The sequence below is a fragment of the Platalea leucorodia genome (assembly GCF_965183815.1).
Source record: "Platalea leucorodia genome assembly, chromosome: 6".
Classification (NCBI taxonomy): Eukaryota; Metazoa; Chordata; class Aves; order Pelecaniformes; family Threskiornithidae; genus Platalea; species Platalea leucorodia.
The window spans coordinates 31,862,990-31,934,091 of record NC_138828.1 but is presented as its reverse complement, the minus strand read 5'-3'; the positions used below and the strand labels follow the sequence as shown (position 1 = coordinate 31,934,091).

Below are 71,102 nucleotides of genomic sequence, written 5' to 3'. Positions count from 1 at the left end.
GGCGGGCGGCGGCGGGGGCTGGTGCCGCCAGGGCGCGGCGGACTTGGAGACGATCTTCAGCACGGCCGGCTGGCGGGGGTCGCTCTTGTTGGGGGCGATGGTGGCCACCGGCAGCCTCCCCGAGGTGCGGTGCACCAGGACGGTGCCCTCCGGGGGGCAGGCCGGCGCCCTGCCCGCCGCCTTGGCCCCCGCCTCGGTGGGCTTGGCGCTGGCCTGGCCGACCGTCTGGCAGGTGATGACCACGGGGGAGAGGGACCTGGGGACGCCGGCGATGACCAGCTGCTGCCGGGGTTTCTGCTCCGGGCCGCCCTGGTCGGAGGCGACGCTGCCCTTGTCGCTGCTGTTGTCCCCGGAGTCGCAGCTGTAGGAGCTTTTGATGAGCTTCCGCACGTCCCGCACCTGGTGGAGGGGCCCCTGGGCTCGGTGCTTGCCCTCCCTCACGTCGCGCACCAGGAACTGCGGCACCTTGTCGGGGCCGTCGCCGGCCTTGGGCGGCTTGGGCTGCTGGCCCCTGCCCTCCTCCGGCGGCCGGCCCGCGATCTGCGGCGTCAGCAGCTGGGCGATGCTGAAGGCGGCGTCCCGGGGCTGCTGCAGGCTGCCCAGGCTGATCTTGATCTCGGGGGCTTTGGGCTTGGCAGCGAGGGGCGAGGAGGCGGCGGCGGCGGCGGAGCACTTGGTCGCCCGCTTGCCGGGCTCCTTCTCCCGGGGCGTGTGCTGGATGGCGGGGACAAACAGGCGGGACATCTTGGTGGACTTGCCGGCGGAGATCTCGCCCAGGTCGGCCCGCCAGTCGTGCCTGGGGGAGAGCTTCAGCTTGCCGACGGGCGCCCTCTCCTCCTTCCTCTCCGCCTCCCGCTCCTTCCAGGACCTGAAGGCGCTGTTCTGGCTGCGGAGGAAGGTGGCCTTGATGGCCTCCGAGGCGCTGCGCTTCACCTCGCACAGCTCCTCGGGCAGCGCTCGGTCCAGGCTGCGGCTCCCCTCGCGGGGCGTCGACGCCTTGGAGGCCGGCGACCGGCCGCCGCCGCCGCCGCCCTCGCCCGCCTCCTCCGCCGCGGCCGCGGCGCAGTCCGAGCCGCCCTCCGAGTGCCGGGAGCTCTGCCGCTGCACGCCGCCCTCCCGCTGCCGCTCCCGGCCGCCGCCGGCGGGCTCGGGCTCCCGGCCGGCGCTCAGCCCGGTGTAGGAGGTGTCGGTGATCTCGCCCCGCTCCATCTTGAACTCGTGCTCCAGCTGCATCTTCTTGGAGATGACGTTTTTCAGGAGGCTGGAGGCGAACTTGGACTTCTTGCTGGACGCCCCCCCGCCGCCCTCCGCCGCCGCCGCCGGCGGCTCCCCGCCGCCCGCCTCGGGGGGCGGCCCGGCCTCGGGGCCATCGCCGAGGTCCAGCAGGGTCACCACCCGCGGGCCCGCCCGCAGCCGCCGCGGCGCCTCGACGTGGGCGATCTCCCCGTCGAGCTTGCTGACCACGAACTCGAGGGCTTTGGTCTGCGACCGGCCGGAGCGCAGCAGGCTGGGCTCGGCTCTCGGCCCCAGGCTGCCGCACTTGAGGTCCAGGTAGGTGGACCAGCGGTTGATGCCCAGGGCATTGTCGGGCAGGGAGGCGGAGGAGGCGCGGGAGCCGGGGCGCAGGGTGTCGAAGTAGGGGTACGCCAGGCTGCGGAACGCCCTGGCCGTCAGGTTTCGCACTTCTTTGTCGGCATCGTCCAGCTCGCTGACGGCGCTGGAGGCGCCGCTGGAGTGCTCCCCGGCCCGCCCGGCCCCGCACCGCGTCTGCAGCCGCGCCGGGACGGCGATGAATTTTTTCGCGTGGTCGCGGACCGCGTCCGCTTTTAAACTCGCGTTGCGTTCAGGAGCCGCGGGGACGCGGAGGCTCATGTCGCTTTCATGCTTGGCAGCGTAAATACTGTTTTGCTTTCCGCGCACGTTGCTAGACTCATTTATAGCCCGGGAAGCGGCTTTGATTGATAGGAGAAGCTGGGCGGCCGGGCTCCCGGCGGGGCGGCCGGGCTGCTTGGACCGGCTCTCCCCCGAGCTGGCGCGCTTCTCCCCGCCGGGGGTGTCGTGTTCGGAGGTAAGGCTGACGATCTCGGTGCTGCTGGTGTTGTCGATGCTGTCCGTCTGGTTGTTGGGGTCGCTGGTGGTCGTGCTGAGGTAGCAGCTATTCTCCTCCTCCTCCTCCTCCGTCGGCGTGTCCCCCGGGGTCTCGTCGCTGCCGAAGGAGGCGTAGTCCACGAAGGAGTAGATCACGTTGTTGTCCTCGAAGTCCCAGCGGGCGGCCAGCCCCGCGTCGAAGTCCATGTCGTGGTCCACCTCGCTCAGCTGGATCTCCTGCGTGCTGATATAGTGCGCCTCGTCGCGGCTGCCGCCGGGGGGGATGCCCGGGGGGGCGCCGGGGGGGGCCGCCTTGCGCCCCGCGCCCTCGTCTTCCTCGCTTTCGTAGCCGAAGGAGGACGAGGAGGTTTTGCCCTCCGCCGACACCGGGTCGCCCATTGCGGGAAAGCCGCCCGCCTTGGTCACCGGCGAAGGGCAGGAGGAGGAGGAGGACTCCGGGCAGCCCCCCGCCTCCGGCCGCCCGCCGCTCCCCGCCGCCCCCCCGGAGCCGGGGCCGGAGTCAGCGCCGCATCCCGCCGCGCCCGGGGAAGGCGGGCGATCTCGCCCGCGGTCCGAGGATGCTGGCCCTGCCGCCCCGCCGCTCGCCGAGCAGCCAGCATCCCCGGTCCGGCCGGCTCCGCTTGCCGGGGCGGCACCGGCCGCTCGCTCCGCGCCGCCGGCCGGGCCCAGCTCGGGGGGCTGGCGGCTTTCCTCCGGCCCCCGCGGCGAGCCGCGGATCTCCACGTACGACGCCGCCGCCGCCTCCTCCTCCTCGGTGGCCGCCTCCGGGCTGGGGCCCCGTCCCGCCGCCGCGCCCTCGGGGCCGGCCGTGGGGCCGGCGGGCGGCTGCCCGGGCGCGTCCATGCCGGGGCCGTCGGGGCGCGGCAGTGGCCCGAGGGGGCGGGCAGGCACGTGCCGGCGGGGACGGGGGGGCAGCGCGCGGGCCGCCCACCCCCTGCCCTCCCCTCCCCTCCTCCGCCCGGCTCCTGGCCCGGCCGGGCATCACCGCCGGGGGGCGGAGGGGTCGGGCCGGGCCCGGCTCCCCCCGCGCCGGGCCCGGCTCCCCCCGCGCCGCGCCGCAGGCAGCCGCCGGGCAGCGGGGGCCCGCTTGGTCGCCCGGGGTGGGGGTGGCCGGTCGCCCGGCGGGGGGGACCCCGGGACGGGCTCGGGTCGCTCCGGGTTTTTCCGAGATGGGCGTCACTTGGCCGCTCCCCGGCGCCGACTATACATAGAGCCGGCGTCACTTACGCCGGTTGAACAAAATCCTATTTTAAACGTCTGCGTTTGCCGGGATAAAAGCGCCCGGCCGCCCCGCGGGCGGGGGGAGCCGGCCCTGCCTGCAGGGATGCTGCGGCCGCCCGGGCGGCTCCCAGGGCACCGGCTGAGCGCACAGGCTCGCCTGCACCAAACGCACCCTCGTCCCGCACGCAGCAGCGGCTGAACAGCTTTTTTCTTCCTTAAACTTCCCCCCTGAACCCCGTCTCCCCACTCGCAGGAGGTGCGTTGCAGAGGGGCAGCCCGTGGATGCCGGCCCAGCCCTGCACCTTCGCAGCGGCCCGGAGAGCCACCGACCAGGGGACCTGAGCTGCCTTTTTCCAGGAAACACCGTTCTAGACATAACCAGCACCTAGGACCTATTACCAGGTATTTCTATGGCACGCCTGACCTTTGGTGGCTGAGGGCTTTACTGAGCAGTCCCCAAGATGACACGCCAAAAATCACTCCAGAGCCATGGAAGGAAAAGGCAAGCTGAAGAGGAGAAATGGAGGAAAGTGAGCAACGTTGAGGAGCAGCCCTCGGGTATACAATCCAGATAACAGCCTAAATTCACAGCTTAACACTTAAAACAAATAAGCCCCTGCGTGCTTGGGTGAGCAAGCTGGCGTTGGGCTGGTAACATCGGACACGAGGGTTGTGGAAAGCGCCAAAGCAAGTACCAGGATCCATGCCCCTACAGCTGCGCGCACAGGCATGGGGGGCACGGTGTGTGCCACTCCCAGGGATGCCACAGGGATGCAGGGGCCCGAGAGGTGAAGCGGAGGCCATCCCAGACCTCTCTCCAGCACTGTCCACGTTAAAACAAGGGTTTCCCAGTGCTCCCAGCTCCGAGGTGGCCCCCGCTCCTCACCATACCCCATAGCTCTGCTGCCATCTGCCCCACGAGGTTACAGTGTTCCCACTGCCTCTGGGAAAAGTGGCCTCCCTCCCTTACTGAGCCCGAGCAGCAGCTTGTGAGGGTCCCTGCAGCAATGGCAGGTTTCATATCCCAGTTCAGCTAAGAGTTTCTTTTCTTCCTGGGGGAGAACAAGTGAGATGGCTCCAGCTCTTAGTACCCTACATAGGTTTGCAGTAGTTTCTTTGGCTGCAGAGTGACAGTGTGAAAACTGTTGCTAAAGCACCAGGTGATATTTGAACAGAAAGACACATCATTTGAACAGAAAGACACATCCTCCAAAACTTGGAGGGTTTGGAGCAAGTCCGGTCATGCGTGGTGAGGCTCTCCCCATGCAGCAGGGATAACGGGTTCCCACCCCTGCTGAGGCTGTCCTACCCCCAGCGTGCTTTTAATGAGAGGCTGGGCACCAGCTCTCAGGAGTACTAGGGCTACCCAGCCTTAATCTTTTCTTAGCCCAGGTTCGCGTAGCTTCATCTCCCCGTGTACACACGACGACTGTGCAGTCCTCCATGGAGCTATGGTAAATGGTATCAGCATTCCCTAAACACAACTTCACCAGGCTTTGTGTCATCTTTCCCCCCCCCCCCATTTTAGACTTGCCCCTCTGTCCCAAGCATCCATAACAAAAACATGACATTACTAGAGAAAGACGATATTTTTAGCACCTTATTAAAGAGAGCTTCGTTTCAACTGGCAGTGGGACAAGACTAGATCCTCAAATACAGTCCTTTCCAAATGCTTGGGGTGCGGAGGGATGTTAGGTTTTAAACCCCGATCATTCGTTGCACTTAGGTAGCACGTGGGCAGCAGCAGCAGCATCTCTGCCTCCTGCTCTGCCGCTCCTCTACCAGACGCGGCCTCTCAACCAAGGTCTCCACCCCACATCCTCACTGCCCTCACCCTCTGATCCCCTAAACCAGGGTCTCAGGTGTCAGTCTCTCACACCTTACTTTCCTCTCCAGTATTTGGGTTTCCCACATCAAGAATATACAATAAATCGGATCTTTGCTCCCAAAACCTGCACAATTAAAAGTGGTGGCGTTTTTTTTAAGTTCTAACAGTTGGTCATACACTCCTGCCAAGATCCCCAGGCAAGATCCCCACCAAAATGAGCATCGAAACTTGACTCTTTATTTATCTGTTTCCACAGTCTAGTTTCCAGCTATGGTCCAGAGATGTTTTTTCTGCTGTTTTCCTTTGGTGATATCTTGAACTGAGTCTACTCAATCTTGCAAAACCAGGCGATGACTCTCACAACTGAGGCTGAGACCATAATGGAGCGCTCATACATGTATGTTTATAACATATCTATGTCTCCACCACAGGGAATTTATGCCCCCGATGACAAAAATACATACATAAAATCCACACCTGTTATTCCCCACTTTCAGTTATGGCTAGCCCTGGAGGCCTGCGTGCCTTAGGCAGTCAAATCAGTCTATTTCCCATGGCACTAAGAGGTTGCTACGGTGTACAGAGCCACCCGAATCCTAATGCCCTTTGAAAAAAGTGAATCTGTAACATCCAGCTTAGGTGCTCTAATCACTGTATGCATGTTAGAGGAGGGGGGAAAAATGAGAAGGATTTCCTCCTCTTTTTTTTTTTGTATCAGAAATTTCTGCACTGACGTGGTGCCAGCCCCTCAGAGATGCTTTGCTGCGAGTCTGGCCCTGAGCAAAGTGTAAAATTCCAAGGGGTTTAGGCTTAATTCCTTCTCCTCAGCCTTTCCTCTTAGCTACCTTAGTGTCGGCTTTTGTAGAGCCTGTTTCAGAGGTGCCTAATAACCCCTGTGCATCGTATCCAAAGCTTGGGCGCACGGCTTGAACCCCGGGACTGACTCCCCAGGACTGCTCCCCTGCAGGGCTGCCTTACAAAGGATCAAAAGTTCTTCCAACAGCTTTGCGAAGGTGTGGATGGGGTTTTTTTTACAAGTTTTTCTATATCTATTACAGTTGCCAGACAAACCCTACAGCAAGCAAATGTAAAGTGATGGACTGTTTGCTCCCAATCAAAAGTACACAGGGAAGCTGTGGCTCCATCACGCCTTCTTGCAAGTAGTAATTTCTCAGTCTGTGCTGGCAAGGCATCTCCATTGATTAATAATCAGACCAATGTGACTTTACTTAAAAATGTTGGATATCAGTAACTAATGCATGTCATCCTTATGATCCTAGCAAGACTCATTGAGTTGAGGCATTCATTAACACCAGTTACTCTTTTGTGTTTTCCACCTTTAAATCTCTCTCACTCACTAAAGCTACCAGTGTCTACCAATGACATCCAAATCTGTCATGAAGTGTTAGTGAAGCTGTCCTGACAACCACACAAAATCTGTGTGTTTAATGCCTTTCGTAACATAATAGGTACTCTACTTTTAAGCTCTTGCTGTTAAAAATAACACCACACACTGTTTAGCCACGTTCTGCCCTTTGCTAATATAAGGTTAGATCAGACAGGTAAAGGTAATGGGAAAAATTCAGATAGGCTGAATTATCCATGCACCTTAAAATACGTCACTCATGGAAGTAGCAGGGAAGTGGGATTTAAAAGGGATTTGAGAAGAAGCACTTGAAAGCAGAATAAAGACTTAAGGATGAGGTTAGGGAGACTGCAACTATTCTCTGCATAGGAGACCATGCAGAAGAAGGCATAGGGGTTTTTCCCTTTAACTGAGACATGGACAGAAAAGTGAACAGCTGGTGGAGGAATAGCAGGACGGGAAGGATTTAATTAAGCTTTCTCTGACTAGGGAAAGGGAAAATATTAATTTTCTAATTAAGAAACGTTAATACCACATTACACACTTTAGTTCTTACAGTGTTGAGTCACAGTTTTTAAAAACTGAAGTAGGAATAAAAATCACAAAGAAGTTAATAAAATCAGGCCGATACAGAAGGAAAATCAAAATATTATTTGCACAGAGAAGACAGACGCCATTCCAGTAACTAAGATGACCTGCAGGAGAGGTTATGCTTCTTGCGTGGAACGAAATGATGGCTTTCACAGAAAATAAGGAAACAGTAGAAGGATTCTGCTGCATTCTGTGCACACAGCAAAAGACTTCATTTTGTTATAGGTTCAGAGAGAGATGAAGAATGATACAGTCATAGGAAGAAGCTTTAATTTTGGCTGATTAGTCCCTTTTGAATAGTATTTGAATACTGCTGGATTCGATTTTTCTCTCAGTAGTTTTTTGATAACATTGCACATTGTCAAAGTGAGCCTTGTGGTAGACATCGTCTTTGAAATCAAAGCAAAGAAATACTTGGCTAGAGTTTAGATGTGTATGTTAAGGAGAAAGGAAAATTGAAAACAGCACCCTGATTTGCCCCCAGGACTAGTACCCGAGAAGGAGGGAGGAAAAGCTACTTTGGGAAAGGAGACGGGGACTCATGGTTTAGCAATAAACAGTGAAGCCGAGCACACATTATAAATCTCCAAATGCTACCGGATATATTGAAAGGAAATACAATACCCACACATGCGCTTTGGTATGGAAACTTTCTAACAAACCCAAGTGGAAATAAAATGAGATTTTTGTAGCTTGCACTGAGATGGTGTCTCTTCTGGGATTTAGCAAGGGCCTGGCTGACAAAGTACTGAGTCCTAAGTAAAACCCAACACCTGGATGGGTCAATCCCTTCTCACACAGAGAAGACTACGCCAGCCGAGGGGATCTTTCCTTTTCCATCCTGAGCCTGTTGGAGAGATTGAGGGGCTCTTCTAAACACTCAGCCTGCAAATGTAAACCATATGTGGGCTCCTTCCTGGCAGACTTCTCCCTTTTAGTGAAAGTCAGACCTTTCAAAGGAAAGAAACTCCAGAGCTGGGTGGATTTCCAGACCCTAACCTGAGCGCTTGAGCTTGCAGGATTCAAAGGCCTTGGCGTGGCCCTGCGAAGGGGAGGCCACTTTTCCTTCCAGGATGAGACGGGATCGTGTTCTGGCCATTGCCTTATGCTCCGCAGTGTGCTCCCATGTAACTGAGCCCCTGCGAGAATCAGTGCCTGAAGTGCTTGTTAAATGACAAAAAAAAAAAAAAACACGCACCCTGTGGCTCTCTCTGGCCCTCGCTATAAGCAGCTCCCGCTGCATGCCTTACAAGGTCTGCAGAAGATGCATATATTTTTAAAACAGATCCTCCCCCTTGCTACCCATCCTTCTCTTCCAGACCCCAAAACCTCATGCCAAAACAAACAGGCAGGAACGTAATCCCAGAACGAGCTTAGATTTCTTTGGTACTTTTCAGTCGTGCTGCAAATACAGTCTAAATATGAGTTCATGTATTTATATGGGGAGTCTGCTACTCAGACGAAATAAATTAAATACATGCTGAATTTTGCATATGTCAGGTTAAACAGTGTCTACAACGTCATTGATACAAGAGAATATTCTGGTGGCTATTACACGTAGACAGCCATAGCACATGCAAACTGTGGGAACATGTTGAATAAGACTATTTATAAACAATTTATTGCCTTCACGAACATCTGGACAGGTGTCTGTCCAGCCTGTCCTGACAAATTTCTGCTTGCAGAGGCTTCACAGCTTCGCCAGGCCATCTCTCCTGGTACTTGATTATCCATATACCATCAGAAAGATGGTCCTCAGGTCTATCCGACTCCTTCTTGCTGTAAAGCCATTATTTCTGCCATGGACGGAAGAAGGGATAGATGATTCCCACTCTCTATGCTGCAGCTTTTTTGCGTATCTAAGGGTGACCAGCGCGTTTCCTTCATTCTCCATCTTTTCACTAGGCCTAACAGCCCTAGTTCACTTAACCTTTACCCGTGGGACATACCTGCTAGATCTCCCATCACTGCTCTTCAGACTTTCTTTAGCACATCTGCATGTGCAGTGCAAATAAGTGGCGGCAAGATGCAAGGTGGAGCCTCTCCCCTGGTGAGGAGAGGGGAGGGATGACTTTGTGTCCTGCTCATACACCCCTGAGTAACATCCACTGTTTTCACGTTGGCACGACCATGTCCTTCAGCTCAGGCCCTACTGCAAGCGCGCTTTCCATTCATCCTCCAGTTACTAATGAAAATACCGAACAGAGGCAACTGTGTTGATCCCGTGAGTTCACTGCTGATACAAATGAAACTGACCTTCGAGCATGATCCAAGCGGTCATTTCTCACCTCATAATTTCACCTGGATGGTGCTTCCCTAGCTGGCTAAAAGAAGACTATCGTGCCATACCAAAGCCAAACGCCATTTCTGCTCTCTCTGCAAAGCCCATTGCCCTGTTTTAGAAGGAAGTTAGAGGGACTCATCAAGAACAAACCCTCACGTTGGCTGTTATTTATCTGTTTGTTATCTTTTAAGGGCTCACAGGTTGCATGTTTATGCCAGTATTTCTCCAGGAACTGAAGTTACACCGACTGATCTCAACTTTGCTGCTCCTTCCCCCATGTCCCTCGAGGTGCCTTTTCCACAGGACCACCTCTCCCAGGTCGCCGGGTCCGCTCAAGTCTCCCATCACGGGCCTGCCTTTGGAAAGGAACTTTCCACAGTGACCCTATTCTTTGTACAGTATTATTGGGTAACCCGAGAACTACAGATGTATCTGATTATTGGAACTGTGGAGACGATTGCCACAAAACCCGAAACCGTGACCTTTCCTTGAGGTGTTATCAGCCAAGCTGGTGGGGGGACAAGAGAGCTGATTTATGACCATTCATTAAAATTACACGAAACGGATTATTTATAGAGGTAGACTTGAGCTGAAAGGTTCAGGCTCAAAACATGTCTTCTTCATAGTTCAGGGTGTTTGGACAAGTGAAAACAAGGAATGATCTCTTGAAACAATCTGAATGTAACTGGATTATATTTTATTATATTTTTATTATGTTTTGTATTTTAATAAATATTTTATTATTTAATAATTTAATTAATTTTCTCATAGTTTATTAGTTTATTATTTTATTAATATATTTTATTAAATATATTTTTATTATTTTAATATATTTTTTAAAAAAAATCTATTTTTGACTGGCCAGGGCCCTTCACATGAAAACATAAAGCAGTACCGTTATTCTTCACTTACTTTAGAATTAGAAACGCAAACAAAGCTGGTCTGGATTTTATATTGGATAATACCATCCCTTTACGCAATCAACTGCTTCGCAGAGGGGTTTTGAATTCTGGCAACAATTTGTTGACGTAGAAGAGCTCCTACAGTCAAATGCACGCCCAAGCAGTAAATTGCGAATCTGGTATCGTGAGACTGTAACGTGAAATTGCCAGGCTTTGGAGAGCAGCCAGCATCGGATTGGGATTAATTTGCTCGCAGTGTTCAATAAATAATGTTCGGAGGGCCACGTGAAAATTGATCCCTGTTCGTTATGCACACCTCCCTGCCACGGGGCCTATGTTTGGTCACCGAGCTGAAGTTCGTGCAGCAAACGTGTTGGGAGTATTTCTCACCGAGCTTACAGTAAAAGCCAGCTAAAGTGCCTCCCACCGCCTGGCGATGAAAAGGAGGATCAAGCAGCCCTCGGAGTGAAGCCTCTCTAGGGCTGGAGTTTCTATATATAGGGGAGCTCAATAAACACCATTATGAACCACATGCGATCTGCCTGCCCGGAATTAAGGTCACATACATACTTTTGCATATGCTTCTCCACTGGCTCACTTAGCTTACAAATTAAAGAATTGCAGGTGAGAAGCTGGCTACATAATGCGGAGTTATAAATCCAACCAGCTCCCATCCGACAAACCTCTTTAGTCAGTACATGAGGCAACTGCGGGGAAAGTAAGAATGAGATTTTTAAACCCAGGTGTAAAATCCATTGTAAAGGTCAGTTTTATAAGGAGACCATCCCAAAATGCTAATGACATGACAGTTTTATGAGGCTGGAAAATGATAGCTTGGCTGAAAGCGAGTAATACTAGAGCAAGGGATTTATTTGAATTGGACTACTTTTTTTTTTATATATATTTCGAATTTTGTCCTTGATCCTGCCAAATCTCACTGAGATGAGAAATCCTTACTTGTGTAAGTAGTGCCCCACATTCAGCTGAACAACTGAGGTAAGAAAAGGTTATTTATGTAAGCGAGGCATTATTCTACAATTTTATGTTCCAAAAGTTTTACATATTTTTCTGCAGTATATATAACTGAAAGTTACACAAATTTAAATATCTCTACGTTGCAAAAATATATAAAAGTCAATTCTTAATAGCTAGCCTCAGAAACAGAAATAGTAAGAGTTGTTACACAAACTTTAACACAATTTTAACTTAGAGAAACTGCGTTTCTCTGTTGTAGTACAGGAGGACAATCTGTCCAGAAGAGCTTATAGTCAGATGTACACTTTTAACAGAGACACATACAAGCATAGCCTGCACAACCTTAGCTGTACACCCTAAGAATAGGTACTTGTGTATCTAACCAGAGCAAAAGTATTTTTTCATTTGCAACGTAAAAATCTCTCTCATCTTGATACCGTTTCTTCAAAAAGCAGTGTCAACACCCGGTCTGGGTTTTTCTTACTTTGTCCTAATCCCTGTGCAGTGAGTTAATTTACCCTCTAGAAGACCGCAAGCCCCTGGATACATCCTTCATCAACTGGGCAGTTCTTGTTGTGCTGAAGCATAATGCAATTTTCATTAAACTGCAATTTCAAGCTTTGGCCTCAAAACATACAATATCTGTCTATAGCTATGTAAAACACAGATATGCTATAGCATAATATCTGTCTATAGTTACGTAAAATATACAATATCTATCTATACCTATGCTAGGTTTTTGCTTATCTAGTTCCACGTTTCCCACAGTTCCTTTAATCAACAGTGATTTAGGAAAAATAGGAATATTTTAAACATAAAAATTGTCTGTTCTCTTTTCTCCAAGCAGTCCGAAGTTCTCTGACTGGGTCTACTATTTCCCTTTACCGCAGTATTTTGAAAACCACAGGTGGTGTATCGGCACCCGGGAGCATGGGGTTTAGTAGGGCTCTCTGCCCCAAGCACGCAGGCCTGATCCCGCGAGGCGTTGAGCGCTTCCCGGGAAGCGAAGAGCTCTCTGAAATCCCTGCGACTCAGATCTCCGGGCCAGGCAGACACTGACCACATCTCCCCCGACACCCTCCTGTGAATCCTCCCCTCCGCAGCACGTGCCAGCTTCATCCGCCAGTGTTGCCTTCATGGAGGTTCTCAATTAATAAATTGTTCATCCCGGTAATGAGGCAGGGTAATTTGGGGACAAATACCGGCTGCTGTGGAGACCACTCTGCCAAAATGCCGATGTATTTGTCCACTTTCTGACCGGAGCACGTTTGCGTGTAGCTCCTCAGCGAAGAGGGCTGGCGTGCAAACCCGCTGGGGTGACAGGCTCCCCGTACAGCCCCGCTGGATGCCGCAGGGTGTTTCCCTCCCCTCAGCCCCAGAGCCCTGGGCCAAACCAACCCCACGGGGCAACGCTTTTCCTCCAAACAAGCCTCTTCTGCTCAGAGGCTCTTGCAGTTGCCAGGCGGCTTCCCATCCCCCCGCCTGCACCAGCACCCCATGGCCGGGGAATCACGCAACTGAGCATGGATTGTCTTCTGCTTTGGTAAGTCTCCAGCTTGAGAGAAATCAGAGGGAAAGACTTCTGTCTGTGAATGGTTTCCAAGCCTCCCCGTGAATCGAGAATGAGAAATCAAAACAACCTCCCCCTCTGTTTCATAAAATTTAAATACTAACAACTCTCTTTCCTTCTCTTTTTCCAACTTAAACTATTTGCTGAATTTAAGCCAAATTAACAGATAGATCGGAAGTGTTCTGTAAATAAGTGATGAGCTGGGAATTTTATTTGGCCACACTCTAGTAATTGTTTTCTTTCCTATACTATTAGTACAAGCCTAGATGACACAAAAGATTGCTACGCAGTGACACAAGTAACAACTATATTAGCTTGTGGCTGCAGGGTAGCACGTAGCACAGAGATACTTGAGCTACCTTTAAATTGGCTAGCTGGGATGCTGGCCATTTGTTCATCTGCAAAAGCAGAGAGGTTAAGTTGGGCTGGGATATCTGGCCTTTAGGTATCCTTGTGTGAGCATTTTTTGTCTCATCACCACGTCACAGTCCCCTCTGCAATAGTGAAGACCCTCAAGGGCCAAACCTGAGAATGTGCTCCTCGTCAGAGAGATTTTATTTGCTTGTTTTAGCATTTGTGATGTGGAAGAGATTAAAAATAAAAAGAGAGAGTGTAGATTTTTTCACAAAGGCTGTTTCTCACCTGCTGCTCTATGCTTTAGAAGATTGGAAAATTGAAACTTTATCTTAGTTTTATCCCTTTACAATTACTCTACATATTTTCATTCCTGTTTCCTGACCCTGCCAGGACTAGGCACAGATGGGAGAAAAAGCTTCTAGAATAAGACTCTTCCCCAAACGATAAAGAACAGAAAACAAAACCAAAACCAACAGCAACCTCTCCAATCCCCTAAATCTAAAATCATCTCATACAAAACAAACAGGCAACATGCCCTTAGAAATCTCCCAACCTTATTTTTAAGGCCGAAAAGACTCCAGGGAGATTCCTTCACTTTAATGCCTCTGTGGCCAAACGTTGAGGTTCATCCATCTGTAATTCATCCCACTTCACACTAGGAACTTGCTCGAGCTGCTCAGACTGGGAGCGCAGGCTCCTTGTATAGCCAGCAAAGGGGGAATATAACCCACCTGAAGTCCCAGTCGCTCTGTCATTAGCCTACAGTAATCAGCTGCTTACTTCAGACAAGTCACTTTGGTGCATAAAAGCAGGTAGCACGAACTTCCTCATCTGGCCATAACATAACTGCCTTGCTTTCCATTTGCAAGGAAAAGCAAATGGGGTTTCCAGAGGGACTGTTGTCCTGAGTCTTTTTTAGGGACTGAGAGAGGTACGTGATGTACTAGAAACCCACTAATGGGTTTCAGTAAAAAGATCTGCCAGATGGGTAGCTCCATCTGAACTGGGATCAGTGGTCTCGCTGAGCCTATGTAGTTAAAGGGAAAGCAAATGAAAACCAGTTTGTGGGCTGGTTTTGTGAATGGTGGCAAGCCATTTAAGTGAGTTTGTATAGAAAAAAAGTAGTCATATATCAGCTTAGTGCCTGACACCTAGAACAGCACTACAATGATATATATATATTTAGCTTGAATGAACTCCTGAGCCCTGGTTCAAATGCATTCAACTAGTGCATGTTCATCTCCGTGCTGGAAAAAGATGAGTCCACAAAGGTCTTATTCTGGTACACCAGCAGTCCAAGCCAGTTGACTTTCTATACAGTAAGTCCTACGAATTGAATAGAAAGCAGGCAGAGAACACAGAGTAATGATTTTCTATCGCTGGCTGATAAAAGGAAGGACACGCTGATCTTTTTGGACAAATCACTGCTCTCAGCTGAAACCTCCATACGTCCTCCTGTGAATATGTTGAAGAGGGTAGGCACTTAAAGTGATCCAGGCTAAAGCCAAGGACCACTTGAGGATAAAGCCCTAGTTAACATATATCCTGTTTGGGCTGCACAGTTGTTTTTAGTGATCAGATATAGCAAAAAGCAGTTACAGGGATATGATGGCAACCCAGGAGGAGCTGTGCAGCAACAGAGACAGTATAGCCCATAGATTGAGCTGAGCAGACCAATGCCAATCGCTAGTGTACACGGCCAGGCTCTCAAGTTACACGATTTAGTCTGTTGCTTACCAGGAGCAATATAACTAATCACGTATGTTTAGGGGAAAGGCACCATTTATCAGATCCTAACCCAGAGGTTCATGTTCTCTCTCTTTACCTAGAAAAGATGGTCATCCAAGGTTACGGGAGAAGTAGCTGAGAGATCAGCATGCAAAAACTTCCATGGCAGCTGCCTTCGTCTGTTAGGCAGGCTTTTCCACCCCAGAGCAGATGGCTTTGAAGTTGGCACAAAAGCCGAAGAGACAAGACATAGATACACGTACAAAAGCTTTCTTGCCCCAGCATGCATTAATGTCCTCTGAAGACAAGTCACACTGGGCTTTCGCAGGGAGGCCTCTGGGTACGAGTGTGGAGGAAGCTCATTGCATTCCCCTTTTTAACAAATTAGTTTGGTTCCCAAGCTTTGTTACTCAGGAAATGGTTGGGTAGCTGAAAATTCAATATTGTCACAGTATATTGCTGCAAGAGATTAGGACATGTTTGTCCTCTACTACGTTCTGCACAGGTTTTATTTTCAGATACCACGTTTATAAATTTAAGTACTAGAAGTAGTGAACGAATACTTAGTAAGAACATATTTAAAATGCACCTGTGTTAAAAGAGCATCTCAAAAAGGAAAACACTGAAAATTCAAGAAATAGCTTTTTCTTTTGTGCTTATCAGAGGATGATACAGTATATGACTTAAGTCTAATACCATGGCTTTGTTTTAGGGGCAAATCCCCCCACCATTAGCAATAAGAAAAGTAAGCAGAGCTATTCATATTCCTGATAATGCTTTACAAAGTTTTCCACAATTGTATAACCTTGCTGCTGTGCAGAGTGTTTCCCTGGATATGAATAGCAACAGCCCCCGAGAGAATAAGGCTATCATTTCCTGGCCGATCAGCTGAGCTACCAGAATACGGATTATCTGATCTTCTTTAATGCAAAGTGGTTGTTAGTGCTTTATGGCTGTAATGGCTGGTCAGCAAGGCAGAATGAAAGAGCAGACTTGTTAATAAAAATTAACATTTGAAGTAACATACAGTTGGTTGAGTACATAGAAGTAAAACACAGAGAGAGAAGGCAACGTCCTTTTAACAAAAAGTTTGTCTGTTTTTTTATTTGCAAAACCAGAGAAATAAAACTAGGTACTGTGCTCATATCTGGGGACTTCCCGTTGATCGGGTGCCCCTGACATCAGTACAAGGCGAACCTTCTCCCATTTTGACCAGAGGAGTGGCTGACCTGCTGACTTTACAGCATATCTCCAGATTTACACTAGCATGAAAGCAGAATCAAAGGCTCACTCCACCTGCTGAACAACTTGCAGCGCTGCTCCAGCATTTCCACCAGGCATAAGATGGAGATTTCCTCCCAGCTGGACATTATCTGACCTCCCAAAAGCAGAAGAGGATTTCAAGTTTCTAAACAAAAGAGCATGGCAACGTGCCAGGCTGTATTTGTATCGATCAAGCATTTTAACAGCTCTCCTCAGCCTAATTTTAAGTGTAGCCTACCATAGCAATAATCCCCATCATCCCTTGTCAACTGGACAGGACTAAAATGCGTCTCAGTAGAAGATAGGAAGGTGAAATCAGTCATCCGAAATTTTTTGCCTTAAGAAACTGGTATCTTCCACAGACACTTTATTTTTTGTCACATTAATGCTGGCATAAGTGTTAAGATGAGAATGCAATGGCTGCACTGGCTATTTATAGAGGCAATGTATAAAGATCAACAGATGTTTTCAGAACAGCCATGTACTTCAATGGTTACTTGCAAAAGTTTCCACTAGAGAAGTTGAAGCATGAGAAAAAAACTATAATGCAGAAACTCAAAAATAAAAGCCCTGAATTGTTGAGGTTTTCTAGAGGATCCACCAGTCCTAAAGCTAATTACTGTTCTAGTCCAACTGCTGCGGGCAGCTTCTGTCTTTGATCACTATCAATCTAAAACATGAAAGTGTGGTAAAAGCAAGCCAAAGGTCATGCTCTCAATAATTCATAGCAACACTTCAGACAAGGTACATGTTAAATTCTTGGCACTAGATTAAAAATTAATCATATTGCCAATCCCAAACACTTAAAATTCAAAATTAATCAGATTTTTAAAAACAGTGTAGATAGATGTAGTGGTTTGGAGTCTCCAGTGGTCACTCTCAGATTCTACTGTTAAATCACAGGTAATATTTTTAATAAAAGCTGACGCTGAAAAGTAACCCACAAACTAAAACACAACACTGATTCGACTGCCGTCACTGCGAAGTTCCCATACAGCTGTGGGGTTTTGCTAAAACGCACAGTAAGTACAAACTACAAATATAAAGTATCCCTTTAAAAATAAGGCACATTTTGGTGAGAGTCTGACTGAAAAATGCTTGCAAGACAAGTTTCAGCTAAGTCAGTATAAAAGCATAATTATTGGTTTTATCTTTGAAGTTGGATTTATTTTACCCAGTCCTGTTTAGTGCCTACAGGTGCTGAAGACACCTGCCTAATTTTCAGGGTGAACTGTCTAAGCAGTAAGTTATTTCAGAGTGCTTTAATCTGCAGGATAATATATGCACCATGTTTGCACAAAAGCATAAGTAGTGCAGGCTGAGCAGTCATCAGGCATCTACAGGGTCAAGGCTTTTTTGTAGCGACTGGGAGCAAAGAGTGAAAATGAACATCATTATCACTGCTAATGAAGGATGAAGAGCTCAAGCTAGCCATGCGGTAGAGCCATCAGGAAGGATGTCAAAAATTGGCTAATAAAATCTAGTAAGTGTAAAGTTCATGTGACCTTTCTACATGGAAAGCGAGCTCTCCATAGAGTGCGCCCTCTCAGAGCTGCCAGATGGGAGGAAATATCTGGTACAATACCTTCACCACTCTCAGTTTAGCATGCGGAGCAGAACAGAGCCTGTGCTCTCGCTAATCTCTCATTACATCTGACGAGCAGCATGGATAACCATCAGGGAGAATCTTCTGACCTTCATTAGACATTCACAGAGCCCTGAGCTAGAAGCAGCAAACTTTACCAGCATCCTGATAAAATTCACTTCCTGCACTTGAAGGCAGCCTAGAACAAGATACCTGATTTCAGAATTTCAAGATTTAATTTGAAACACCTCCTAGGACCCAGGTCAGGAGTGGGATTTGAGAAGAGTGTTACTGCCAAACTAAAGGCACCCAACTAAAATCCTGGCTCCAACTACCTCCGAGTTTTGTGATGCCCAAAATGCAGACTTGGCATTTTGCAGAACACCACATAGGATTTTCTGTTCTTTTCTGTCCACACCTATTACAGGTTATTAACCTGAATGGCAGCACATTACACTCGTGTAGTATCTCTCCACATCATATGAGCAATTGGCAAGTTAGCAGACCTCCAAAATTAAGCATCTTAGCTGTTTTAAGCAGAACAGGCGCCCTGCTGTAGTTGTCCTTGCCCGTACTGTGGTCCCTGCCAAAGACTCCGTTCAGGACAGGGTCCCAGCTGGGCTAGGTGCTGTAAAATCAGAGTCCAAACCTCACAGAAGAGCTCCAGCAAAAGCTCTGAGGGGCTGAAACAGAGGCGGCAAAGAGAGAAAGTGATCAGAGTAAACCTGGCACATGTCCTGCTAGGCTACAGGCATCAAATAGGCAGCTCTGAGGACATTTAATTTTAAATTTGGCTTTAATCTATCTGACCCAGTTCCTCCCTTTGTAATTTTCAATTAAACCTATAAGAAAAAAGAAACACAGTTTTGTTTAAACCACTTGAAGAAAATAAGCCTTTTCTGCTGGTCTGAGCAGCAGACCGCAATAGGGTATGTTGTGTTCAGGCAAAATACAATTTTCTCAGATTCTGAAGCTTCCTACACATTTCCATGATCAAGAATTTCATTCAGAAAACCCCATCTACATCTATAAACAGTAGCAGGACCTGTTCTAATACAAACACCAGCAGGCACAGGAGCAGGGGAGTTGCCTGTGCACCCCTGGCAGTGGGGCAATTAGCACAATTACCCCTGGTTCTGGATTTTGATGAAGACTGTGAGCATGGCTGGTCTTGTTCTCTCACCTGAACGTGGCCAGGCTGGGCTTGGGTCCTCCATGGGGTCTGCTTGTGCAGTGGCACAGAGGAGGGGCAGATGAAAGGTTTCTAGCTAGAAGGTCCCAGTGAGGCTTCACTAGCCTCCATCTAACCGGTCACTATCCTTCTGCTGTGCTGGTCCTACATTAGAGTCCTTTGCTTGGTTGCTTTAAAACTTTCCATATGGTACAAAGACACAGAAGGCAAGGTTTCCCACTAGGGCATTAGAAGTCACCTCTGCCCAAAAGCTTGGCTACTTTTGCCTACAATGAGGCAAAGCTGGGCTCCTTTTGCTTTTGCTGGGTAAGGACAGCAACTTGCTTTATTTGAACTTTTTCAAACTGGTCTAATGGCCCCATGGGAACTCCCAGAGAAAGTCAGCTTGTTGCGGATTTCTCCAACACCTTCTTGTCTCCCAGCTGTAACTTACGGATTATGTTCAGTTTAGGTGTTTGCCTTTTAAAGGCAAGTTCTTGCAATACTGCATGCTGTAACCACATTTTAAACAAGCCAATGCTTTACCACAGAGTTTTAGCAGTTCTCTGAGATGGGGCCAGTGTCTGCAGGGATCTTGCAAAGTCCTTTGCTAAATGGCAACAAGGGAGATGCCCTTAGGGGCACCTAAGGGGCAGATTGGCACCTGTGGGACAGAAGAGACATCTGTTGTACCCATATTTTAGCAGCACTAATCCATGTCAGGAAGAGCAGGTTTGAAGGCCTCAGGGTTTAAGTCAATCATATTGAAATGCTGTGCACAAGAGGATCGGGGGCGGTAGATGTCTAATCGAGGTCTGGATGGGTCACGCTCATTCAAGGCAGAAGACATTTGGGAATTTTAAGGAGACCTAAACCCTTGCCAGCCGTGCCTTGCTGCCGTAGGTGGCAAAGGGGAAGGGAGACGAGTTGCAGCTGTCTTGTCTGAGTACAGGAGCACGGGGTGCATGTACAGCTCTCAGGGAGCTATTTGAGAGGCTCCGGCTTTGGACACGGGAACAGCGTGCATAACGAGAGGTACGCAAGGACACCCAGAACACATGCACTCTGTGCAAGGCAGTGCAGGATGAGACCCCCGCGATCCTTACAGATACCTACACCTCACGACCTTGCTGTACAGCAGCACAGACCCCAGAGGCAAGGACCGTACCGGACAGTAACCACATGCATCTCAGCCGAGGCAGTTACCTCCAGCACAGTGCTTCGGTGCGGTGGCTGTATTGCTTCTGACTCCAGAGCTAGAGTATCCGGTGTTAACTTTAGTATCTCGACACCCTGCTCCCTTGCACGTGTGCTCTTCACTCATAGGGAACCCTGAATTTACTGCCAATGCAAACAGCCACAGAGAGGCACACAAACACGTGGAGTTTATGCAGCTTTTCTCCCTACAGCCTGGGAAACCATGCCACATCATGACTTGCCTTCCACTCCCTTTCCTAAGGAACTCATAGTACCAATATATTTCTTAACATGCCCCTCGTTGTTCAACAGGCCAGCCTAGCTGAGTAAATGCTACTATAATAACATCTAGCGCCTACTGTACAGCATTGTTCACATCAAAGGGCATTTAGAAGTATTGAGTTTCTGCAGCTCTGAGGTAGAGACATTTATGATCCTTACAGCTCTATGTTGCAAATAATTTTTGCATATGGTCAAACGCATGCAGAAAGAATTAAAGACCAGATTATGGCTGCAAAGCCAGTGGCAGTTTGGGGAATAATGTAACACATACGAGTCCTCTGAAAGTAACAGGACAGGCCAGCTTTCGACACGTTTTTGATGAGAAGAGCTTATATGTCTTGGTACAGAAATATCCTTTCACTGCTCTTTTAGATCATGGATGTGATCACGTGTCATTCATTACCTTTACAGACGACAGAGTGGCAAAGAGTGCTTGGTGCTTGGCTTCTGCACAGCGAGATGACAAGCTGGAAACTAGGCCCTCAGCACCTAGACGGGTAGAGCCGTATGAAGCGCCCGCTGCCCCTGAGGGAACAGAAACCACAACCACAGCAGCACGCACTCCATCGTTTGGATATGCAGGTTATATTCCCTTCCCATGGGAGGGACGTAGGGGGAGGAACAAAACAAAGATTCAGATGCTACAGCAGAAGATGGGCTTCCAGGTGGAGTCCATAAAAGGCCGGGTCTTCGTGTGTTCCAGGTCTCCAGAGCCTAACATGGACCGATGGCACTTCAAGGCCCTGCTGATGATTCACGCTGCAAATAAACTTCAGAGGGCAGCAGGTGCCGGCGCTCGTCAGAGGACGAAGCGCAATTGTTTTCTAGTGAACAGAGTAATTTGAAAAGTATTTGTGCCATCTTGCCAAAAACACAAACTGTGCCACATTTATTTTTAGATGCAGATATCCCTCTGGGAAGAAACCACAACTGGTTATGTCACACATAAATCAGAGCTACCTGCTGATACCATCACAGAGCTTACTACAGTGCTTTTTTAAATGGCTAGCTACCCAAATCCAAGGCTACATTTTTCCTTTCCACATGGCACGCTATGATGCGCTATTCTCCGAGTATCCAAACTTTAATTTACATCTCAAACTACCTGCTTCCTCTGGGAGCAAAATACTCACTGGGATAGAGGTGTTGGGCAGGGAAGAGACAATCTGGGGGAGCAGGGCTGCAGCCTTCTCAGCACATTTCTATCCCACACTTTCGTCTCCCCAGGGAGTACTTTGTGCTCTCTGCTGGAGTGTGATTTTTTTTTTTTTTTTAAAACATTTCTCCTGTTGGGTGAATAGCGCTGTGCAAAAGGGAAGGGAATTGATGTGCTGGCCTCAGGGCTATCAAAGCATGTAATGCAGGGGCCGTATTAGGGATTTAGGTGGATGGATGCTCGATCTTGCTGCGGCAGTTCTGTGTAGTCATGCAGCAGGCAGCTCTTGTTAACCTCTGTAGTGGACTGGCCACTGGAGGGGCACAAAGGTCTGCACTGGGCTCGTCTGAATTACATCTGGTTGTTGCTCAGGTTATTTTCTCTGAGGCTTTTTTTTTTTTTTTTCAATCTGCTTTCAGTGCCGTGCCATGCTGAGCCCTCTTCTGCTCCAGCTGCCAGGCTCTGGCTCCTCACTGCACTAACATCTGCATTAAACTGTGTGACTTTATTCACCCCTGGATCCCTCACAGCCCTGTTGCTCTACACACAAAGGCAACGTGCTCCTTCAGGTATCAGTGTCCCAGTCAGATTAACAGGATTCATGACAGACAATGCAGTACAAATCATAAAAAACTCCCAAACACTTCCTATATCAGCAACAAAGCTTGTACCACACAGCAAACACATGAGCCTTAGAAAAGGATGTGTGAATATACATGTATACAAACAGAGAAGGGTGATGTCGAAAGAAAGAAGTTTCTGCGAGACTTCCTTAATATTTTCTTCTTCTTCTTGTGTCATATGCTATGGACAGTACTGGTTATCAGTTTTCTCACATTTCCTGTCTTAAAAGGCTGTTTGACTCTCAGTTCTTTCCAAAAATAGTCATATTATTCATGGTGCAACGTTCTGCAATTACACTTTCACTCTTCTCACAAAAAAATAGCATTTTTCCACATACTCTTCACTATTTGGAAAATAAGGTCTTCAAATCCAGTGTGAACAAGCACTGTTTAACTCATTAAGGCAATAAGCTTCCTGACGACATAACTAATTTTGAATACATAACATATTTTGAATACTTAACCAAAAGATGAGACACAAACCCGCACATATCAGTGGGTAACATTAGGGATTCAAAGTTCTGGTTTAACTCAAATGTTGCTGGGGATTAAGAGTTAAAAGCTCTGATGTCATTTTGTCTTCTCATTCCTCCCAATTTTTATCATCATCCTTGCTTTTTATGGCTACATAACGAGATAATTATGATGCAATTACTGCACTGACGAAAACTGCTTTGAAAAACTCATACAAGAGCCCTCGATAGCTGCACAGATGGTGGGCAACAGCCTTATGGATGGAGGTTGGACTAGGCGATCTCCAGAGGCCCCTTCCGACTTTAATTTTCCTACAATGTTTTAACATGTACGCTTATATGCCAACACTTAATATTACCCTTCTGTATGCCAGTTCATCCAAACAGAAATACTCCCACAGGGCAGACAGGCCTTGGAGGCTGAAATTCCTCTGCTAGATCACCTCCTGTGCCTTGCCAGACCGAGCTCTGAGGAAAGGTGATACGCTGCTCTCTAAATATCACACGAGCCCCATCCTTGGGGAGCTCAGCAGCGGCGGCATCTGGGAGGATGGACGCACAGACCTGGCAGCTATTGGGTTGAAATGACCCACAGAGAGCCAGTTCCTCCAAATGCCAAGCCTTGCTTTCTCCCTGTAGGACACGGACCTCCACTGAGGTGCTGCTGTGCATCGTGACACCCACCCACAATGAAATTCTCCAGCACGGGTGGACGCTCGGGGTAACAAGCGCCGCGCAGGGCCTCGCCAGCTTGCTTTGCCCCCTGCCATTGTGCACATCTTGTGTTCGCCCTCTGCCTCCCCCACACCACGGCTGTCAGTGGCCTCCATCCAGACCACGCTTCCGATAGAGCCTGAGTACCTCTGGCCCCCTCACATTTCTGAAATCCTTCACCCTTTCACTCTGGCCCATAAAACAACAGACATAAGCCATTCGCGCTTTAGCTATTGAGAAAAGCAAGAGGGTGGCTTCCGTCTGTTAAAAGTGACCATTCCTCCCATATCGGCCCTTCTGCAGCATGACACAGAGAATGATGGGCACCGTTTTCGCCTCATGTTAAGCTAATGCCATCCCTGTCCTGCTTTCCAGCCGTGCAAGCAATAAAGCTTTGTGTAGCCCCTGTGTTTTCCAAGGCACTGTCCATTTTGGACATGTAAACTCTAAAACCAGGAAATTCTCATGTTCCGAATATCTACCGGCTTACTACCTGCCCAGCACCCAGGCAGCACCTTGCAGGCAGGCCAGTATGCCTGTACCTATGTCAAACAGCTTCCCACGGCCCCTGCCTACTGGTGTTTTCCTCCTCTCGGATACACGTACATGTACACACCCACACGGGGACTTCTTTGTTGTACATCATCATTTTGTGTGCTACGAATTTGCAGTGGAGGCCCATTTTCTCTACTGCAGATTGTATACTGCTCCAGAGACGCTTAGTGTTAAGATTAAAGAGCTATATCATTTTATTGAAGCCTAAGATATTTATTCTCACTCTAATGAAAATATATATTCCCTACTGCCATTGTGGAAATGGTAATACTAATCTCTACTCAAAACCAGAAGCAAATCCATCTGATATTCTTAACATATGGGTCGCATTAGGAATCCCTAGATTGACACATGTTTACAAATTCCCGTTTTGTTTTTCTCCTCAATGACATTAGCCTTGAGGAGGAGCAGCTGTTTATACCATGACCCACAGATACTGAAAGCTATTTAAATATAGTCTGGACAAAGTACTTGCTGGGACTACAACTAGGCTCTGGGCTTTCTTTTTTGCCATCTGCCTCTCACCTCTCCACTCCAGGTTTTTTCCTTCTTCCATCATTCCTTCAGTACTTTTAGTTCCCATCTACCCTGTAATGACTCTTTCACTAGTTTGTCTGGCTCCTGCGCATTTGCTTGCAAGTCTGACGGTGCATATCCTATGTTGGAAGAAAAGACCCGAGCCTTCCTTTGCCCCCATGTGCCCCCCCAGCTCACAACCTGCTTCCAGCACCCGACCGAGCTGGTGCGTTGCTTCAGTACCTGGGGCTGCTCTCATCCATCTTTGCTCTCCTGGCATTACAGAAACACATCTCCAGAGCATCATTTCCATCCCTCACCTCAGAAAGCTTCAGTGACTTAAAGGCTCCTTCCCCATGTGGTATCTCAAAGGCTTTTTTCCCCAGTGGTGTATCAAAGCACAAATCAATCACATATAATTTTCCTACCCAACAGTTTCAGAATTAGATATATTTTATCTACTCTAAAGTAACAAGGAATAAAATACTTTTCTGATGCTTAGTTTAAAAAAAAAAAAAAAAAGTATGCCACTGCCTGCATTTTTCTTTCGGTAACAATTTTTCCCCTTTGCTACTGCTTACTGAAGTGGTAAAAGCATTTAAAATACAGTGAAAGAGTTGGTTAAGAAGTTAAAAAAGTAAGAAAAAGAAGTGTCTTTGGAAGAGTATTTTCTGCCCTTACCGCCTTCACTTCCTCTCATGCTACTATTATTTTCTTAGTGCCATAGAAATGCTCAAAGGCTTTGGTTTTGTTGTTTTATGCTGTGCATCCACATAAGACGAGGAGAACACCTTACTCTTGGTTTCAAAGGGCCTGGACTCTGCTAACAGTTCAAAACGGGGTTGGTTTTTAAGGTAGTGGCACCACCTGCAAGCCAGCAAGGTTGAAGACGTTTGCAGGGTCTTGACGAAGTGTGAGCCTGCAGGGCAAGCAACAGAACCAGTGGGAAGACATTTGGAAGAAAATATTTCAATGTGAAAAAAATGTCTCTGTGTTTTTCAGCTAGGGGAAAAGACTGATTTTTAAAGCTAAAATTAGAAGCTAGAAGAGGTAAAAATGTCACCACCTTTTTTTAAAATCAAAAGGTGCATTCTACTGTAAAACTGCAACTGAGCTGAAAAGTCTTTTTGATTCCAGTTCCTCCTGCTCTTTCTCTCCAAACACGTGCCCCTTCAATCAGCTTGACTCCGCAGGGCTGCGGGAGGAAAAACTCCTGGGCTCTCTCTGTAGATGCCAACCCGTGCAACCTTTACCGGGGAGCAAGGGAAAGAGAGAGGCTCCTGTGAGCCCCACTGACCGGCGGGAAGCAATGCGGAGAATCCCGTGCTGGCACTTGCTCGCTGCTCTTTCCTGGACACCCTCTGGAAATGCCTGTCAGGTAGTTTCTTCTAAGAAAATTTATGCACGAGAACAAGAGAGCAATGCATTTCCCCCTCCTCGGCAAAGCTGGTGCTTGCACTGTTTTCGATGAATGACTTACAGTGGCTTGACTCTAAAGGCACGCTTTATCCTGCCTTCGGGGAGAAGGTAGAGGCGCAGCCTGGTGCAAACAGGGCTGCTCAGCCTTCATTAAAAAGGCAAACTAGAAGTCCCTGGCTAATCCCCAAGACATGGATGAGACCTTCCGAACCTCTTATTCTTTCTGCTCACCTCCCACAGCCCAAAGCAAGGCAGCTTGGAGGTCTGGATGCAAAGTCAAGAAGAGCATCAGCCACGTTAGGTACGTGTGGTCTGCAGTAAGTGTCGTTTGTTTTCTCTTCCTGCTCACGAGACGCCGGGATGAGGCGAGGATGCTGCGATATGACAACTGCACAAAGAGCACAACTGCTCGCTGAAATCCCATCTGTGTTTCTCTCTTCATTAAAAAATAAAACAAAAAAAATCTGGACTAGGTGATGAGAAAAAACGAGCAACTCTACAGCTGTTGGACAAAGCCCTGCCAGGAAGGACAATTCCATTTTTCCACTCCTCTGGCTTCAGATACCATGTGCTAATCCCAGCTGTAGAAATTTAAATCTGGTCTTTAAATTTAGGTGACAGGCCACCTTCATGGCTCATCTGGACAGCTGCAAAGCTATGCCAAGTGGAAAGGAGGGGGTTCAGAGCAATCGCTTAGTAGATGAGCCTTTAGGTATCGCCTGGAAGAGTTTCAGGACCTTTTCATACCCTCCACAGAAATTACAAACTGTCACTACTACCTCTACTCTCTGTCTGCTCCCTTTAGACTTGTTTTATTCCATAAAACTATACTAAAATTATATTCAGGATTACTCACAAAGCAGTAAGTGCCTTCATTTGTGCATACAGTATTTGCTCTTCTCATTAACCTTCCCCCAAAAAGGAGCTCAGAGAGCAGAAATTAAAATACCATTCTGCAACTTGCCTGTGCAGACGTCCCAGTGCAAAAACAAATGGATGACTGACTCCTGAAATTTTGGATTTGGCTTCATAATTGAAGGACCAGAAGAAATTTTAGCTTTTTCAACAAATAATTAGCTTCATTAAAAAGAGCCTCTGTTCCTTTCTTGCACTGTGTAGTTACTCAACTAAATTAACAGAAACGATCAAATTTAGTGATGTTGGAGGGGAGAGTGTCAGACACTTAGCTGATCAAAGAATCAGCCTCCTGATTTCTCGTGTTTGACTGCTCTGATGTTGAAACTTTTCTCCACCATAAAACCAGTGTTTTATATTCACCTCCCGTGGGGACACTCCTGGAGATTTAAAGCAGAACCCTGTATTATTTCTTCTCCTCTAAGTTTTACACAGGTTTTCCTACGTAGAGACTCCTAAAGTAGTCCAAGCATTTCAAAAAAGCTATTCCAAGTCCCACACTTATATCATAATGGAAAAAGATGCTGGGTTTTTCTTCTGGAAAATGAAACAAAATAAGATGAGAAGCTGAGCACATGTGCACTGTGCACCTTACATGTTTAAACTTTCTTATGCTACTAATCTCTTCATACCTGGAACCTGCCAAGTGTGGAAACCAGTGTCCATGTGGCTAAAAGCAGGGTACCCGCTGCTCAAGCCCCCCACCCTGACCATGACCACCACCATCACCCCTCCAGCAGCCCATGACCTCCCTCCTGGGCTGACTGCAGCTGGTTTCCCTGCTCAACCCCAAGCATGCGCTTACAGCAGCAGAGGCAGATGGAGCAGGACTGCCTCAAGCCTGCATTCTGCACCACGTGGAGAGCCGGTTTTGGCCCGAAAACTAAACAGCTACATTATCAGGCCTGTGAAGCCCTGTGCTCTCCTGCAACGCAAAGATGCTATAGGAGCAGCAAGCCTTACAGTTCATGTCTATCATGGCACGGCTCAAAACGATGCTGTCATTAAGGAAAGAGGTTTGCCCCAACTTTATCCCAATTTCCTTCAACCTATATGCAGGCACAAAGCCCCAAGGCAGGAGTTCAGCGATGGAAGAAGTCATGGTGTCAGAAGGCAGCCCCAAACCCTCCATTCCACCACGGAGACCCATCGCTAAATCATATTTGTACCATACTCAGACCTCTCAGCAACAAGAGTGATATATAGCTGTCTAGCAGTATTTATACCACAGCGACCACTGCAGTATCTGGGGAGCGCGGTATAAATACAGACCGAGCGATAGCCAGGGAAGCCCAAAGAGTGGGCGAGGAGGGCGAGTGGCCAAAACAGCTGTGAGACGTGCTGATTCAGTGCATCTCCTTCAGCTGTCCTCAGCAGCGGGTTGCCACAGAGTGGAGGTTGGGAAGGTTAAAAGAATTGATTTTTCTGCCGCCCACCCCGCCCCCTTTAACAGCCTGTTTCTCACACTTTGCTTGAGCCCACGAGGTGCTGCAGTTGAGTATCTGACCACAGCACTTTGCCTTATTACATAAAGTATAATAAATACATAACTATTTCTCCCAAAGTGATAATTTGTCTCCTGCCTGCCAGCCTGCAGCACTCAGCAGATGAGCTTGGAGTTGTCATCCCTGTCTTACAGACAGGGAAATCCATGCACAGGGAAACTGCCTTGCCCCAGCAGGCCTGTGGCTGTGCCAGAAGTAGAGGAGAGGTTCATATTCTCACCCAAAAATCCAGCCACAGGGTTTTTAAGATGGCAGCTCAGAACATATTCCTGTTTAAATGTGAGGGAAATGGAAATGGTTGTTTAAGAAAAACTCCTGCATGTGCATCTCAGTCATATGCTTAGTTTCTTCCCAACACACATTAAAGGCACGTATTTTCAGCTGACTCTGAATAGGGCCTTTCAGCAGTGAAATCAGTGAGAATTTGAAATGAGCTTTGCACGTTGACTTCTTTCTTCTCTATAAATAAATTACAATTCTCTGTTCCCAAATGAAACCTTTGAAATAAAATATAAGCAGGGAAGAATCCCTCATAGAAAGAGGGGATTTGCCACAGGGTTTTGCAGGGACATAGCTGGCTTAGGGAAGCTTCTTCCATGTGGTTTAGCAATGCTTGAGTACCCCTCCTTGCTAGAGAAGGAAGGGCACTTTGTTCTATTTTTTTCCACTCAGGATACCGTATTTTTTCTGAAGAAACGTGACGGACACAGCAGCCTACCTACTTGCTACGATTCCCACAAGAACAGTTTCTTTTCCAACTCCACCACCCTGCAGGGAGCTGGACTTCCCAGAGGCACCCCAGCATGCAGATTAAATATTCTGCAACTACTTTTCATCACGCCTTCAGAGCCCCTCGCACAGCTCGAAAGGCTAGAGTGAATGTTCTCGAGGGTAAGATCAGATTTGGGAGCCCCTTTTCACCTGCAGCAGCTGAAATCGAGGAGTGCATGGGACTGAACTTAGAGTGCAAAACTTATCCTATGGTTTACGGAATTATTACCATTTGACTAATTTGGGCTATTTCTGCTCTTACGAAAGAAACATTCAACTCGGGTATTGCTGGAAAGCACTGCAATGACTCCTCATCTCTTTGCACGGCCACTCGTTCAGAAGGGCATATGGACACTACTTCTTACAAACGGCATTTTTCAAGCTGTGCCTCCTGGCTTGATTTACTTAACAGCCTGGCTAAGGATCCTCTCTCCCTGTTCATTTGGCACTCCGAGCTCTTTAGTAGAAGATCACCAAGGTAGGTAAAATCAAGCCCAGCTTTACGTGAGGCCCTTGCTTCTCAGTGTACAAACTGTGGGAGAGCTTTCGAGAAGAGCGCTCTGACAGATACCTTCTTAGCCCGCTTCTCCGAGTAAGCTGCCACAGCACCAGCTTGCTTTGCTTTGGTTTGATCGCAACGCATACTCAATAATATTCTGCCAGTACAGGATATCTTTCCAAAATATCTCAGGCCTAGTTGTCTCCCCGTTTTAACAGCAGGGTTCAGAGGCAATTTTCACAGCAACTTTGCTGTGGATGCTACTTCTTCATAAGGAAAAAAACTTTAATAAGAAAAATCTATTTATCAGCCTGGCAATAGAAAGGCTCCCTGAAGCCATGGGTTTTGATCATGAAAGATCTGATGCAGCCTTTATTTTCCTTGCAGTTTTCCTTGTGTACACTCCTGTAGATAAGGATCTGCTCTGTATCAGTCTGAAGGATCTGACAGCAGCCACCGTAACAGGAATGTGCCGGCTCCTCCTGGGTAAGATTTCCTCTTTCCTCCCCTGCTGCTCTTACTCTGTGTTTGTGCTTGGACATCCCTGAGACAGCTCTGCTTCCATGTATTACATTTCTATACATTTCTAATGTTAAAGAAAACTGGAATTTAAGAGCAGGACAGAAAAATAAGGTGTTTTCTGGTGTCAGGCTGTTTGATTTGCAAGGATGATAGTTTACGCTCCCTGTACTTTAGATCCTAAAGGAAACTTTTAGTACTTAACTAAGTACTGGTAGCACAGAGCAGCCAGTCGAGCCTGCTCCCTACAGTGCGAAGCAGCATAAAAATGTGAGCAGAACCTATCGCTCATAACCCCCAAAACCAGTTTTCACCTTGAATCGTAAACAAGCAAAAGCTTGTTTTTCAAAGTGCTAAAAGGGGCTGCTGCTGCCTAGGTTATTTCTTGTAACCGTGATAGCAGACAAAGAATCAAAGTGACATTTTCCTTCTTGGCATCAACTAAACTGCCCTCCCACCCCCGCATCTGACTCCACAGGTTTTTTTCTGGAGATGCTGAGTGTGATCCCTATTTGTACGCCAGTGAGACATCTCCAAGGTATGCTGGATGTGCAGCTCTCCTTTGACGAATGGGATTATAAACACGCATCTGTTATTAAAATGGATTTTTATCACTTGCAAAACATGCCACAGATTAAATGCTGTCCAGCTTCCCGGGGCTATACTTTTTGTTACATCCAGCTTGAATTGCCATAAATTCTTTGTCTGCAGCTTTGCCAGAAACACTCTGGCATGACTTGGAACCAATACAGAAGTCAAAACAATTCTCACTACCTGAAGCAGATAAACATTTTGCTCTATTCTGAGATCTCTACACCAATTCTGCATTTTTTTATTCAGAGTGTTTTTGTTCTACAGATTTGTCATTTACAGAGCTTCGATTTATTTCTGTCAGCCTCAGGACTGCTATAAAACCCGCACTAAAACAACTATGAATTTCAGCAGCATTTCCTAAACAACTGAGCTTGATTTTAGCAGTTTAATAATAGCTTCAATCTCATTAATACTTTTCATTGCCATACCATTTCCTTTCCAGAAGCCAGTGCTTTGCAAACTTTCATTAGTGAATGCAGAAAGGGATTCGCTCGTAAAAGCATCTGGGTTCTGCTCCCAGCTGTGGCACAGGTTGCTTGGCCTTACCAAACCACGCAGCTCATCCGGACTTCTGACTCTCTGTCTCCAATATTTGGTACAATTTTGCACACAGGTTTTAACAATGCCACAAGCATGAAAGCTCACAGATCTGCCTGGCACTGGCACGCCTTGTAAAACCCTTGGATGGCACCTTTCGGTGTCTATCAAGTAAAACAGTACCATTTATGTGGCAAAATGCTACAGGCCCCTGCAGCTCTGGAGCGAGCCTCTTCTCTTCTGCTTATGTTTGTTGCGTGTATTACAGCGTGACTTGTATGTGGCTCTCAGGACTGCGAGGATGATTCCCATGGGCAGAATCCTATGGTGCCTACAGAAATATGTCAGGGAAGTCTTCTGCTCAGTATATGAAGCTCTTATGCTTTTTGTAGTAACTTATACATGTGCAATATATCATTTTTACACCAGTTAGTAAAATGCTTTCTCTGGGTATAGCATATTTACTTCGGCCAGCACTGGCTGAAGTGACAATCTATGTTTTTTTAAGGCTGCAAAGATCTGGGTTATTACAGACAAGAAATGTAGTTTAAATAACTAAAATTTCCTGGACATTAGTGGAGTTTTTTTGCCTTTATGCATGATTACACTTCTCAACAGATTACAGCCCATGGGTTTTTGGTTTTATTCCACCTCTGGCAAACAGATTCCTGGACTGTCAAATGCTTTCAAAGCAAGAAAGAAGTTCATTAAATTTTAATGTTCATAAAAATAACAATGTTGAGAGCTAGCACCTCATGAACTTCTTGCCTCAAACTTAGGATTTTCTGGGAGCACACATATAACCCACTCCCCCTCCAACCCCTGTCATGCACTAAATATAAAAATTGGAGAAATGCCAAGAAATAAAGGTGGCCAACAAGAGGCCCCAAATTCCGATTCCAGGTATTACACCTTAGAGTCTGTCAGGACTGGGAAAGAAAGCAGGCTCATTGACTGAATACATGTGCAACTTGAATTTCTGATTTCAAAGAGGAGATTCTTAACTTCCTGAAATCAAACTAGGCCACAATAACAATGTTATTGTTAATAACAACCCCCATGTTTCCAAGAGTCTCCTCCATTTTCTTTACAGTATCAGGTCTGCATCTCAAATCTCAATTTCCTTAATTCTTCTTCAACCAGAAAAGTCCTCACTGGTTTATTCTCAGGTCATAGACAAATTCTCTCTTTGTTCAATTACAGCTTATATTTCAGTCATACAACTGTCTTTTAATTAGTTTTGCCTATCTGCAATGAAATTAGATCAGTGGCTATACTTGGAGCACATCCACAGTGTTGACAAGGTCTGAGCTGTACCAGCGTTGCAACAGATAAACATGAGTGAAGCCTGCTCTGCTGTAAGGTAACACAATCAAAGACCATGACCACTACTCCGCAAATACGCCACACGATATTCCTTTCTTGCACAGCTAATTGTCTTCAGTTTAGCCAAGGGGGAAAACATTTTTTTGCTGCAAAGTGAAACCACTACAGGAAAGCTGTATTTCATTCAAAACAGAGCTGGACCACTATGCCAAAGTCATGCTGACAAGGACACATCAAAACCAAACTCCTCAGCCCCTCGCTACCTTACTTGTTTATGTCAGTCAGTTTGGAGATTTTTAACATTTGAGTTATGTTTATCTGAACTGGTTTTCAAGGTCTAATTATAACATGTGAAGCGGAGTGAGATTGCTGCTATGGAAGTCGCAATATAAATAAGAGGACTTGATGGGCTGATATGTTGGCACAGACCAGACATGTATGTCACGTGGAAGCCCAGTGCAGCTGTTGTAGTCCATGGTACAATAAATAGCTGTGGGGAAGCGTCGCAGTCATGCAGGTTTTTTTAATACCACCTACTGTGCTACTTGGCCGAATGCACTCGCCTTGCAAAAAAAGGGGCCATATCTGCAGTTTAAATGCAGAAAAGTGACAGTCCTGGCAGAACTAGGCTGATGCGTTTCAAAGGATCTGGAGGAGAACGTAGCAGGGTTGCCTGCCTCTCCTCTCCTGTCCTCCTTTCACACAGTCTTCCAAAGATGACCCAAGCATGACTTTCCGCTCAGCAAAGCCAACAGAGCACGTGCTCTCACCTCTTTGAGCTGGGAGAGCGCACCACGCACAGTAACATGCGCAGCCTCTCCTCCCTCCTCTTCGCAGGAGAGATCCGCTGCAACCGCACAGTAACGGGCATGCCAGGATCACACCTGGCGGCACTCACAGAGGGATGTCTCAGGTAAGACTAGGCTTCTGGAGAGGATCTCTATCTATAACCCAGACCCCGATAGGTGGCTGGTCTTGGGTGTTAATGTGACAAAGTATTGGTTTTTAGAGTCGTTGAAATGCCTCAACACAGAATGGAAGACGAAACCGCTGCTGGCTTGCAAATGGTCATTCATGCCATGTGCTGGTAAGAGAAGAAGCCATCAATACCAGGCATTTGCAGTGCATTGAACACCAATTAAACCTATTAGGGTCCATGAAATATTAATTATAAAGCACCTGCACCCTTTCTAAGGTTAGGTTCTTCTCTGTTTTAGAAAAAATTGTCCTGCCGCGGGACATATGTATCTTTAAATTAGCAACTGGCAATGAACGGAGCTTTTGACAAGGCTCTGGAAAATGCCTGGCATCCATAATTCCAGCAAGATGCCTTCTGGGTTTCTATTACACAGATGTGAGCAGCATATTAACCCATGTTTCCCCAGCAAGGAAAAGGCACTACAATTGCAATCATTGTCCTCAGAAAGTAATTTATATTCCCTTTTTGACCCAGATTCTCAATATCCTGCTTATGCAGCAACAGTGCCATAAAATGCAAAATGATCCAACTTTCAAATGTTTTCAGAGCTACGGACATAACAATTTTATTTGGGTAAAATAATTTTTCTCCCTAGCTCCTTTCTACTCAGCTCCCAGTGTTACTCAAAGTTTGTCCCTGTGTCCATAAATAGTTGCATAAAGTGACAGGGTTATCAAGTTTGATAGTGCACACATACATTTCATATGTTATTTGAACCTAGACTTTGAAGCTGCAAAAAGCCGAAGTGGCAAATTTCAAAATGGGAAAAAAAAAAAAAAGAAAAAAAAAAAAAAAAGAAAAACGTATGTAAATGAGCTGTAATAAGATCACACAAGAAACCGAATTTCACAAAATAGCAAGTAAAACTATTCTCAGCTTTTTTTCCCAACCTCCTTTCTAGTTTAAACTGTTTCATTCTGTATTTTAAGATACTTTTACCTAAGCCTAAAAGCATATGCTCTATCTCCATCAGTTTTGTTGCATATCATTGGACACTGGCACCTGTGTTCAGTTATGCTCTGGATGCACTAGCAGTTTCTAGTTTAAGCACGTCAGATAGGTACTGTAATCCCAAGTGTGATCTGAACCCAAGTCTGTGGTCAGGTGGGAGCTGTAACTCATTACAGATGTAGAGCTGGGACCCTGGGCTCTGCTGCAGGACGGAGCTATGGGTTGGCTTCACAAGCAAGCAGGAGAGGAGCAGGAATCCCTGGTGGGACTCCAGGTGTGAAGACATTCAGGTCTCCAACTCTGACATTGCTCCCTACCCCAGATCGCTACAGCACAGACCCAGATTCGAGGGAGTCCGGACAGCCTCCTCCTCTCCACATCTTTAATTACCGGGCAGTCACAGCGTGCAGACTTGCCAGCCAGGCATGATGGCTCTTACGCAGAGACCTGATTGCTGGCAGGTCACTTGGCTCAAGGCATCACATGGCCCACAAGAAGAGTTGCCTGGCTCCATCCACACCCCTCACCCTGGCCTCCGGCAACAAGACCCACTCTCCTTCACCTCCCCATGCGTGCTGCCACTAACAGCCACTGAAACTCACGTTTTCTCATTTAAAGATAATTCCTAGATGTTGGGGTCTATTTCTTGAGATTTTCTTGGGGTTTAGCTGGATAGAAAAAAGCATTTGCAACACACACTGTGTATTTAGAGAGAACAACATTGCTCTAACGTGGGAAGTTTTAAAGAGACTTTGGCTGTGTCTGAGAAGACCTGAAAAACATGTTGAAGGCTTCAAGCACATGCGTGTGTTAAACAGTGGATTGAGAAAGTTCCTAGGAAGTTTTCCTTGTAGAACTGAAACTGGGAAAGCGTAATCTTCATGTCATTATCCACATTATTAAATCTGTGAAAACCAAACCACAGGTGGTAACACACCTGTTCTAACTAGAAGCATTTAGTCTTCCACTATCATCTCAAAATATACACACTCCAGCTCTTGGTTATGTACACAGCAAGCAAGGACTAGAAAAAATTAACAAGCATCAAGGGAAATTTCCTGTACTGATTTCCATGTCCCTATTTAAGTTCACAAATCAGAAAAAATCCTCCTTTAGTTGCCTGTAAAGGGCTAGCTGAATTTCCTAGAGTTGAACAAACAGGAGAAAGTGTTACATGGTTAGAAATGCTAACTATATGCAGTCCCAAAAGTCACATCTTTAAGAGTATGGGGAATGTGAGGTTTTTTATTAAGGGCAGAGTTAAGAGACTTAAAAAGCTGAATTATTAAATGAGTACCTCTGGGATCCCATACATAATCAAATTCGCATGTGACATGGCTGTGGCCATCCTACTTGGCAGGAAACTCTACAAGGGCTTGGGAGGACATGGTTGTTGCACCTCTTGCCATACCTAGGCAGAGATGTGGTCCTGCTCCAAGTCTGGGGAATGAGCCTTCACAGCAACATAACTACAGCCATCTTCAGGTACAGAGGCTCTGCCCAGCCCGACCTGTAGGAGAAAACAGGGGAGGAACACCCCTTCCTTTTGCCCAACTTGTTTTCAAGCCCCTTTTCCCTAAGAACCCAGGCAATTTCACATCCCTTTTCTCACCTCTGCTCTGTGTTTGCTGTCTGCATAGATTGCAGACAACGTAGGGTTAGCTGGCATGTTTTGAACATGTGTTGACCACAGAAATTGGGAACACATGAAATAAACATGCCTTAGGTACCTCAAAATCTGCAAAGAAAACTTATTGCTACGCTGATATTCAGTACGTCAAGTGTTTTCCAACAAAAAAAAAAAAGTTTTCAATAAACACTCCAAGACAATCTGTGACACATTCAGAAGGGAAGAATCAGGTTAATTGCAGAAGATGATATTAGTGTGTATACTGTGTGTGAACACAGTGGAAGGATTTCTGTAGTTGTTTTAGTGGGTTTCACGGTATCCCCTGGGATCATACCCGAGTGTAATAGGGACTGGATGTCTTGGACCCTGCAAAATTGTCAGATGCAATTACCTTAAAAGGAATAAAATAACTGGCAACTCGTGTGTTGTATAGGAAACCTGCGGGTGACCACTCCGCTCTAGGGGAGATTGACCTTTCCTGCTGACCGCAGAGTGAAGCTGTAGGAGCTGCTGAGCGCTCTCCATCACAGCGCGTGCAGTCACCTCACCCCCGCTGCTGCTCAGTGCAGCGATGAACCCCGTCCCGCAGCTCCAAACCCCATCCCGCAGCTCCGAACCCACAATGAGGGTCTCAACCTGGCCCTCATCCCAATGGTGTTAACAATGGCTTTGTGATATTTCTGTTCCTTTCAGTTTCATTTGGATGAAACCACTCCCTTTAGCGTTTGTTTGGGTTGTTCATAGCTACCTATAATATATTCAGATTATTAGAAGGTGAGGTGAAATGGTAAAAGGAAAGAAATTAAACTTTCAATTATTTCCTGCTAAGTTCTGTCAAGTAACTGGAGTTATTTAATTACACTTTTGCAGCAATCATGTCTCTTTACCAGCTTTATTAGTCGCACAGCTATCTAAGCCAAATTCTCCTTTATTACATTAATATATCTTGAAACTCAAGTACAAAATTACACCTATCAGAAAAAATTAAAACTTTCAAATAGTTTGAAGCAATTGCTCTGCAAAAACTGGAAAACCTGGAAGAACCATTGTGATCCTTGGAGCTGACCACTTTCAGGACACACGCGATATAACCTCACCTAGTGATCCCACAATTTCTACCCAAACACAGGCACATCACCTCCGAATGCACTGTCCTAAAGGAAAGCACCTGCTAGTCTGAGAGACCTGGCGGCTGCAACGTAAAGCATTTAGTGGAGTTTAAAGTCTGCTGGTAATTACGGCATTCTGTAATAACCTAGCATGACACAGAAGACAAGGGATAATTACATATGTGTGGATCATTGTTGGCCTTCCCCTCCCCAATTTTGATGGCCATAATTTTCCTTCTGTTTATTCATGACCTGAAGTTAAAACAATAGGGTTTGGTGTTTGGTTGGTTGGTTGGTTTTTTTTCCCGTGAGATGGGGCAATTATTCAAGCAAGATTTCAAGACTTTTTTTTTTTTTTTACATTAAATCCCACTTCGGTTTACGATGACTGACAGATGTGAGGAGATGAGAAGAAAACCAAACTGTCCACTGATTTTCAAAAAGGCACCTTATTCTGCTGTTTCTCTCGGGGGGGCTTTGTGCTCAGCAGTGCCCCGGGCTGAGCAGCAAGCGCTAGAGCACTGCTGCTATCTACAGGTCTGCTCTGCTCAGTGCTCAAACCAGACACGAAACCAAGTCCTGCGACAGGGATGCTCACGCTTGGGAAAGCGAACAAAACCCTGACACTAACGTATGTTGGCTTTTGGGAAATGCAAGCTGGCAATCTGTAGCCTGTCCTGTGGCTAACGTACGTTAAGAACCCAAATTCAAGCGGACTTCGTTAGAGGGAAGGCTGATCCGTGCTGCACGAGAGTACAATTTCTGCTTTTATTTTTTTTTTTCTGCGAACAAAGAGGAAACGTTGCACTCTCAGGTGCAGAGTAAGAGGAAGCATCTGCTCCCAGATGGGAACCCTCTCCCACAGCAACACACTGGTGCACAAACCACGATGGCGTACAGAAGGGCTGGGACCCACCTTTGAGCCTGCAATGCTGAACTTCTAAGACAATTTGTGATATAATTAGAACTCACTAAAATTTTGTTGTGGATCTTCATTGTTTGGAATTTACTTAATTTTTCTTTCTTCTGCTTTTTCCTCTGTAACCCAGAAATTTTGATAACTGCTTTTCTGCCTCTTTCAGTAACACAGACAAACAAGATAACCTGGAATGGGTTCAGCACTGCTGAAAACAAACAAAGCAGCTTTCAGAACAGGAGAACAATAATAAATAAATCTATCCAGCAAATACAAGCAAACCGTGGAGATGTCAAAAGCACGTATTTAACCAAAGGTTGTGGATTTCAAGATCAGGTTACCAACGACTGTATCAGATTGCAAGCTTTCAATAAGCGATAGAGGAAGGGGCAAACTCAGAAAGAGGAAAAAATTTCTTCTTCCCTAATTAAAAAAATATATTTTTTCCTAATAAGGAAAAAATTTCCTAAATTTCCTAAAAAAATCCTGATTTCCTAATAAGGAAAAAAACCTCAGCTTATTTGCAAAATCTGTATCTACAACTGAATGTTTGGCTGTCGAGATGAACAGTCAAGTACAGGAGCAAAGCACTTTGCAGCCAGGGAAAGCACAGTTAGAAGCTCAAACAGCAGGACCGTCTGATCTGACATACGGAAACTGTGAAGCTTTTCCCATTCGGGAGGCTAGAAAAGCTCTTCCGAAACCGATTTCCCAAGACCAGCAGGAGCAGCAGGCTTTTAATGAGCCTGTTCCAAATGACTCTTAGCTCCACACTGAGCATGCTGTTCATATGACTGCTTGTGAGAAAATAAGTAGCTGTTCTGGCCTGTTTAAATATTAGTTTTCCTAGAAACAACTTATTTTCAGTACTGGATACCTGGTGAAAACTTCAGTGTGTGTGACTGGAAAATAGCATTCTGCCATTTACTTCTTTTTTTACATTGGAGCCCTGTCTTTTTGTCAAAGAAGTTTAGTAAAGAATTTGCCAGAGCTATAATAATTACTGCCCATGAAGTACTGGGGAATACAAATAACCTCTAGAATGCGACAAATCGTTTAAGCATTTGGAAGAACAGGCACCAGCTAACGCTCAGAAATATCTCATCCACAGAGCTCAGTCCTCTGCCACAACTTCATTCCCTGTTCGGCAGTATCTTTTCAGCAGTCTTTTACATTATGTTCCTGTTACCGTTTCTGAGAGACGGTATGATCTCTCTGAAGTCTGCGCGGAGAGGGATGACGGCCACCACAGAAATCAGCTAGTCAGGGGGCCAGGCTCCCAGGCAAGCCGTCCCCAGCGGCGGTACCGCACCCCGGACAGCTGTGCTCGGAGGGGCAAGCTGCAAACCCCACGGACTCTCGGGGCTGGGTGGGTACAGTATTTAACACCTGACGCTTGCAGAATGAACACAGCTTTCACCCTCATCCAGAAACCTCCACAGATTTCCTCACCGAGTACTTCGGCGGACACAGGTGAGGGGCGTCCATTGCAAGAGAAAAATGACCGTACATGAAATATGAACTTCTGGGGTGTACAGATTAAAGTAACTGGAAATGTGAATTATTCTGGGAATGAAATAAAGTATTTCCAGCATGGGAGAGACGTGGTGCACACCGGGCACCGCTGGCTACCCGGGGGGCTCCGGCCGCCCCTGCTGAGGGGCCAGGCCCCGCTGACGGGGCCGGAGGGGCCCTGGAAAGCCCCGGGGAAGGGTCGCTTCCCCGCCGTCGGGGCGCGGGCGGGCCTCCCCGCCGCAGGGCGCTCTGCGGCAGCGAGGCGGGACGGCACCCGCCCCGGGAGGTGCCGCCCCGTCCGCGCACTTCCTCAGCGGCCCGCGGAGGCGGCCGCGGGCAGCCCTCGTCCCCCGACGGGGTGGAGGCGGAGAGCCGCGGCGGGACGATGACCCAGCACCGGCAGCCGCGTCCCGCCGCGCCGCTGGACGAGGAGCTGGAGGCGCTCGGGTAAGCGGCGGTCGGGGCGGCGCCGCGGGGGTCCCCGCGCGAAATGGCGGCCCCCGCCCAACCCCGGGGGCGGCTGAGGGGCGCGGGGGTCCCCTCGCGAAATGGCGGCCCTCGGGTGGTGCCGGGCCGCCCGACGGGAGCTGACAGGGTGGGAGCCGCTGTTTCTTGCTCCTGAATTTGGTCATGAAGTGAGGAATAAGATAAACCGGGTTTCAGCGAGCCCACCGAAGGGCTCCGTGCGCAGTGTGCAGCCCCTCAGAGAAGCCCAGCGCCTTGTCCCTGTGGCGGGTTTGAGAGGCCGGCAGGCTCCCGTGTACAGAGGATGCTGGCGTGCCGCAGGTGAGCGGCAGAAATAAATAATAGTTAGAAAAACTAGACCCAGGCAGGCGTTGCAAGTATTGTGGTGAGTTAGAGGCAGGGAGCTACAGCTTCACTCAGAGAAGCTCCGCGACGTTGAAAACTCCTCCGTCGGGGAAGAGCCCGGGTTGAGCCGCGTCGCTTACCTGCCTCTCAAGGGAGCACCAAGCCCAGAGCTTGTCCTGCAGAGCTGCGTCATCCCTTCGGCCATCTCCTCACAGCTTGGCCGGGGCCGCGGCCCAGAGGGCTGCCGTCGCAGCCGACATGCCGGCCGCTCCTTGCTGGGCCCTGGGAGGCAGCAGGCTTCCCCAGGGCGCCTCGGGCTTCGGCAGTGAGAGCAGTGGACGGTTCGCAGCCGTTACGAGGACGTCACCCTCGCTCAAGAGCTAAACCCGAGGAGCAAAAAGGAAAGCCAAAGGTTGCAACAGCCCTTGCTCCCTATCCGATGTGACTCACCCATTTTGTCTGACAGTTAGCTTTGCTTTTGACAGGAGGAAGGCTTGGGTTACTTTTTCACTGGCCGCATTGCCGTGGGTGAGAAGAAACACGGGCTGGAGGAGCAGCACAGGGAGGTCAGGGAGGGAAGGATGGGTGGCAGCAAAGCCAAGGAGAGCTAAAGCAGAAGAAAGGCCAGTGAAGAAAAAAGGCTCTGGTGTCACCTCTGCATTCAAAAAGCATAGATGAAAAAAGTGAAGTTTTTTTTTGTTTCCTGAGTACTTATGAATAAGGACCAACTCATTATTTTTGTGATTAATTCACTTAGTGAAGAAATTGGAGTGCAACAAAGAGACTTGGAATTACTCTCTCCACACTGCTGATATTTTCCCATATTTAGAACCTGTTAATGAAATGCCTGTTAGTGAAGCATCTAACAAATACAAAATGAAGTAAAGTCATTTTGCAGTGGTACCCAGAGTGGCCATTATATACTTTTCCTTTACATCTGTAAGATTATGCTCATTCTAAAAAAGTATCTACAGAAAAAGAAAAAAAAAAAAAAAAAGAAAGAGTTGCAGCTGCTGTGGGAAGCATGATTCCCAATTACCAGACTTTTATTCATTTAGAGTATATGGCCTGAGTTGATTTATGCCAGTAGCCTGTGCTTATAAACAGCCTCGCTGTTTGTCAAGGAGTTTGTCCTCATAGATGATCTTGTAGGATGGCAGCCTGATGTAGTACCTGATGTGGTACCAGTGACAAGGAAAGACTACTAATGAGAAGGCTACAAATATGCATTTTTACAGCTGTAGCTTCTTTATTTTATTTCCACTTCAATAGAAAACCTAAACTTTTCACCCTACCACAAAATACTAAGCATCTCCTTCAGGGTAGTGTGTTGAGTTAAATGTACTAAAGGTGAAAAGCAATGCCAAGCAACGATTCCCTTCGAATGATTAAACAAAGCCCTTTTTTTGGGCTAGTACTAAAGCCACCTTTTTTTTTTTTTTCTTTTTTCTAAAGAGGAAAAAGAAGTCCTTACACACCAACATTCTGGTAGCATAGTCTAAAAGATCTCTTAATGTAAATACTTTTTCAGCTGTGAGAAGTAGGTGTGTCACTCTCCAGACCATAACATTAAATTCTCAGTCATCACAAGGGTTTTTTTATCCTAAACTTGGTCCCTGATGCTATCAGAGTGCTGAGTTCCCCTTACACCCGACATAGTACGTGGCACAACTGAGACGCAGTTCTGGTGGGGAATATACGTCATTGCCATAGTAAAGACTGACAGAGATAAGGGTCATTCAAATGAGGAGCAGCTTTGACATTCACATACCTTTGGGGAAGAATTTGAAGCAGGTGATTTTAGAGCTCCTGCTTTTCTGTGCAAAAAACAAAGAAGCTGGAGAAGGTTTGAAGAATTGTGAAATGGGAAAGACTTTTTCTTTACTTTTAAGAGAAAGGTTGGGTACCAGCATATCCTCATAGTTTACCAGGTCAGCTGTTCATCAAAATGGAAAGTTGACAGCAAAGTAGACGGGTGTATAGCGTAAAACCTGACTCTCTGCTAGGTTTGGAGGACCTGGTATTTGCTGGACTGTTCTAGATTAATGGTTCTGTAATTACACTAAGAATAATGAAGCTGGTGAGAGCAAGGCAGGAGGGAGGGAGAAAAAAAATCAATATATACCAAACCCATCTTTATTTTACCCCTGCTCTAGAGATATCCCATCTGTCACAAAAAGAAGATCAAGAAATAATATCTAACCATCCCAGTTATCGTCAGGTACAACCACAGCCACTGAAAGATCTAGATATATCTACAGCTGTTTATCAGGTTGGATTTTTTTTTTTTCCCCCCAGAGCCTCAGTATTTGGAAAGATGGACTCTCTGACCTTTTACATCACAACAAAAGAAAGCAAGAGTGATGGGTTTGGCTTTTTTTTTTTTTTTTTTAAATATTTCATTCAGTCTGAGGGAATATGGTGGCTTATATTTATTTGGAGAGTTTGGGTGATCAAGCAATCAAGAGTTCAAAGTGAAAATTCAGATTACTGTCAGCTTCATTGTCAAGGTGTTTATAGGTGGAGCTAGTGCCTAATGAAAAGGAAGATCAAAATCAGAAGACTGTTAAAAATGTGTTACCTCATTCATTAACTTCTCTAAATCTACCAAAATATTTAGAAAGGAGCACTGAAGTTTGTCAAAGGAGACATAAGCATCTTGGCTTAAAGGAAAAGGAAACTGACATCATGATTCTTTTTTGAAGATCTCTCTGGCTATTCCTGGAGTCAGCCCTTTTTCCAATGGCATTTATTGGTGTTACTGCTAAAAGGACAGCCTGTGCACTGCAGTGTGAAACTTGTGTAGCTGATCATGTATAACGTGAGTTTGGGGAATTCCACATTGCAGTTCACATTATTTGCACAGGAGACGAGAATGTGGAATATCTCATCATCCAAGTAATTACAGGCTGGTCTGGTAACACAGCATAGCTTGGGTGACACTGTTTGTCTTTTGGAGGTGAAAGGCACAGGGCAAGAGGGAACAAGTTTTTGTCACCTTTTCCCTTTTGCAGTCTGAGTGTTGTCATCCCTTGCAGCACAGCTTTTATGTTCCTCCAGCACCAGGTTTGACAAAACCATGACAGGCAGTATTTGTAAGACTGAACAATACACTTCATGCTTAGTTTTAGTAACAGAAGAGAAATTAGGCCACAGGACTAGATCAGATGATGATAAAATTGGGGAATTGAGGAACTTGTATGACTGGGACAGGGCAAACCGTCATAAGAATCTTTTTTCTGTATTATCTATATTTTTTAATTTATCTAGCAGATAATTTTTAATTTATCTATATTTCTAACATAAGGGCAAAATTACAACGGCTAGAAAGTGGGCAAAAGAAATGGGTGCAAATCAGAACAAAGGCAGTTGAGAGAAGGGGGAGGGAAAATGGAACTGAAAAGCAGAAGCTGAACTAGTGAAAGCCTACAGTTAGAAGACATGAACTTTAAGGCTGGATACACTGACATTACTTCCTCATATTTCTGTTTTAAAATTGTTTTTCCTATGAAATGGCACCCTTGTATTCCAACAAAGTACTTTACATAGGTGTGTGATTAAGTGTTTCAGTGTGACACATTGAAAGCACGTCTAACATATATCAGTTTTGGTTGTATGCCACCTATAACTTCTGTCTTAGCATTCTCGCCCTTTTGTAGGTCCTCTAGAGCTCTGGCAACTCATGCACCATTAAAAACATTGCCAAAAGATCACTTTTACTGATGTGAGGTAGAGAGCCCTTTGTGACTTTCAGATGATAAGTAATGCTTCTAGGGTTTGATATTAGAAAAAAAGTTAAAATAAAAAAAAAAAAAAAACAAACAAAACTTGACAAATATGATCTGGAAGTTGCTGAAATCCAGCATGCAGAGAACTAGCAAGGCTGTTTTGTGGAGTTATTTTTGGAGTACAGGCACATGAAGAGCATTGCGTCCAACCAAAGGAGATAAGTCAGTGCTTTCCCGCTCACTCCATCAAGCAGTACAGTGTATTATTCCTTTAACCCAAGAATGGGAATATGTCTTTGAGGCAAGTATATAGTTTCAAAGTGTAAGAAAATTCAACTTGTTGTGGTTGAAGATATTTTTTTAATGCCAAAAAAAGTGCAAAACCTGCCAACATCTACTACCACAAAAAAACCCCCACCAACCCAGGGTACATAACTGCTCTGAATAATACTGAAGTCCTACTGAGAGCACATCTGGACCGTCTCCCCCTAATGTGGATTTCTGTTCCCTTTCAGAGGTGGACAAGAGATGAATTAGATTTGCTGAGTTTCTGCTTGGCTCGCGCAGCTCAGGCAGCTGAGGTGCTTTCCATGGGGACGGTCACCCACCGAGGAGCACAAGCAGTATGGCAGCTTCTGTGGTAGAGGAGGGAGCTTCTGGGAAGGGAGCAGAGAGATTGCTCAGCTGAATACTGAGAATCTCCTTCACGCTTCAGAGAAGGAACTTAGAATTGCCTGACTCTTTACAAAAGCAAGCCAAACATGCACACAGTTTCTAACTCTACCCAGGCTATAACTATCCGAGAACATAATCTGATAAGGACACAAAAAATAAGCGTGACCTCTGCCCACTGCATTTATCTGATAGCTGGGCATACCTCAGAGTTATCACTCCAGACACTAAGAACAAATGGCAGTCAGAACTTCTGGCTGTGCTCTCATCTGGTGCTAGCTCTCTTTCACGTTTGTGAGGAAGAAAAGCGAGTGTTTCTACTGGGTGTTACACAGTTTGCACATAGAAATGGCCAAGAAGAATTATCCAGGTCACTCAACATTCATCCTTGGCTTAACCATGGATGAGTGTTTGTGTTCCTTGTGTATTCCAGCATTGTTAAAAACCTAATCCACCTGATGCCAGCTACAGGTTTATTCACCAGCCCCTATTCACACAGGTAGAAATGTTTTGCAAAATACCTGTATGGTTTCTTTGTCAATGCCATTATCGAAATGACAGATGCCATACCTAAGGGCTGTCTGATCTGCAGGGACCATAGAAATGAAGTTTCACTAACATTTTTCTTTGAAGCATCTTGGGTGGTTAAAGAGAAGAACAAATGAACATTTTGAGGATGATATTCTTACCTGAAGAGGGAGTTTGCCCCACCCCAAACATTGCTGTAACATACTCCTGATCATCACCGCTGTGTAGGGAGGGTCTAGTCACTGCATTAACTACACAGAGTTCTTAATGAAAGAAGAGATTTTAATGCAAGCGTGTCCTGTTCTGGAGTTGTGATGATTAGCATAGCTGCTGTGGTACGGCTGGCGTAAGACATGGCTTGTACTCTGACAGCCACCAGCTTACCCCATGGGGAACCCCACTGGTGCCTGGGTGGGCAGATCCTTAGGGCAAGGCTGTGTGCTCTGATGAGTTTTGGTTCTCTGGGGCACTGTCTCTCTCATTTCTTTCTCCTCCTTCTCTTAACAGCAATGTCAACAAAGCCCTTCCTACGCTGTCACCGATGCAATCTGATCTAAAGAATAGGCTAATTTCTGAAAATGCTTTATTTTCCAAAGAGAAACAAAGGTAGTCTCCCTAGGGCCATGTGCCCACCTTAAGACATGCTTTCGTGGGCCCAGCAGACTCTTCCACTCCAAAGAGCAGGAAGAATAGCATGGTCCTTCAACAACATGCACTGACAACACAAACATGCTTACTTGTATGGGATAAAGATATTTAATGTAATTTAGGACAAAGTTAAAGTAAGAAGAATGGATAAATGACAGCAATTATAAACTTTGAAACTGAGATCACGAGTCAAATTGGCAATAAGGAACCGAAAAAAGAGGAGCACGCAGGACTCTCTTTATAGGAGGAATGAAGTAATTAGAAAATAAAAACCTCCCAGAAGTATGTATGCATTTGAGATGGGAGGGCGTGCAAGGCCGAGGGCACCCAGCAGAAGTGACTTTGAAGTAGGGAAGGACTTTCCTCTACCTTTCTTCTTGTGCTTCTTCAGAGAAATCTGAATCAGGAACCCCAGGCAATTTCTACACTACTGGTGATTTTCAGTCTGACAAGCGTCAAAGTACAGGGCATATTTCTGGGTTTTTTTGTAGTGAATAAAAGCCTCTACAAGTTGGGTCAAATAAAGATGACTTTTGGAAGGACCTTCAGAAACAGTCCAATAGGCAAGATAGGCACCATGGTTCAAAATGAATGAGTTAAGACAACTCAGTGTTTTGAAGGACTTGCTAGGGGCTTCAAACAGATGGGTGTTTGTAAAGCCTTTTGATTTCCTTCATTTCTTGTTTTAAGAAGGCAAGAAGGTAGATACAGTATTATGTGTTCTATCAACAGTTTCCTCCCCCAGGTATCACTCGGAAGACGTCCAAAACTAAAGCTAAAGGTGACTGCCCTTTACAGCGTCTTGCTGAATGACCCATGTCTCCCACCTTGATTTACCTGCAAATTTCAAAGAACTGCCTAAAAGTTTTTTTCTGAACAAGATAAATAGAAGGATTCCCCTTCTGACAAATACTTAAATTCAACTGAAATGTATCTAGTAGCATCTAACCACAAGGCTGTTTGGGTTTCTTTTTAGTCCTGTTTACTTATATTTGTGTCATCAGGCAGACTTGATAGGGAGAGCAGACTGTTTGCGTAGGTGTGTATTTATTTACCTTCCTGGTGGTCTGTGTGCAAATGCTAAATTTTCCACGGCATTTTTAAATTTTACCTGTGTTCATGCAATTGGAATGAATTCGGAGTGACCATTTTCAGAGTGGAATATCCAAGTAACCTGACAGTTGTTACTGATTGAACCATCTGTGACAGTCAGGAGGAGGAAAAAAAATAGCTATGTATAATGCAGTCACTTTGGTGCTAAGATCTGTATTACTGTCTCACATCCACTTCTTAAGCTGAGCAAGAGGAACATGGTAATATTTGAGGGATTTTTGTCTGAGACAGCATATTTAGGCAAAAAGACTGGTGCAACCTTGTCAGTTAAGATTTAAAACTGCACTTTAAAACAGCATTATTTTCCCAATTAAGTGGGTGGAGTTTTGTCAGTTTTTTGTTTGTGGGATTTTTTTTTTGGCGCATAGTGGTAAAATTTCATTAGTCACTGGCCTTTTATATATAAAGAGAGAGTAGATTTAAACACAACATTTTTCGAACTTAAAAAAAAACTTTTAAAATCTTAGTAAAAGGCTTTTTGGAAATAAGGTAACAGCATACTTACGAGCAACCTCAAACTGAATATGCCTCCTTTATGAAAATGACCACTTATGGATTTTCCCAATGTATGTTTCTTTTGCACAGAAGTAGGAGAAATAGTGTTATGAAATCCCACCCAAAATACAGCGTTGTCTTCTCAGCCGTAGGTCTGGCCAAGCGTGCATGCTGATACGATCCTCATCGCATCAGGACAGATCTGACCTTTGACTGTTACTTACTTGGGCAGTTAATCCCAAAGCAGATTTTGGCTAACAGGTGTTTCAGAGGATGACACTTTGATCTTTAAATATTCATTATTTTATTCTACTGTGTAGATGGTCCACAGAGCACGTTCTAGAGCCAAAGCAGCAATACCCTCCCGATATTGAGTTTCACATGGATCTTGTCTTCCACAGGGTTAACAGTCTGGAGTCTCACATAAAGCAATTTATCAGCCAGCTGGCCTTTCAAATAGGCAGCCATCTAAATTCAGAGTTAAAACTTCATGTGAGATGCCAAGTTTAGTGGCAACTTGTGATGAACAGATAAGGAGAAAGAGTATACAATTACACCTCATTTCAGTTTGAAGACTGCCATGATACAAATGCTGGAAAGTGCTGTGATCACACTTCTGCTTTCAGTGAAACTGTATTTCTCTGGCTGAAACAGTAATAGACTTTTGCCCCAATACTACAGCCACACACAGTTTAAAGGACAGGGAAGGAGACTGGGCACCACTCCACATACAGACAAGGGGGGAAAGCTTGCTCCCTGCAGAGCTGTGCCCCGGGTACAGTATCCCCTCCTCTTTCTGCACCAGAGGTTCTGGTGGGTGTATGTAACTGTCCTTAATACCTGCACACAGCATGTCTTTACAGGATTGGCGCTCCAGCCTTTTATAGCTGTGGCTCTTTTTTGTGTTGGGTCTCAGGATCATTTCTAAGGAGATGCATTTCTATTGAAAGAAATGAGGTGTTTCTATTGTGAATCATTCTGGATGGAAACAAAGCTGTAAACATTTCATGATCTTCTTTGCAGGATTTTTTCCTGTGGAATTTTTCATGTAAAAAACTTAATGAAGTTAGTTTTAACTGAAGTTAAATGAAGCAGGCGTTTAGATGTTTTCGTGCATTGTTCAGACCACGTATGGCCAAGCGGCAGCAATAGCAAGATTTCCTAAATTTTCACTTCAAATTCTGTCAGTTAATTTTGGTCCCTTCCTCTGTTCCTTCTTCCAAAAACATTATGCTTCAAATGAAAATGTTAAGCTTAGGCAAATGTGTTTAATTGCAGATCTTAGCAGTGCAGATGAACTGAGTTGCGGGAAATACAGAGTTTGGGAGGAGTTTAAGAGTTGCCGGTTTGCCCCAAAAGAGGAAGTGTACCGAAGCATGTAGATAGGTCAGGAAGTACGGATTCTGAAAATAGACAAAGGATCCTGCATGCCCCCCCCCCCCCCCCCCAAATTGCTTTCACCTTGTCAGCACAGACCTGGGTAATTTCTTGCTCATGCAAGTAGAATTTGCAGGGTTTTTTGGGTTCAGCAAGCCGTCAGCTGTTTGTACACAACTTTGTAGTTAACAAAAACCAAATAGTTTTCTGAGCATGTCAAAAGGAGGCTGCTGAAGGGGGCACAGTTCCCTGTAACCGGTGTGTGCCTGTGAGAAGGATGGTAACTCAGAATTGTAGCAGTGTTAGTTGCAGTCCTTCCTCTTTCTCTAGCTCAGCTCCATAATGCAGCAGAAGCTGTCAGTTAAGAGCTGAGGAAATGACGCTTTAACCCCTTGTGTCTTCCCAGGTGGTATCATGATAATCTTACCCGACACGCAGCAGAAGCGCTGCTGCTTTCCAACGGGCAGGACGGAAGCTATCTCTTGAGGAAGAGTAATGAAAGGGAAGATTTGTACTCCCTCTCCGTAAGGTAGAGTATGGACAGCAGTGAATTTATCTGATGTCGCACAGCTAGCAGTTTTAAAATCTTCACTTACTCCAATGTTTGTTTGCATGTCTCATGCATTGAGATGACCTGCAGATTTTTTCCTAGGGCTCGAACTATTTTCATATATATTCCTAATGGTGTAATCCTGCTGAATGACATTTTGTTAGAAGAAACAAAAAATTTGGATTGGATTTGAAAATTGCTCTCATTTTTCCAAACTATGAATTAATCTTATTGGCGAAAAACATCATTCTGTGGATTGGCTGTAGATTTTCAGTCTGCATGATAAAAATCTGTATGGCAGTTACAAGAGTTTAAGAAACAGCTGATGGGAGTAGAAAAGTTTTATGATGAGGATAGTAGTAAATATACTTGTTAATAGGCGCTAACTTCACCGGTTTCTGGAGCACTGTGTAGGAACCGTCATCTCTGAGGGATGATCCAGTGTTTGACTGGATGGTTTTACTCCTCCGTTCTGGGCTAAGACTAAGCCTTAGCCAGTAACGCATGGCTGATTTGAACAATATTTCGCAAGTGACAGATGTCAGGCCCTTGAAGTCAATTGCAGCAATTTACATCAGTTCAGGACACAGCTGATACAGAGCACAGGTAGCCTGGCCTGGGTACTTTGCTACTGAATCACATTTAAAAGAATCACCTGAGAAGGAGAGAAGCCACAATATTTTAGAGAGGCAACACGAAAGATGTACGCATTAGGCACACAAGGTAGTCCCTGCGTGTCAGCCGAGTGGAGGTGACCAACCCTAAAGGTGTTCTTAGCCTTTGGCAACTGTATGATATATTAAGCCTCTACAGTGAAATGTTAAGCTAGTACATTCAAGCTCATTTCTGCCTCAGACTGAACCCCTGAACAATTAGTGACCACAGCTCAGCTGAATCGCAGTAGCTTTTTAAGCTAAAGTCACTTTGATCAATATAATGATGCTAGTTATTCACAACCCTAATAGATAGGAACACAGCGTATGCCCTTGAAATTGTGACTTTCTGCATATTCAGTACCAGGAGCTGTTATAATTTGTAAGTGTAGTCGCTTGGAAACTGAGGAAAGTGCAATTTGCACATACCCTGTTCCCCAGAGGTATAGAAGGCAAATATGAATTGCTTCTCTCATCTCTGACAGAAGACCCAGGAGCAAGTGGGCCTATACATACGCTGCTGAAATTATTACCACTATAGGCAGCCATTTATGCAAGGAGCTTGGGGGGGTACCCTACAGATCTGAAGGTGATGTTACAAAATGAGTATTCAGGGTAGCAATGACTGAATTGAGTGCAAGTCTTGGGAAAAAGAATAGTAGCATTTATAAGTAATGGCTTTCCTTAAAAAAAAAAAAAAAAAAAAAAAAAAAAGAAGTAATTTTAAATGAATCATTGTCTCGCTGGTTAATATTTTTTGACTTTAAAATGCAACAACATTATTTGAGGTAATCTACCTCAGACAATTTAAAAAAAAAAAAAATATCTTGAAGCTAGTTTTAAAGGGCACTTAGGAAACAACTTACTGTAATAAAATAAAATCTAAATCATCATTCTTTTAATAGGAAAAAAAGCTAAAGTGTTAGTTAATGAAAATAAATTTGCTGCTTTAACAAATTCTAGCCTTAGAAGACCTAAAAAAGTGTACTTCAGGCCAATTCCAATCTCTTGTTCAGCTCTCCATGTAGGAACAAGAGTTATGTACTGCATTACCATATGAACTGAATATCCCAGTCTGGAGTTTGATCTTTTATTCTGTTACATTAGTTTTTTGGTGGTACAGCTCCCTTGAAATACTGATTTTAATTTTATAATTTCCTACTGTTTGTTTTAACTCTTAAGTTTTCCTTTCCATTTTTTGACTAATATTAAAACCTAATTTTAGAATAAGTAATTCAGTTTTGTTCTGATACGTTTTTGTAGAATGGGTAACCTTAGCAATTCTAGCTGTCATTTTCTTTCTCTCCTGAAATGTCTTCTATAGCTTTTACTTTACTTTCTGCCTCTGCCTCACAAGGAGCTTCAGTCATTATTATAGTTTGTTTTAAAAGGAAACAATATTTAGACATCCCTTGAGCTTTTTATTGACAGCTTCGAGAGGGGAGATCCCATATTGCCTGAAATCCCCTCCCCCAGCTAAATTAGCCAACTTTAAAAAGGAACTAGGAAATAGAGTAGAAGTTGCTCTCATTGCAACATTGTATTTCTTGTGAAATGCAATGAAAAGATGAAAACCCTGTCATTGCAGCGGAGTCACAGCAGCTATTTGCTGTTGTAGGGCACTGGCACTTGGCTTGCACACATTGTGTCTCAGCTGACTGTAGTGCAAAACATGCGGGAGGTCAAGAGAGGCCTGTTCTCCAATATCACGAGTACTGTTCAAAGATAAATATTTGTTTAAATACCTGTATAAAATTATAATCTCCTGTGAAAGTGGCAATAAACAATGGAAAAGATGCTATAAATCCCTTCCTTCACCATATTTTCAGTATATTTGCTACATACATTTTTCCTGAGACAAAGTTTTCTCTAGACTGTTTTGGATGCTAGTAACATTAACAGAAGTAATTTTTTCACAGGAGAGATACTTGCAATAAGTGCATCACTGTCTTCTGAAGTCAAAATAATTACCCGTCCAGGAAATAAGGCCTTGCACACTTCTCTAAATACAATCAGCTTTCATAAACAAATGCTGTTACTTCCCTGACAAAGGACCCTGGTTCATGTTTGACAATGCCCACCATAGAGGAACCATTCATCTGAGTACAGAGACAAAGCAGACAAATTCTAAAGCCTTAGGTATCTAAAGTTAGGTTATTAAATCCTTGTTTGGCTGCAGAAAGGAAGCAGCCTATTTTTGAAAGAGAAACAGAAGACATTTTCAATGAGATTGGGATGTTACCTGAAAAGTAAGACATATACTGAGTAATATAGTACACCATCAAGACTAAAGCCTGGTAAGTGAAGGCTATCATCCTGCTTAAACAGAAGGCTGGAAACCTCATTTTTGAGTCTTTTTACTGGTTGCCACGAGAGTTAATTTAACTTACTTAGCCTTTCTAGGCTTTCATCATCTCATACCTGTAAAGCAGCAATTAGATTTTTCTTAATAATCTGAGTCTCAGATGTGTTGAGTATTAGTGAGAGAGTAATGGCAGTAGTATTGCTGCTAGGATAGTGATTGTCAGCCTGCGATCTGGGCCAGATTTCCTGTGGTGGAAGCTGCTATTTAAGGGTTGTACATGCCAAATGCCTTTGGCGTTTATGCCTTGACAAATTTTCCTTTTTTATTTTAGGGGAAAAGATTCTGTGAAACACTTCCATGTTGAACATACAGGAACTTCATTCAAATTTGGATTTAATGAATTTTCTAGCTTGAAGGAATTAGTCATGCATTTTGCAAATCAGCCTTTAATTGGAAGCGAAACAGGTAAGGAGAGCCGTCTGTATGAACACATTTGTAGTCATGCTTCACACAGATCTAAGTAAAAGGAGCTTCCGATGTGTTATCAAATAGATCTACTGCTGAAGTGTTCCTCTTCAGAAATTCACATTTGTGTTAACCTCAGGTATCTAAGATGTTCCTCTTCAAAAACTCTTTCAAGTACTCTGAAGATAAACTACATGTAAGCTTACTGGGTTTTTGCTACCTAGGGACATGAGCTCCTTTTGATTTCTCAGAGAGAGAAGGAAGCATTTCAAAATATGCGTGTACTGGGAGGAACAGAACCTTCTCAAAAAGAGCAAAACCCAAGCAGGGTGTTCAGTGAGGAAATAAATGTTCATCTGTGAAGCTGAAATCCCCCAATAAGAATAAATAGAAAAGGGACTTGAAATTGTTTAGCTCCACTATTCTTCATCCAAGGAAGAAGTCTACAGCGATATGTTCCTCTTTCCTGTAGGGAATGTGGCCAGTATTACCTCTCCCTTTCTGTCTACACTGGATCAGCGTGCTGATGCCATCTGCCATCACAGTGATTTGTCCTGTTTTTAAGAAAAAGAGAGAGAAAAGCACAGGCTTCTTTAGCAGCCAACGTGCTTCCTGAATTAAGAGTCATAAGATTAAACTTGATTCCTACAAGTGAGCTGAACACCGCCAGACCAGAATCCTTGGAGAAATAGATGCATATCATCATGATAATGCCAGTTTTAGGTTTAGCTTCAAATAAAAGAGTTGAAGATGTGTCAGTACAAGTTAGTGCCAAAAACTTCAGTATCCTGTGTAGAAAGTGTATGCAAATAACCCAAGAGTAGTACTAATTATATGTGCAAGAGACCAGTTAAATGATAGTTGGCGCATGCAATAACTGTAATATGTCACAACACTAAATATGCACCAGTGCTCTTTTAACTCAAGCATTAAATTCAAGGGTTGCTTTGCAAGCTTTTTTCCCCCAACAAAAATGCAGTGATACACTCAATATGGCACTTCTATCTTTCAAAGCATTCTCTTTTTAAATTGCTTTTAAGAGCGGTTTGAACACAGTGTTCCTACATGTATCTTTCATGCCAGTAAGCTATTTTTCCTGTGAAATCAGACATGCACCCACAGGCCTAACGCTGTAAAGATTTCAGATGACATAAAACTTGTATTTCCCCATTCCTTCACTGCATGTGTTACAGACATTAATAGTCAAGGCATTGGTGTTATGTGATCTCTGTGGACAGGATCAACACTGCTGAATGATGGGCTCACTTGTCACCTTAAAGCACCCTAATCAGATTCTGCTGGCTCTGTGAAACCTCTTTAAGTTGGACGTGCTACAGAATAAGAAAAGCCATTTGAATATCACATCATGAAACCTTCCACCTTACCTTACCATGGATAGCAGTAGAGAGGAAAAGAGAGTTAGCACTTAGGCAACATTCCTTCAGGTACAGGTGTCAAAGGTCTCCTGGGTGGTAACCGATTTATACCAAAAAGGGGGTAGGGGCTCATCAGAGCCCACTCTAAGCCAGGTGTCAGCACGGCAGAATGACTGGCCCAACACAGGGTCACACAGCAGGTTGGCAGAAGGGCCGGCAACAGAGTCTGATTTCTTAGGCCACACTTCCTTTCAGTGAAAAGCAGGAAGCGACTTTTAGCTCAGGCATTAGTAGAAAGTAGTTGGACCAGTTTTTCTTATTCCTTGGTATACTTACAGACCATTTTCTATAGAATCACTGTGAGATCAGGAATGAAAGAGTAAAGCAAGATAACATTTTTCATCCTCTCCTTGCTTTTGGACAGGATTTTGTAAGACAGAGACCCATGAGAAAGAATATGTAATGGTTTCCACTATCTTTCATTTAACTTTGTCTCACTGGAGCTAGTTTTGTGCCTGAAGAGGCACATCAGACTCTCTCTGATCAGTACTTGAACACACAGGCCTGCACCCCTGCAAACTGGTCCATGGAGCGCAGTGGTTCTTTCGTACTGGGACAGCTGCAGGTTCGTGCTTCAAGCCTGACAAACCTTACCTTGTCTTACTACAGCTTCATTTGCCACTCCAAATTGCTACCTGGACTCACATCTATTTTCCTGAAGTGTAACGTGTACACTTCCTTCTGAACTACAGATAATTAAAAGGAAATTAGGGCTACTGTGTTCTGTGAGATGGTTTATTGAACAGGCAAGCTGAATCTGTTCAGTAACAAGGCTAAAGGAATATACTGTCATATTTCTACATTTTTATCTTTATTCAAAGTAACAAGGTCAACACGTTATTCTTACCTGTTTGCTTGTGTGTTTATCAGTTTTTACCTAAGTTACTTTGAAAACATATAGAAACTTTACATCATTACCCAGACAAAAAAGCCAAAGTCACTTGAAGCTAACATTTCCAACAATGGGACTAATTTTCATTCTTCCTTAGAAATAGATACCATGCACAAACATGCAAAAAGAGTCTTGCCACAGCGCAGCTTTTACTAGTTCTTTTGTACAGTTACCAGATGATTCTGTACAAGTATCTTTTGTGGAGAAAAAACATGAAGAACTTACTAGAAAACAAATATTGTATAAAATGTTAAACTAGTCCTCGCAGTTCTGCAACAGGGCTCATTATCCATGGTGTACAGATGATGGCACTCTGATTCTGTGCAACAGCATAAGAGTAGTTTCTGTAGATGGTGATGGACATGTTCTCAATTTCACTTTAAATGATAAAGCATTATTTTTCTGCAAGGCCAGAGAGAATTAAACTGATTTTGACTTTTCACCTACTGCAAGTTGAACATATCACATTTGCATACACCCCCTGTGCCTGTGAACAGATTTCAGTTGGTTACTTCAAATACAATTTTTCCACTTCCCTTTGTAGCCCTTCCCATTACAAAATATACTTTAAACTTTATTTACTTTTAAATTACTCAATCACCTGTAGGTTTCAAGTCCGAGTTCTTACCAATACTAGCACCCTTCCTCTTTAAGAACTGACAATATCAGCATAGAATGCAAATGGAGCGGCATTTGGTATGCTGTGACATTATTTTTAAAGGATGAGATTAGATGGTGTAGCAGTTACTATTTTAAGGAGGTTCTTCATATTGTGAATAGTGTAATAGACTCACTATTGAGAATGCAGCTTTTTGCAGAGAACATGCAATAAACATGACCTTATTTGGAAAGCAAAGAATGGCTGTAATCAAAATGTTACTAACTGGAAAGAGCTATGGTGAAACAGAGGCGATGGTAATGGGGGCTCACTGTTAGGAAGCCTGTACCCGAAGCTCTGACAGATTAAGTGATTTATGCAGCAAGCAGTGGGTTCTTGGCAAAACCAGGATGACTGTTACGACCTCCTGTCTAGTCTAGCATCCTGCCTACCCGCGCAGCCAGCCTCCTGTGCAGGAAGGGAATTTAGTATGTCAAGTGATTCCCTGCAAGCACTAGTGAGTTTAAAGGTACCATATATTTACAGTTTTCACAGTTGCATGTAAACAGGTGTGATAACGTCTGTAGTCACATCTTCGTGAATGCAGTGAAAGAGTAGGTCACACGTAGGTCGGCATTTCAGCTGTAGCTACGAAATCTGTGTTTCAGTTTATTCTGTATTACCTAGTTACTCCCTGACTGGAAAGAAGGTTCAAGCAGCACAGGAGACACCTGCCTTTGAGGGCTGTCTGACAGCCTCCTGTTCTGTTGCTGTCTTGACTTTTCTCCACTTACCGTGCATTGCGGAAGGGGTTTAATTACCTACTGCTTAGAAGAAGGGAAGAGGGTTTTCAGTCTTGTTTTTAGAGATGCAAGAACAAATTGACTCGCACTGTACAGGGATGAGGGAATGGATTTAGGCAAGGTCCAGGTGCCCAAGGTATTGAGGACCCTGAGCAACACAACAGAGCCAAGGAAGTGAGACTGGCCAAGTGAATCCAGCAGCAAGTGCCCCTCTGTAGTTTGCATGGGTGGATTTTTGTAGAAAATACCCTTCACAAAGTCTAAACTATTCAGATGATGCATGTTAGAAATACCTGTCTAATTATGTCACTATGGGAGAGTCATTTATAGCATCTGATTGTTTTCTCACATGGGTGTGGCCTGAGTCCTGCCCCCTTGCAAGGAGAACCCCTTACAGGCAGTGTCGAAGAGATCTTGGGGAGGTTATTAGCTCTTATGCCTTTTTGATTTTAGGAAGAGGTAAAGTTAACCATTCCACAAACAGGCAGCTGCTGCCAGTTACTTTCCAAGACTGTCTTGCGAGATGACTTACTCCTGCTCTTTTTCTCTCCAGGAACCTTAATCGTATTGAAGCATCCCTACCCACGGGAAGTGGAAGAACCTTCCATTTATGAGTCTGTCCGAGTTCACACAGCGATGCAGACGGGACGGACAGAAAGTGATCTTGTTCCAAATGCTCCCTCAGTAAGTTGTGTTCTGGTGGGAGGGGTGCTTCTCCTGGCTCAAGTTTAGGACGACTGCTAGAGTGAGCTATGGAATAACACCAGTAATTCATCCCTTTATGGGTTTGTAAATACAGGAAGTCCTTGCCGACCAAGGCAAAACAAACACAGACTTGCTAAGTACAGTCCCATGACAAAGAAAGCCTTTTACAATTGTTGTTACTGAGACCTTCAAGGCTGTCACTGGGAAAACATTGTCTGCAGCTGACCTAGGTGATTCTGACCATCCAAACAAAGAATATATGAGAGGTTTTCATTCTCCTGTTACCTTCCTTTTCGAATGCCATCTTAGCAGTAACATTATCAGGAATTTAAAAAAAAAAAAAAAAGAAAAAACCAACAAAACCAAACCAAAACGAACAAACAAAACACACCACACAAACCAAACACGACACTTCTCACATCTTTCTGACAACGCTCATCAGGCTGTATGCAACAATACGTGTGTCAGGTTGAACAGTAAGCCCTTGTTTTGCCAAACATCTTTTACAGCCAGTAGGAAGTCTCTCTCTCCCCACAGGTGAGGGAAGGAATACACTAAATAGCAAAACCAAGTAACAGCTACAGGATTTACCACATTTTGTCTCACGCAGTGAATATGAGGATTAGGTGACAGGAAACATAGTAGTCCAGACAGACAAACTCATTACTACTTATTATTTTTGCAGTCTTCTTTGTTTGTTAGAATTATTTTGCCCAATTAGCAATATACAGCCTCCTTCCTAACTGGGAGGAAGGAAAGAGCATCTCTAACTTTCTGGGTCAGTTAAAAAGTGACCTTTTAAAAAAAACATTCAAAGGTGTGCAAGACAGGCAGGGACACATTTGGAAAAGGAAACCCCAAACTGAAGTGTGGTACAACCAAGTTAATAAGAGTATGTATATCCTGATGGGTACATTACTCAGAAAGTTTTTTGGCATTTTCACACTTGGATTTTATTATTTTAGAATCAGCTTGTCTTAAAGCAGGAAGACAGTTTGCTGTATCCTGACACAGACTTAAACCCAAAACAAAGTGATACGACAGAAGAGCCTCCACCCTTTCAGCCCTAGTAATTTTGAGCACAGTAAAAAGCTGCATCATGTTAAAAGCTATGACTGACTGGTGTGAGAAACAAGAGAACATCTTCATATCCATTTGGGTCACCTGCTCTGACATCTGTGGCTCACTTGGACAGTAACTAGAGACTTTAAATCCCTAGTAACTCATATGTAAGTGAGACAGATGGTTTCTCCAGAACAGTATTGCTCAGAACAGAGGGGAAAGTATTTCAATTACATAAAAGAATTTTTCAGAAAAAGAGGAAGAGTTGTATTAATACAGGTTAATGAAGTTGATAAAAGAACCACTTCTGATGTGTCTCACAACCAGCCCTTGATGGCTGAGTTCCACTTCAACCTCCAAAGAAACTTGAGTTCCACATACAACCAATAAAAAGGCAATATTTTTTCAAGAGCAAGTAGTAGTTAACTTGGCAAGAATTTGTTTTTCAGAGGCCTGCAGTCTCACAACTAGGTCCCAACACAGAGTTTCAGTATCTGAGAAGTCAAAAGGTCCCAGCATCACTCATGGTGGCAGAAAAACAGTTCAAAAAACAGTTTTTCAATAAGCACATTGAATGTAACAGGTTTTTCCTCTCAAGCATGTGGCTGTTTGAGAGAAGAGAATGCCTAAGTAAAACAGCACTTTCCCCCGACTTGCATTGCAGGAGCAATTTCTGTGGATAGTTCCACTGTCAGCTAGACCCCAGGTGCTTCTGGTTACAACATGTACTGAGGCAACCATCTGACTATACTAAATAAACTGTAGTAAAACTGTATTTTGCTGCATTTGGTTGAGAAGATGTAGGCCAGAAGCTTGCTGAGGGAGGCACGGCCTAAGAGATTGCCTTTAGGGCCAGCGCAGGTCCATGTTTACCCTAGTGGTGGATCCAGCTGTGTGAGGGGAGCACAGGGGTGAGGACAGGGCAAGTGGCCATGGGAAGTTTCCCCAAGAACAGGCTGCTCTTCCATCTTCCAGGTGTAGGCAAAGAGGGGGATGTGGGAAACGGAAGCAGAGCTCAGTCTCTAACCCCGATTCCTTTCCTTGTTACTTCACAGCTTGGTACAAAAGAAGGATATTTGATAAAACAAGGCAAAATAGTCAAGGTAAGGAAAACTCTTACTCCTTGCTTCCACTCTGCAATCACCCACCGAAGCTAGAGACAATGCAGAGCTGAAGTAGCTCCACCTTCATTCCCCTGCAGAGAGGAACAATTTGTGTTTTGAGCAACAGCAAAGCATGACTATAAAACCAGAGGAAGTCAACAGCTTTAAAGATTTTTCTTTCCTAAGAAGCATTACACTAAATTCTCACAAGACAATTACCATCCCTTCTTGATCTTTCAGAATTGGAAGACAAGGTGGTTTACACTGCATAGGAATGAACTTAAGTATTTCAAAGACCAGACAGTAAGTAGCAAACACCAGTTCTACTGTTTAAACCTCTACAGAGACAGCTGCAGCCTCCTCCTATCTCTGGCTTCTCACATCTGTATCACAGCTTCCCAAGCTAAAGCTTCCCTTACTGTCAGAGGGGTCAGACCTTTCAAATAAAGTCAGAGTTTTGCTGATGACTTCAACAAGAGAAAGTTAGTAAGTTTTACAGCTGGAAAGCATTTACTGTGCTCTGTCAGTCTTGCCTACTAGATAGACTTGTTGTTTACAGTGTGTTTTTTGGTTGCTTTGTTCAGTGGATTTTAAGCTACCAGCACAACACAGTCTTTATCGGCAGCTTTGACACACAATCTAACAGACAGCAGTGCTATTAAAATATTTCTGCAAATATGAGTAGTATATTTTGCATTCCTTGATTTCATCCTTTTATTTCAAGTGGTTGTGCAGTATACATAGAAAATAATTCATTTAAAAATGTCTTCCTTCCTAGCACTCTGACATATGTTAATCTGCTGCATCTGAGAAAAACAGCGCATCCTTACAGTTACTGTTCCATTTCTATCTTAAACTGAGTAAAAATAAGAAATACCTCTAGAGTTTCTCCACCTTTACAATACCTCTGGTTCGGGTTCCTTCATAAACACAGCCAAACTGTTTACCTCTGCACCTCTGCCAAGCCCTATTTCAAGCATCTGAACAGATTTTAACACAACAGCAGACCCAACTGCCCTCTCTCATCAGACATTACCAGTTATAAACAGTTACGTATTTACAGGGCCTTCCATCAGCTTTCATTTCAGTTCAGGCCAATGTGAATTAAGCTTCCAGGATAACATTTCAAAGGGCAGCACTCCAAATGTTCGAGTAGCATTTGTGACTTACCAGGCGAGAAGGTGTCTTTGTTGGGAATACGGCCTCCTCCGGGGCAGCAGCTCCGGCGTCTCCTGGCACTCCCATTGTTGCTGTGGGGTTGCAGATACCTACAGGCGAGCAACTTGCTGCTGGCCCTGGGATGGCAGTCGCCAGCACACCTCAGCACAAGCGGCTTTCTTCTAGCGTAGTGTGTAACTAACAGCCGCCGAGCCAGAGGAAAACGTAAGGACAGGTGAGAAAGCACCAGACACCTCCGTGTGCACCTGAGGAAGGACCATGGGAAGAGCCGAGGGTGTTTGGGCAGAGAGCAAACTGTTCTACTTCAGCTGCCTCTTCCAAGGTGCTCAACAGCATGAGGCTGAAACAAATCAAAGAAGAACTCACACCTAGGGAGAATTAAACTCTTAAGGGAGATGGGTTGCAGTTACACACAGACAGCCTGCATCCCTGTGCTGGAGCACTCCTGGGCCTGTCCCAAGAAACTTAGATATACACACACCGCTCATGCAGCCAGACTCATCACTTCTGCTGCAAGCACTACTTTAGCTTTGCTTCTGCACTTCTCCCTGCCCAGCTTCATCCCTTTAAAGCACTTAGGAATTAATTAAATCTCCAACAGCTGGCTAGGCCTGACAAGACCTATAACCATCCCCTCGTCTCTGTAATTAGCTGGAAGTGATAGCAGATGTACTTCTGTGTCAGCTACATTATAACGTATCAAACAAACCCTCAGCAGTCTGCATCTAGCTCCAGCTTTCCTGCAGTAGGGATCTCTGTTATGTGTCTAGCTCTGAACTGACTGTCCTGGGTTTTTTATGTTTAGCTCAATTCATACCATGTTAGCACTGATATGTTTGCTAGTTTGGGTTTATGGTGTTACAGCTATTGTACCTATGCCTGGAAAAACCTAGCGTGTCTATGAAGGTCTAGATGCACTGAAGATGAACCGAGCTAGCCTTGTCTTCTATTTTCATGTGTTCCCATTTTAAAACCCTTTTATTTTCAAGGCCACAGAACCGATTCGGGCACTTGACTTAACTGAATGCTCAGCTGTGCAATTTGACTATTCCCAGGAAAGAGTCAATTGTTTCTGGTAAGTTGCTGTACTTTCTTCACCTTGCTGGGAAGGTCAAAATAGCCAGGGATATTTGAAATGCAACCACGGGGTGCTTCTGAAAGCTCCCTTGCCGGCTGCCACCCTGCTTTTCCTCTAACTCACGAGTCCGTTTCTGTCAGCCAGCCTCTGTCAGTCCTGCATGGCTTTGCCAAATTGCTGCTGGCAAAAGGTTTTTTTCTTGACAAGGAGGAAGGGTGTAGGCCTTTGTGTAGCGGGCATTTCTTTTCCTAATTCTGTAAGTGTGTATAATCATCACCTAGACCTATGGAGCTTAGGTACGGTCCAGTTCCCAGTTCAGACATTGCTGCGGGTCACACAGTAACCGCTTCTGTGCCCCAGTGTGGGTCTTTTGTCCTTTTGGGCCTGGGGCAGCATCTCCCTGAGCTGTGAGATGGTAAAAAACCTTTCTCAGCTAACCCCCCTCCTGGTGACTGAACGGGAGCACCGCCTCCCTGCCCGCTCTGTCTAAACAACCGTCGGTGCAGGCCAGTGGGGTTCAGTTTTGGGAAGAACTACCAGTTGTTCTAGCAATTTAAGAAATAGTTTTAACTGTTTGCTTACAGTTTAGTGTTCCCACTAAGGACATACTACCTGTGCGCGAAAACTGGAATAGAAGCTGATGAGTGGATTAAAATACTGCGATGGAAACTGGTAAGATGATGTGCGGCGTTACACAGCAGTATGCCTCAGGCAGCCTCGGCACTGCCACCGTAACCCCCCGATATTGTAGCACCCAAGTGCTACCGTTCTCAGTATCTGCGAGAAGGGAGTGCTCGTTCTGGCTTCCCGGCCAACTAGACTGAAATACGTGGTTTTCGCATAATGTATATGCCTGCAAAGCCACTTTAGCATTTTCGGGATGCACTTTTAACACACGTACTCGTTAGGAAAAAGAAATTACTTCCACCTTTAAGGATGTCATTGTGTAGATGGTAAACAGTATGGAGCATCAGCACAGACTGCATGTGTTGGTCGTGATGGAAGCAATGAGAAGACAACGTAAAGGCTTGAAAGCATTACTTCCTTAAAAATATCAGTATGTGGGTTGGTGGTACTCACCCACATCCACATGCATGCAGACAAGGAGTAACGGATTGCCCTTCTGTTCTAGTCACAGATACGGAAGCAACTGGAGCAGCGTAGCACCACCCTCAGTTCCTAGCTGCACCTCCGATGCTTCCGCTCCGCTGGCAGGAGTTGCCTCTTGGCCAAGGGGAAGGCATCGCTTACAGGAGGACGGTTTCACATGTCTGCATTACTCACAGCGGGCACACGTGTGCGTGCGTACCCGCGCCCAGACGCTTGCACCCAGCTCTGCACACAAAGGATTCGTACAGCTGAGTGCTCTCCGGCTGTTGAGTCACGTGTGGAGACGGTTGCACGATCGGACTGTTCGTTTGATACGCGTGGTGTGTGCCTGTAATGCGCTTAATTTGAACACCTGGTAACTAATCACAGGAGTAGTCACTGTTTAAAACTTCTGTGATTATTCAGAGCACTCTTGGTAATTTATTGCAAGCTCCATCACAACTAACCATTAGCAGCATATTTTGTAACCTCGAGCCTGTTGTTTAAAACTAGTCCTTTCTGGAAACGTTAACTATTTCTTTTGTATTACCTGTTTAGGCTCTAAACCAAGAGAAAAATGACAGAGGTAATGACATTTTTGTAAATAGTATCTGTATTACAATCCAGAGAATATATCAAGGCCCTTTTCAAGGTGATGGATGAGTAACGCTTAGTTCTGGTCAAATATATTTTTGCATGGTTTCGATGTATACTGCAGCGATGGCTATAAGCGAACGTTTGTTTCAGAGCGCATCTATAGGTAACGGTGAGCAGCATCGCGTGAGCACACTTGTTTACAAACCAGGATTATGAGAAACAGGCAGCTGGTTCCTGGCGCCCGCATGACAGAGCTGCCACGGGACCCGAAGGAGGGGTGACAGGGCTCTGCTGGAAGCTTGGCCCGGGGTAGCCACCAGCGTTGTTAGTAGCATTATGAGTCAGGCCCCTTACCATCCCCCTTGAAAATGGGCTGGATTTTGTATTTTTCCCCTCACGCAGAGAACTCAAGAGAAGGTTTTGTCCAGAACTGTTTAGAATTAAGCACTGCTTGCTTTATATTAAACAAAAAGCACCACGTATGCTAAAAATGTGAATTTAAAAGACTACATCTTCTACATAACCTGATGTAAATTTCCATCTGTATTTTGGAAGACTCATACACTTTTAACAGCATTGTGGTTCGCTACGGAGTTGAGAAGTGGAAGCCCAGTACTTTGGTGCTGTAGTCAAAATAGATGTTACATTTTGGAAGCAAAGCCTGACACGCCAGCTCGGCCTGGCCGCATGGCTGGCCCAGCTGCACGCCCCCCTGAGCAGTCCCGCTCCTCCTGGAGGGGTGGGGAAAGAGGGGCGCCCCGTCTCCCTGCGTGACAGGTTCCTGCTGAAACGGCGTGCGCGAACCTCTCCCGCTATGCAAATGCAGTGGCACCGGGCTCGGTGTTGCTCACACAGCAGGTCAGTGTTCAGTAGATGCCTTTACTGTGAGAAGACTGAAGAGGAGGAGGGGAAAAACATACTGGAAGAAAGAACATCTACATTTGGACATAGGAATAGCATTTTATTTCAACTAAGAAACTCAAAATATTTGTAAATATTTTTATACAGACTGTTTTCTGAATAAAACTACCAAAGGTCATCTGTGTTCCTGTACTGTATTGTTAAAGCTTTGTCCTCCTTTGTCCCTTAAAAAAGTGGTTTAACAAACTGGCATCTTGCATTTAGTTAAAAAGCTCTGACGACTTTGTGTGAGATAGAGGCCGCATAAGGGGAAGAGAGAGATGATGTTATCCAACAGCATCACCGTTCTGTGAAAACAGCTTGGAAACGAAGCCTGAAGGGTAACCACAAAAGCAGCCTTCCCTTTTTCACATGAACAGGCCGCGTTACAAAATGTTAGAAGCAAGTTCAGCACATGGTGTCACAAACTGAAGCAAGGAAAAGAAACGGCGCTTGGCTGGCCGAGGAAGCGGAGTCACAGACAGACGAGCTGAACAGAAGCTAGCAGCAAGAGCCGGCCTTCGATGGAACACGAATGCTTTTTGCCAGAAATACACACAGAGACGCCTTGGGGCTCAGTTTCCAGCTGCTTCTGTAATGACCAGCAACAGAAAGCTCAAGCAAGGAGCTTAATTTAAGTGGAAAAGGGTTGACTGACAACTTTTATTCTCCAAGAGAGCTTTTGAGCCAAGAATTCCCAGTCCTCATTTCCAGCACCACCGTTCCCCCCGTCCTGCCTGATGCTTAAGGTGGGCGAGGTACAAACGAGGGGGCAGCGGCACCCCCTTCCCAGCCCGAGGCAGAGACCCGCCAGGGGCTCTCCCGTAGACCAGCAGTGCTCGGTTTTGGCGCTGGAAGCCTACGCTGCAGTCGTCACGAGGGGAACGAGGGGGGGCAAAGACCACAGGATTGATCCTCTGTGACAGGAACCCGGCCGGCACCAACTTCTGCATCTTGGCATTGGCACGGGACGCGGTATCCTTACCACCTGACTGAGAGAGGCGCTGGCTGGTTTTCAGCCTGTAAACTCGCTGGATTTTGTACATTTACAAATGGTTAAAGAGACCTGTTCTCTCCACAGAAAAGCCAACGTGCTGTAGATTACCATGGTGTAACAGAAGAGCGGACCAGGCTCTGTCATTTAAAAATACTGTATTTTATTTATATTTATTTACTTAGGAAAACCTAAGGGTAAATGAGCTGAGAGTGTCACCAGTGATGAACCCACACAAAGACTATGAGACATGAGATCTTCACAACCATATTACACAAAAAACCCATGGAGAAGTGAGACATTGCTCGGGTGCTTTTATCTGGGCATCAGGAAAACCCCTAAAGCAACAGCTTTCATAGAAATCGCTTTCCTCTTAGGGGAAGCGGGACGCAGCTAGCATCCAGATTAGTAGCGTTCCCTTGCCGAAGTATCACCCACGTAAGAAAGCTGGGATGTTTACTGATTGTACTGACACATCACTGCTAGTAAACTTGCTCTCACAACACTCTTTCAACCACATCTTTGATAACACTACACAACCGATCTGCTTTCCGACACGCCGCGGTAGCTGGCCGGAGGGTAAACCCCACCGCGTGCCCGGTTCCCTGTAAAGCAAGAGATCTGCGGGTTGCTCGTTTGAGCCGACGGCATCACGCCGCTCTGGCTCAGCTGGCTGAGCTAAACTCCATGGGAGCTATTCCGGTGGTCTCTCCAGTACTGCACAATACAAGAAGCATGGCCTAAAGTAACACCCGTCTACAACACACTAGTAGATCATTTCAGATTCAGTACTATGTACAATTTACTCTTACTTAGTATACTAAGGAGCTGCGGTATTTCTTCGGAGACGTGTTATTTGACTGAGGATTATTGAATCTTTCTGTCCACTGGGCTGCAGAGGGATGCTGCACTCCGGCTACACCATCAGGTTAAGAAACTTCCACAACCTGCCTCAGTTCTTCAAACAGGGGCGTGAGCTCCTTCTCTAAACTTACAATCAGCCCTGGAAAGAGAGAAGAGACAGAACATCCCATCAAACGACCTCACCGAGAAGCCTCTCTCCAGTCCCCGCAGTTCCCTCCCCTCCCAGGTCACAGCCAGTCTTTTCCAAAACCCGAAACGTTTCACTTGAGCTGCTCGCCCTCCCCGGGCGTAGCGGGCAGCACCCCCAGGCAGGGAGCCTGCAGCCCCCGGCGCCAAGGGGGGCACACCCCCTGCAGCGCAGCTCTTGCCTCCGCTGTCGCCTCGCTGCTTCCCACAGCTGCCGAGGCCCAAGCAGCCGTGCAAGAATTAAATCCCTTTTGCTGGCAATCTCATCAGCCAGCGCCCGCATGAGGAAGGCCAGGTGCCTCGCTGAAGGGTTTCCCCTCCCCGCAGAACGGCAAAGACGAAGCCGCACGTGTTACCGTGGAACGTAGCTTGGAACAGACGGCAAGAGACTGAACAACTGGTTTGCACGGTACAATCATTGCCGGTGCGGTGAACGCTCACAGAGCAAGGGTAAGGTTGATCACAGGAGAAATATGCTTCTAACAGAGTAACAACTTCAGCAAGTCACCTAAACTCTATGAATTTTTACTCACACCTTTCCCTTCTCCCCTTCACAATATGCTGACAAAATTCATAGCAGGAGCAAAGTTAATATACCTTGAAATAAACTCCGGTAATTTATTTTCAGTTATTTAAACACCCCGGCCTTAAAATACTGCAACATTTAAAATACACGTGAGGACATACCGGTATTGGCGTTGCTGCTAGCAATGAAGCTTACTACCAAAGGTAAGCGATTGAACTGCACCACCTGCAAGGAGAGAGCACAGGGTTCAGCCAGCAGCTAGCACAGGCTGGATGTCAGGGCTCTGCCACACAACTTCTTCCTGAAACAAGCAGCCTCCTCGGTTTAAAGGACAAGCAGGAGCAAGAGCCACAGAGCTGACTTTGCAGAGTGTCTATTTCTTAAGATTTGCCATTAAAAACACCAACAGAACTCACACCACAGTACAGGAAGCCGCACGTGAAAAGCCTGGCCTTTCCCTCCCTCCCATGTTCCACAGTGTTAGCCGCCTGAAATCTAACTCAGCTGCAAACGCCGCAGAGCGCACTCTCTGCGGCTAACAAGAGCGCAGGCAGGTTCAGCGTTTTCAAATACTATTCCGTGTATAGCAGTATCTCTCTCCTCTTCCATTAATGGGGAACTGGAACCTTGAGCGCAACAATGAGCTACTGGCATCAAGAGAATCAAAGCAATGTACTCAATGTGTGTGAACGAACTCATTCACCCATTTATTTTTCCAAACAAAGCTAGATACTGTAGGCTGAACAGTTGGCCAGTTTACTGCAGTCATCATAAAAAGCTCTCAAGACCACTAGAACTTGAGAAGGAGCAGAAACTTAGTAGATGACGGATTTCAGGGCACAAATAACCAAATTCTAAAAAATGAGAGTGGTATTTCAAAGCTTTCTTCCCTCAAAGTCGTACCAGCAGCAAGATCAGCTATGAAGTAGGCTGCATGTGCCTATTTAACTTTAGGTGTCGCTAATTATAAACAAATAGTGTTCATAAACGAGAACATAAACCCTTTGTAACAGATTCTGAAGGCCACATGAGCAGCGCCTGCTGCAAATTCCTGATGACCAACTGTTCAGAAAAAATTCACCATTTTCAACCAGTAAATCTCAGGTTTGAGAAATATAAGAGAAGCTTAAGGAATAGTGCGAAAGTTTAGCTTAGCCATTTAAGCGGTGTGAGAAATAACACACAAATACTTCAATAGCAGCCAGGTGGAAATCTAGCGGAGTTTAAACCACCTCTCCCTTGCTGAGGAACAGCCTGGTCCCGAGAACAGGCCACACGGAGGTTACTCACCTGGTACGTATTGTAATAGCAGATGATACTTTTGTTTTTAGAAAGTCCTAGTTTACTGCCCTGATCTGTGGCAAGGGCAAAGGTGGACAGAAAGCCAGGTCGCAGTGCATGTTCTGGAGCATTATCATTGGCAACTGGAACAAAACAAGACAATTCTTATTTTTACATGACATCTCTTGACTGCATCACAACTCCTTATCCAGTTTAGTGCTCTGCCAAAAGCAAATCTGGTGTTGGGGAACACATAACACATCCTACACGCTGCCGCAATAAGCACAGGACAATCTCCATGAGCAGTACATCATTTAATATTCTGTACACGATCAATGCTCGTTATGCCAGCGTCCTCCCTAGCACGCCTAAGAAACAGCCTTTTCCTCTACGATGCACAGCCTGTGCTGACGCCACTTTGGTTCTGTGTCCCTCTCCGTTTGCACCGATTCCAGCCTTTGAACAGATTACTGGCACAGAGTCACTTCAATGAAAACAGGTGAAGATGTGCAAGTTCTGCTAGGTGCTTAAATACTTTGGAACATTAAAAAAAAAAAAAAAAATCCGCAGTAGTAGAATCAGTACTCTTCAGTACTCTTAAACTAGTTTACCCACAACATAAAAACATCTTATCGCTGCAGAGATATGATAAGAATTACAGTACCAAAAAGCAAACAATTAAATAACGTGTAAAAGTGGAATGCAATTGCTTCTGAGCACAGAGCAGCCAAGTCAACAAAATACCGATAAGCTCCTGCTAGTACTTTGTACCAGCCTGCGAGTGACTTGAAGATACAAGCACTTTACACCACTCCAACCCTATTCACTGAGGAAAATTCCTGTGGCCTACGATTACTGAGGACATTGCATATACACGAACAAAAGGCTAAATTTAAAGTGGTACATAACCAACTACTGAACTTGAAGTCTAATTTAGCTCTTCAATTTTGGATATTCAGGTATTGGGCATAACCAGAGAAGATTCTCCTGTACTTTTCCACCCCCTGCTGTTCAATCAGGATTTCGGCTGCAGGGCACGGCGAGAAGCTGAAGTTACCTTTGATAACAGGCACACCGTCTCTGTCTGAGACTACGATAGCATGAAGACCTTCAACGCTGCAAAAAAAGAAGAGGAGGCACCGTTTCAGAAGCAGACCAATTAGTATCAAAGACCTTTTTTCCTGAACAAAGGTGCAAGGAAGGGGAAAATATGGAAAAAAATTTATGCCTTCGCTGATTTAATATTTCACTGAAAGGGACTCGTTCTGTTTAGTACTGGTGGTCGCTTGGAGCAGTAAAGATATAAAATAAAAATACTGACAACGGGACGGAACTTGCAGCTTTGGACAGAGGACGGACACTACTAGCCACGTCCCGTTAGGCAAGCAAGAGCCTCTGCGCGTCGTCCTCGCTTAACCAGGGCCAGCTTCGCTGCCCGTGCGCCCCGTGGCGGAGCGCAGCCCTTCAACGCTGCCTGCAACCGGCAGGGACGGACGCGGGGGCGCGGCAGGGTTAGGCCACCGAGCCACCAGGGACGCGTTTCCCACCCCTCACGGCGAGCACGCCGAAGGCGGGAGCGGGCGGTGAAGCCGCCTCCCCCTCAGGTGCTGCCAGCTCACGGGAGCAGCAGCAGCCGCCTCCCTGGCGGCCGGCAGGGTCGGGACAGCCGCCTCGCTAACCGGAGAGCGACCCCCTCCGCCGCCCCGGCCCCGGCAGCTGCGGGCTCCGCTCCGGCGGGGCGGGGGCAGCGCCCAGCGCCCGCCGCCGGCGCCCCCCCGCCGCAGGGCCGGGCCCGCCGCCCCCGCCCGTTACCTCGGCAGCTTCTTGTAGAGAAACCTCTTCAGGTCCTGGGGGCAGAGACGGGCGCGACGTTACTTATTTCCACACAAACCGGGCGGGGGGAGCGCCCCGCTCCCCCGCAGCGCCTCTCCCTTCCCACCGGGCCCCGAGCCCCCCCACCCACCGCCACCGCCGCCGCCGCCCCGGGCGTGCCCGCCCCGACGCTCGGCCCCCGCCCCAGCGCCCCTCCCAGGCCTGCGGCCGAGCCGCCACCCGCGCCCCAGCCGCCACCCCGCCGCCCCGCGGAGCCGCACTCACGTCGGCCATGGCTGGGGCCTGCCGCCGCCGCCGCCGCCACCTCCGCGGGCCTGCGAGACGAGAGGGCGCCCGGTCACCCGCGGCGCGGCGGGAGCGACCCCCGCCGCGCTCCCTCCCTGAGGCCCGGCCGCCTCCCTACCCCCCCCCCCCCCCCGCCCCGCTGCCATGGTAGAGGCCGCCCCGGGGAGAGCGGCTGGGACGAGACCACCGTCCCACGGGGGGGGCTGGGGGGGGTGCACGCGCTGCCCGCCCCGCCCTACCTGTCCGCGCGGCCGGCGCGTCCTGCGCTGCCGCTACCCCCGGCGCAGGGTCCCGCCGCCGCCGCCGCTTCCCCTTTAAGCCTCTGTCACATGACGGCGCCCCTCCCTCCCCAACCCGGAAGCGCTCCCCCGCCGGCGCCCCGCCCAGGCAGCGCCAGATTGGTCCCGCCGGCGGCCCCGGAGGCGGAGCGGCGCGGAGCGGGTCACGGCGGGGCGGGCGCCGCGGCCTCCCGGGGCTGCGCTTGGGTGCCGGGACTGGAGCCTAAATTTAAAAATTAAAAAAAAAAAAAATAGCTGCTCACCTGAAAATTGCTACTATTTCTGGATGTATAGGCCTGGTGAAGTTTTAAAAAAGCCCGGAACAGCCAGAGATAAGCACCTTGTTTGCAATCCACAGAGGAAGAGCTCATCCCAAAGGGCAAATTTATTTGCTTATCGAGAGCCCACACCTCCTCCT

General features: G+C 46.0%; 3 protein-coding genes across 3 annotated transcripts in view; 1 reads left to right on the top strand and 2 right to left on the bottom strand.

The window, feature by feature from the left end:
- LOC309592434 (uncharacterized protein C4orf54) overlaps positions 1–2,952 on the bottom strand; it is a gene marked incomplete at both ends in the record, with an annotated part of 4,419 nt that extends 1,467 nt beyond the window's left edge. The window contains one exon of the mRNA XM_082315780.1: positions 1–2,952. This exon is cut by the window's left edge and continues 1,467 nt beyond it. Coding sequence (XP_082171906.1) covers positions 1–2,952 — 2,952 coding nt within the window.
- A 37,034-nt stretch (positions 2,953–39,986) lies between these two features.
- Positions 39,987–65,425, top strand: DAPP1 (dual adaptor of phosphotyrosine and 3-phosphoinositides 1). Its single transcript, XM_082316269.1, has 9 exons — positions 39,987–40,098; positions 49,429–49,551; positions 52,862–52,995; positions 57,278–57,408; positions 59,547–59,594; positions 59,835–59,897; positions 61,763–61,848; positions 62,436–62,523; positions 62,984–65,425. The coding sequence occupies exons 1-9, from the start codon at positions 40,037–40,039 to the stop codon at positions 63,032–63,034; spliced, it is 786 nt and encodes a 261-aa protein (XP_082172395.1). The 5' UTR covers positions 39,987–40,036; the 3' UTR covers positions 63,035–65,425.
- Positions 65,426–65,572: 147 nt separating this feature from the next.
- On the bottom strand, positions 65,573–70,743 carry LAMTOR3 (late endosomal/lysosomal adaptor, MAPK and MTOR activator 3). The gene is made up of 7 exons (XM_082316270.1): positions 70,646–70,743; positions 70,386–70,435; positions 70,101–70,135; positions 69,346–69,404; positions 68,298–68,431; positions 67,169–67,232; positions 65,573–66,434 (listed from the first exon to the last, which is right to left on the bottom strand). The coding sequence occupies exons 2-7, from the start codon at positions 70,392–70,394 to the stop codon at positions 66,361–66,363; spliced, it is 375 nt and encodes a 124-aa protein (XP_082172396.1). The 5' UTR covers positions 70,395–70,435; positions 70,646–70,743; the 3' UTR covers positions 65,573–66,360.
- Between the last annotated feature and the right edge of the window lie 359 nt (positions 70,744–71,102).

Coding starts and splice junctions, on each gene's coding strand:
- DAPP1 (XM_082316269.1), top strand. CDS start 40,037: ATGACCCAGCACCGGCAGCCGCGTCCCGCCGCGCCGCTGGACGAGGAG. Junction 49,552..52,861: donor TTGTACTCCCTCTCCGTAAG/GTAGAGTATGGA, acceptor TTTTTATTTTAG/GGGAAAAGATTCTGTGAAAC. Junction 59,898..61,762: donor AGTATTTCAAAGACCAGACA/GTAAGTAGCAAA, acceptor TTTATTTTCAAG/GCCACAGAACCGATTCGGGC.
- LAMTOR3 (XM_082316270.1), bottom strand. Junction 69,405..70,100: donor CTCTACAAGAAGCTGCCGAG/GTAACGGGCGGG, acceptor CTTTTTTTGCAG/CGTTGAAGGTCTTCATGCTA. Junction 66,435..67,168: donor TAGCAGCAACGCCAATACCG/GTATGTCCTCAC, acceptor CTCTCTTTCCAG/GGCTGATTGTAAGTTTAGAG.